Source organism: Nelumbo nucifera, chromosome 6 (genome assembly GCF_055504915.1).
Source record: "Nelumbo nucifera cultivar China Antique chromosome 6, China Antique-T2T, whole genome shotgun sequence".
Lineage (NCBI taxonomy): Eukaryota > Viridiplantae > Streptophyta > Magnoliopsida > Proteales > Nelumbonaceae > Nelumbo > Nelumbo nucifera.
The window spans coordinates 50,009,350-50,081,438 of record NC_142654.1 but is presented as its reverse complement, the minus strand read 5'-3'; the positions used below and the strand labels follow the sequence as shown (position 1 = coordinate 50,081,438).

Sequence of the window (72,089 nt, the reverse complement as noted above, 5' to 3'; positions counted from 1 at the left end):
GGAGGTTCGGTGGTAGCTGGTTGTACTTCGGCAGCAGCCCAGACGTCAGTTCACGAAGCAGCCCGAGAAGAACAGAACCCTCCAAAGAGGCTGAAGACGGAACTACCAATCTTCTTCACGGAAGACAATGCGTGAGGCGCCCACTACCCCCACGATGACACGCTTGTCATAAAACTAAAGATCAACGACTTCGAAGTCAGGCACGTACCTGTGGATTCAGGCAGCTCGGCAGACATCCTCTCCAAGTCGGCATTTGACCAGCTTTAGTTGCAGAGAAGCAAATTGAAGCCCGCGAACACTCCTCTGGTAGGCTTCAGCGGAGAGGAAGTCAGGCCCATTGGGAAAATAACAGTACCTGTGGAAGTTGGCACGTGGCCTTGTGCGGTGAGACTCAACCGCGATTTCCTGGTGGTCGCGACCCCCTCCCCATACAATGCCATAATAGGGCGGCCAATTACGCATGTCCTACGGGCAGTGGTCTCCACCTACTATTTAGCAATGAAGTTCCCTATAGACTTTGGTGTGGGGGTAGCGCGGGGCGACTAGCTTGAGTCCCGCAAGTGTTATGTTGCCGACCAGCTTGAGTCCCGCAAGTGTTATGTTGCCGCCCTGGAGCGGCCTACGGAGCAGGGCGAGGAACGAGCTTCACCTACAAAGGAAACGGTCGCAATCCCGACTTTGGCTACGGACCCGGCTCCTACGCTACAGATCGGTGCTTCCATCAAAGAGCCTCTACGAACCGAACTAGTGAGTTTCTTACTTCAAAATATAGATATTTTTGCATGGTCCGTGGACGATATGCCCGGTATTGACCCTAGCCTTATAACTCACAAACTTAATACTGACCCTGTAGTCAAACCCGTTAGACAGAAGAAACGCAACTTAGCCCCGAAGCGCTGGAGGGCGATTGACGAGGAGGTCGAAAAACTCCTCGCAGCAGACTTCATAAGGGAAGTTCATTACCTGAGCTGGGTAGCCAACCCAGTGCTGGTGAAAAAGGCAAACGGCAAGTGGCGCATGTGCGTCGACTACACCGACCTGAACCGAGCTTGCCCAAAAGACTGCTTCCCCCTCCCCAGAATTGACCGCCTAGTGGACGCGACCTCGAGACATGAGTTGCTAAGATTCTTGGACGCCTACTCGGGCTACAACCAAATCAGGATGGACCAGTCCGATGAGGAAAAAACCAGCTTCATAACCGAGTTCGGCCTGTACTGCTACCAGGTCATGCCCTTCGGACTGAAAAATGCTGGGGCAACCTTCCAAAGACTTGTGAATAAGTTGTTTCGGCCCTTAATTGGCACAAAAATAGAATGTTATGTGGACGACATGGTCGTCAAGACGCAGTTTTCACAGGAATTAATACAAGACTTGGATTCTGCCTTCCAAATTCTGCGTCAATTTAGCATGAAACTGAACCCAAACAAATGTGTCTTCAGTGTCACCTCGGGTAAGTTCCTAGGGTACATTGTCAAACGGCGCGGTATTGAGGCCAACCCGGACAAGATAATGGCCATCCTAGATATAACACTACCCCGGAAAGTAAAAGAGGTTCAGAGGCTAAACGGCCACATAGCTGCTCTGAGCCGCTTCATGTCCAAATCGATAGACCGTTGTCTGCCTTTCTTTAAGGCAATCAAAGGCAAAGGGTTCAAATGGACCCGAGATTGCCAGCTCGCGTTCGACGAGATAAAAAACTACCTCGCTAGTGTGCCAATCTTAGCCAGGCTCGAGGAGGGCGAGATCTTAGAACTGTACCTCTCGGCAAGCGACGAGGTGGTCAATTCGGTACTAATAAAAGAAGTAGATCGGGTCCAGCGGCCCGTCTATTATGTTAATAAAATTCTGCAGGGAGCAGAGATGAGATACCCACAGATAGAAAAGCTAACATACGCACTAGTAATTGCAGCTCGGAAACTCCGCCCGTATTTCCAGGCTCACACTGTCATTGTCTTGACTGACAAACCTCTGAGGCAAGTGTTACTCAAGCCCGAGGTTTCCGGTTGGCTAACAAAGTGGACCATCGAGCTCAGCGAGTACGACCTCCAGTATAAGCCACGAACTGCTATTAAGCCCAAGCCTTGGTAGATTTTATCGCGGAGTGCATGTTCAGCCTCGAAGTCCCTAGGCTGGTTGAGTCCAAGATCCCTAGTTCGGGTGAGACCGAAGCTCCCAAGCCAATAGAGACTGAACCTTGTGAAGTAGCAGCCAATGTGGCATCTCTCCTGGTTAGGCCAAATGCGAACTGGAATGAGGAGCCTTGGATCCTTCACATAGATGACTCCTCGAACCAGCAGGGCAGTGGAGCTGGAATAGTGCTACACGGCCCGGGTGGCACGAAATTGGAATACGCACTACGCTTTGAGTTCACGGCATCCAATAACGAGGCGGAATACGAGGCACTGATAGCCGGGCTGAACCTAGCACAAAAGGTAAGAGCAAAACACATAGTTATCTGCAGCGATTCCCAGCTTGTGGTCAACCAGGTTACGGGCGAATACGAAGCACGCGAGCTCACTATGATCGCATACTTGGCAAAAGTAAAGGAGGCTCTGCTCAACTTCCAGTCACACTTCATCAGGAAAATCCCGAGGTCAGAGAACACTGAGGCCGACGCCCTGTCCCGGTTAGCCAGCACGAGTCACAACACCATGAGAACCCTGTACATAGAGGACTTACCTCGGCCTAGCATTCTCGGTGGGGCAGAGGAGGTGGCTCCCGTCCTTGAAGCAGAGCCGAGCTGGATCGACCCACTCGCGAGCTTCTTGCTAGATGGAACCCTCCCTGCGGACCGCAATGCAACCAGGAGGGTGCAGCACCAGGCAGCCAAATATGTCATAATAGACGAATAGCTGTACCGACGGTCCTACACGCTCCCCTACCTGCGTTGCCTGCGACCTGCCGAAGCCGAGCTCGTACTCCATGACACTCATGAAGGTCTGTGCGGCGGATACTTGGGGGGCAGAGCCCTCGCCCAAAAGGCACTTCAACAAGGGTACTACTGGCCAACGATGAAGGCAGAGGCCATCGAGCTCGTCAGAAAATGTGACAAATGTCAGAAGCATGGCAATATCCACCATCAGCCTGCCACCGACCTCAAGTACCTCACCAGTCCATGGCCCTTTGCGCAATGGGGCATCGACCACCTTGGGCCATTCCCACCAGCAACAAGCGGGAGGAAGTTCCTAGTGGTAGCGGTAGATTATTTCACAAAGTGGATAGAAGTTGAACCTCTGGCAACAGTTACAGCCCGAAACGTATAGAACTTCTTTTGGAAGAACATAGTATGTCGCTTCGGGTTACCTCGGGTACTGATCTCCGACAATGACAAACAGTTCGAGGATATCAAGTTTCAGGAATGGTGCCAAGATATGGGGATTCGGCAGAACTTCACATCAGTCGCGCACCCGCAGGCAAACGGTCAAAAAGAAGTGATGAACAGAGCTATCCTCCGCGGACTGAAAGCACGACTAGACCGAGCTAAAGGGTTATGGGCGGACGAGCTACCAAGTGTTCTATGGGCTCACCGAACCACGGAAAAAACCGCCACAGGAGAAACCCCCTTTAACCTCACTTATGGCACCAAAGCGGTAATCCCGGTGGAGATCAAAATACCTACACTGCGACTAGAAGCATACGACGATCAAACAAACGGAGATGAGTTACGCACCAACCTTGACCTATTGGATGAGGTAAGAGACCTCACGTACATCCGGACCGCAGCTTACCAGCAAAAGGTAGCTCGGTACTACAACGCCAGAGTAAAAAAGCGGAACTTCCGCATCGACGACCTGGTTATCCGTAAGATCATGGCACCCGAGCCCGGCATGGGCAAACTTGGACCAAATTGGGAAGGGCCCTACCGAGTAAAGAGAGCGCTCGAGGGGGCATACGAGCTCGAAACTTTAGAGGGCAAACAAGTACCCCGAGCTTGGAACGTCGTTAACTTGAGATGATACTACCTATAGATCACCAAGCGAAGTGGATTAAGTCTACCAGAGTTAAAGGGCTAGGACGCCGAACTAACAAGGACCTCAGCATGGACAAGCAAAAGCAAAAGATGCAAACTAAAAGCTCAGGCAAGGTGCCAACAACAAACTAATAGGGGCATCGGCATATGGTCAGTTTGGCAATACGGCCAGTTCGGAGGAAAGAGCAACCAATACTTAATAAAAAAAAATCATTCCATTGCAAAATACTTTGTGTACATTTCAAAAAAAAATCACAGGCCCGGAGCTACTTCTTCATCATCAGAAGGCACTTCAACGATACCCGAAGGTCCTGTCTCGCCCTCAGAATCCGGCTCCCCATCAGCGGCGTTGGCCATCTCCTGAGTAATGCGCGAAGTGGATATGGCACTAATATCAAGCTCGGGGTACGTATTCTGGATCATCCACCGGCTTAGTTTAAAGCCCCTTCTATACAAGTCCACCATCAGGTCATCAAAACGCGACGAGGCAATGTATTCATCGATGGCCTTCTTCTTGGCATCCTCTATGCCTTGAGAAAAGATCTGGTTCCTCTCCCTGATATCCTCTTGAAGGTATTCAACCTAATGCTGCAAATCCAGCCTCAGGTCCGCCATGTGCTTCACTACAACTCCCATGACCTCGGCATCTCTCTGAGACCTCGCCTGCCTGGCCTGTGCAGCGCGAGTAGCCGCCTTAGCAGCTCGGGAAGCCACCTCGGCAGCATGGAAAGCCTCTTCGGCAACTCGCGCCTACCTCGAGCTCTTTCCACTTGGGCCGCCATGGCATGAATAGAAGAATTCACCAATAGAAGGAAAGAACAAATGATCAAAAGAACGACGGCAAGAAAGATAAAAGCAAAGAGCCTGACAAGAAATATGACTTACCACCATGGCATGAGTGGCAGCATGACAAGCTACCTGGTTTAGAGGAAGCACGGTCCATGCCACGACCTCCTCAGGATAGATGGCCTCCCTACTCTTCTGAAGAGCGTTGTTTGGCAACAACACGCTCCTGAAACTCGCCTAGGGCTCCCGAGCCTGAGGGCCTAGCTCGCGTATAAGCAGACTCAGAGTAAGCGGGAGCCCCCGTGTAAGTAGCCTCGGCATAAGGAGCCCCTGCCGCTTCATGTACTGGGTGGATCCACTGACGGGTAGTCTGGTACCTCAGGCTCCGCATCTCGAGGCAGCTCGGCACGAGTTCGTTTGGCGACTCGCTTCTTCCTCTTCATGCTGTGAAACAGGTGCCCACCATGAGTCCTCTCTGAGTCCATCACACCTGCAAAAAGAGCTCGGCATCAGAAAAAAAACGAAAGAACAGAGCAAAACAAAAGACAAACCTCTGAGTAAGGAACCTACCCGAACTCAGACCGGCCTCAATGAGCTTGGCCTCCGTCAGATAATGATGGTATTTTAGCCCAAGCCGTGCCCATTGCCAAAGGCCCTTTGCCGTCTCCTTATCAAGCGTAACACCGGCGTCAGGGGCAGCCATCCCCCACCCAGTTTGGAACGGCCACCCCAATGCACTTCGCACCCCAAAGTAGTCCCGTTTCCACGTCGGGACCTTGTTAGGAAGTTCGTGTAGAAGCTTAAAACCCGGGCGAGGAGACAGGTAGTACGCCCGCCTACGCCCGGGAAGGGGACCCGCTTGCTTCTTAAGCATTAAAATGGAGGAGAAGATCTCCAAGTCTAAAGGCAAGGCCTGTTCGCAAAATAGGGAGATTGTCCCCACCAAATTACGAATAGAGTTCGGGTGAAGCTGGCCGACTGTAACACCGAAGTGGTTCATTACCTCGACAATGAGAGGGTGGAAGGGAAGGCGCAACCCCGCAATGAGCTGCTCCCGGAATATCACGATCTCATCAGGACTGTGTTCCCAAGGGAAACTGCCCGAAGGTATGAAGTAGGTGTACTCCCTAGGCAAGTTGAATTGGGTGATAAGGGAATGAAGCCCCTCAAGCGTCATGGTCGAAGGCCCAAACTTGTCCAACATCTGACCTCGACGAGAGGAGGACGCCAAACTACCCGAGGCGATTCGGCCTACGGGTTCGAACTCTAGTGAAGTATCATAATCGAGTCTAGGGGTCAGGTGTAACTTTCCAGTTTTGCTCATCTATCTCTAAGGTCCAGGGCAATACTGGAAATCTGGTCCGGCTCAAGGATTCGAGTAATCCCATACTACACGTGCCTTGGGTCGTACCCTGGTGTCCGAGACAAGCCATCCCAACACTTAGCGACACACCAGTATCAGCCTTGGCAGGATAAATCTCCCCAGACTTATCCAATGGCTGTGAACATTTAAAACTAACACGAGTCTCATTAAGTATCCAGTTTTAGGGTCTTACACAGAATCATACCAAACAACATGAATCAAACATGCACTTTGTTTATTTACACTAAATGTCAAAAGTACATCAAATCAGATTAAAGCTAAGGGCATACAAAACTGTCTAACAAATCTCATTCATTAATATTCATTGGAATGGTTAGGTGGACCGAAAGCCCTAGCGAATTCAACCAATCGTTACATACTTCAGCATTGTTACTTCTGCTCTTGTTTTCCTTTTTCTGCTTTTTCATTAGTTCTTATTCTCAAATCTGAAATTCGATTGTCCAAATAATTAAGGAAGGTTGTAGTTCTAATACTTATTTTGTTAAATCCTCGTGGGAACGATATTTTTATATTAGTTGATAACTAGTGCATTTGCTAGGGTTATAATCATAGCTATCAAGTTTTTGGCGCCGCTGCCGGGGATTTAATCCTAAAATAATATTAGAACTTGTTAACCTTGATTAATTTGGATTTTTATTTTTGTTTCATTTTGTTTACTTTTTTTTTCAGTTTTTTTGAATTCTTGCTTTGTTCAGATTTACTAGTGCATGACACGCACTAGAAGAGAGGGACTAGCAGAATTCGATCCTGAAATTGAAAGGACCCTTCGCTTATTACAAAAGGCCAACAAGGGGAAAGCGAGAGAGGAGGTTGAAATTGGCGAACCAGCAATAGAGATTGAAGAAGAGATGGCAGAAGCAAATCACACCCTCTTGGACTACGCCTGTCCAACCATTGATGGGGCGACTTCCAGTATTTGCAAGCCCACAATTCATGCTAATAATTTCGAAATCAAGCCTGCAATCATTCAGATGATTTAGACAAGTATTCAGTTTAGTGGGTTTCCAAGTGATGACCCTAATGCACACTTTGTTAACTTCCTAGAAATATGTGATACATTTAAACATAATGGAGTTAGTGATGATGCTATTGGGCTTAGATTATTTCCGTTTTCATTGCGTAATAGAGCTAAAGATTGGCTTAATTCACTCCCTACAGGAAGTATCACCACTTGGAATGATCTAACCCAAAATTTTTTGGCTAAGTATTTCCCACCCTCTAAAACAGCAAAACCAATTAATGATATCACTACTTTTGCTCAATTTGAAAGGGAGTCTTTGTATGAAGCATGGGAATGATTCAAGGAGATGCTTAGTAAGTGTCCTCACCATGGGATACCAACTTGGCATCAAATTCAGACCTTTTATAATGGCATTATCCCCTCTAATCATTCTATTATTGATGCAGCTGCAAGTGGCACAATCATGAGAAAAACACCAGAGGAAGCCTATAACCTAGTGGAGGAGATGGTGTTAAACAGCTACCAGTGGAGCAATGACCGAACCAATCAAAGGGGAGTACACCACATCGATTCCCTTGCTGCCATATCTGCTCAACTCGCTAATCTGAACAAAAAACTTGATACTTTTAATATTGCAGCAATTAATACATCTTCTAGCATCCCATGTGATTTTTGTGGTCAAATAGGACATACTAATTTTGATTGTCCATTAAGTAGTCCTTTTACTTCACATGAGAATGCTAATTTTATCTCTCATGCTGGTAGGTCAAATTTCAATCCCTACTCAAACACATACAACCCAAGGTGAAGGAATCATCCAAACTTTTCATGGAGCAACAATCAGCAAAAGGCACCCATGGGATTCCAACAACAGCCGCCCCCACAAGAAAAAAAGAGTAGTTTGGAAGAGATGATTTCTAAGTTCATCAATGCTATTGAAGCAAAATTCCAAGAACAGGAAGCATCGATCAAGAACTTAGAAGTTCAAATGGGGCAGATTGTAAATCTGTTGTCGGAAAGAAAAGAGGGACGGCTACCCAGCAATACGGAGAAGAATCCCATAGAGCAAGTAAACGCCATAGCTTTAAGAAGTGGGAAGATAGTTGGCGAAACCCAGAAGGATGACAAGGAAGCTGATGTGGCCGATTTGCAAAAGGAGACTGAAGGGAGTACACCTAAACTAAATTTAGATGCTATTAAACTCCCTATCCCCTACCCTGGAAGAATTTGAAAGCTAACTTGGACAGACAATTTGAGAAATTTTTAGAAGTTTTTAAAAAAGATCCATATTAACATCCCTCTTCTTAATGTGTTGTCACAGATGCCAAAATATGCTAAATTCTTGAAGGAGGTGATGTCGAACAAAAGGAAATGGGAGGACTACGAGATGGTGAAGTTAAATGAAGAGTGCTCAACCATTCTTCAAAATAAATTCCCCCAAAGTTGAAGGATCCAGGGAGTTTTTCTATACCTTGCACCATAGGGAATACCAAATTTGAAAAATCTTTATGTGATTTAGGTGCTAGTATAAATTTAATGCCTAACTCTATTTTTGAAAGACTCGAATTGCATGAACTAACATCTACAACTATTACCCTACAATTGGCCGATCGAAGCATTAAATACCCTAGGGGAATAGTGGAAGATGTCTTAGTTAAAGTAGGTAATTTCATCATCCCTGTTGATTTCATTGTGTTGGATATGGAAGAGGATAGGACGATGCCATTGATTCTAGGGAGACCCTTTCTTGCTACAGGCAATGCTTTAATTGATGTGCGAAAAGGTCTACTTACTTTTAGAATCAATGGTGAAGAGTCATATTTAATGTATTTAAAACCATGAAATATCCCAACGAAAATTGAACATGAAATATATGCAATCGATTGCATTGATGTTTGGGCAGCTGAAATTAACGCATCTAAATTGGATGACCCCTTTGAAAGCTGCATTCTTAATTCGTGTAAAAACATGCAGATCATGGAGGAAGAAGTTAAGGAGGTGTTGAACTATCTGGAGGCCGGTCAGGAAGGGTTCAAGCCAAGACAAGGTAATGTTCATTATATTATGTTGTTGATTTCTGATAAGAGACTATTACCCTCTGTTTTGCAGGCCCCTATTCTAGATTTAAACCCGCCCATGATGGATGAAAGGGGAGCACACCGGAAGTTGCAACTACAAGACCTGGAGGATCTAGTTTATGATTAAAAATAGGGAAGTTTGTTTTTACTTTTTCTTTTTGTTTTTACATTTCTAGTTTAGTTTTTCTGCCCATTCTTTGCATTTAACCTCACATTGGGGACAATGTAAGTTTTAAGTGTGGGGGAGGAGATTTAGGTTGTGTTTTAAAATTTGATTTAGGTTGTGTTTTCTGCATTTGCTCTAACAAAAAAAGAAAAAAAAAATCAAAAGACTCAACTCTTTTGGTATCAATTGAAACAATATTTTGGGAAAATTCTTGTGGACCTAGTAATGAGGTACAATTAAGAAGTACACGACTTATCTGAAGCCATTTCCAGTTAAGCTAGTCCTAAATTTAGGTTTAAGTAAATAGGGTGAATATTTTTGGTAGGATGAAGCATAAAATGCACCTACCAGTCAAGTAATTCAATAGTAGGATGGAGCATAAAATGCACCTACTAGCCAGTAATTCAAACAGTAGGATGGAGAATAAAATGCACCTACTGACCAAGTAATCCTAAAAGTGAGATGGAGCATAAAATGCACTCACTTCCAGCAAGGAGAAAAAAAAGAGAGAAAAAAAAAGAGAGAGAGAGAAGATAAAAATGTATCTTGGATAATCTCATCCAAGATAGAAGTAGTTTTAGTATATCTCAAGAGAGAATATTAAATAAAATTGAAAAGACTTCAGCTTATGGGAATGACAATATATCTTGGATAATCTCATCCATTAATATTCATTGGAATGGTTAGGTTGACCGAAAGCCCTAGCGAATTCAACCAATCGTTACATACTTCAACATTGTTACTTCTGCTCTTGTTTTCCTTTTTCTGCTTTTTCATTAGTTCTTATTCTCAAATCTGAAATTCGATTGTCCAAATAATTAAGGAAGGTTGTAGTTCTAATACTTATTTTGTTAAATCCTCGTGGGAACGATATTTTTATACTAGTTGATAACTAGTGCATTTGCTAGGGTTATAATCATAGCTATCAATCTTCTCAGGTGACAATTTGCGGTGAACTAAAACAGGGCCCGCCTATTACTCCATTGTATGACTGTCCCAACCACTGAAGACCACCCAAACGTGATTGCTGGTGGTTGGCAATCTCATTTGTTAATTAAAACGACCGGTCGCCATTCTGGCAATTGGCGATAATAAGCAAACCAAAAACAGAGGCCGCCTAGCTATTCCTACATTGTATGACCCTCTCGACTGCCGGTGGCAACATAGAAGTTATTGAGGAGTTGACCAACCCTAGCTTTCCTCCTCTTATCAAAGACAACTCTAGCCTTCTTGCTAAAGAGAGCTCTAGATCTCTTACCAAAGAAGGCTCTAGTCTTCCTGCTAAAGAAGGACCAGCTACTATACAAAGAGTTCTTATTCTAGAGAGACCAATCAAAGCAAAAAAGGAAACTCCTTCCTTATTTTTTTGTTTCTATACTTGTAATTATTTTCGATTTATTTTTTATTATTCTTGTATATATTCAGCCTTGTACAATCACTTTACAATTAGTGAAATTCGACCTACTCTTTGAAATCCACTCTCTTCATATTATTCTAACTTGGTTTCAGAGCCATGGCTTACAATACCTCCATTGTATCTGAAGCAATGAGCACAAGCTCAACCCCTTCCCAAATTTCTTCTTTACCTATAAGCATCAACTCAATTCCCAACATCTCTCATTATCTGACAATCAAGTTTAATGGCGACAATTTTCTTCTGGAAAGGTCAATTGCTTCCAGTTCTTCGAGCTCACAAGCTAACGGGACTAATTGATGGATTAGCCAAGCCTCCTTCAGAAGAGATACCAAATCCCAATGATAACAGTAAGCAAATTTTGAATCCAGATTTCTCTACCTGGTTACATTTAGATCAGTTGGTCCTAAGCTGGCTTGTTGACTCTCTAATTGAGGGAGTCCTGGCACAAGTTGTTGGATTTTTTACAGTTGCCAAAGTTTGGAGTGCTCTAGAAAGATCATTTTCTTCTCATTCTCGATCTAGGGTATTACAACTTAGGCGCCAACTTCAAAACCTTAAGAAAGGAAATCTCTCCATTAGTGATTATGTCCAAAAAGCCAAAACTATCGCAAATAACCTTTCTACAGTTTCAGAACCAATAGCAAAAGAAGATCTGGTTCTATATATTTTATCTAATTTGGGAAGTGAGTATGAATCTCTTATTACAGGCATCACAAATTGAACTGATGCAAATCAGCTCAACATTAGTGATGTTCTTGGGTTACTTTTGAGTCATAAATCATAGCTTTTATAGCATTTTTTTTCTAGTGAAAGTCCTAATGCGAATGTTGCCATGAATAATAAAAATATTACTAACAATTTTCAGTCCTCTCAAAACTCCTATAATCAAAGCAAGGGTGGCAATAATCGTGGCAGAGGCAGGGGGCGTAGTGGTTAGCCCTCAAGCCGTGGATAAGGCCATGGAAAAGGAAATAGCATTACAAACTAGGCCATGGAGCACTTAAGTGTTACAAACGGTTCGATCTCTCATATCAAGGAGAGAGTAGCTCACGTCCAACAGATCCTACAGCCTTTCACAGTGGTGTATCCCATAACGGTTCTATGTTTGGATCTGGATTTGATCCGATTTGGTATTCAGACAGTGGCGCCACTCATCATATGACACTGGATGCTGATAACCTGCAAGTTCGAACCGAATACCAAGGTTCTGATCAAGTCAAGATTGGTAATGGCACAGGTTTGACTATAACTAATACAGGGTTGGCTTCTCTAGTTTGCAATCATAACCAGTTTGCCTTGAAAAATATTTTTCATGTTCCTTCTCTTATTAAGAATTTGCTCTCTGTAAGTAAATTTACCAAGGATAATAATTAGATCTTTGAACTTCATCCGGATTTCTTTGTCTTAAAGGATCATACAGGGAGAGTTTTACTCCGAGGACCTAGTAGAGATGGACTTTGTTAGTTTCTTGGAGTAGTTTAGCACAAGACAATAAACTGGGCAGCTTTTGTTGGTGAGAAAACCTCCTTGGCAGAGTGGCATCAACGACTTGGTCATGCTTCCCTAAGAGTTGTGAAAAATGTTATTTTTAAATTTAGTCTACCTTATTTTGGATCTCTTAATTGTCCTTTTGTGTGTGAAGCTTGCCAGATGGGCAAAGCCCATCGTTTACGTTTACCATCTTCGAATACAACTTTTTCTTCTCCTCTTGAATTAGTGTTTTCTGATGTATGGGGAACTACCCCAATTTTGTCCAATAAAGGATTTCGATATTATATTTTATTTGTCGATGCATATTCAAAATTTTCATGGATTTTTCCTCTTGTTTTCTACAAAAATGAAGATGTTTCAGAGTAATTGGGGTGGTGAATTTTTCTCTCATTCTCGATATCTTGACAATGTCGGTATTATTCACTATCTCAGCTGTCCCCATACACATGAACAAAATGACAATGCTGAATGTAAACATCAACATGATATTGAGTGCACATTATCTCTATCGGCACCCTCCTCTCTCCCCCATTCCTTCTAGGCTGATGCTGCTGAAACTACAGTCTTTCTTATCAATCGACTGCCAACTCTGGGTCTTGATAATCTCTTTCCTCATGAGAAGTTGTTTGGCAAACCTCTTGATTATTCTATGTTAAAGGTATTTGGTTGCAAATGTTATCCTCTCCTTCGGCCTTATAATTCGCACAAGATGGATTTTTCGATCTACTCCTTGTATCTTTATTGGCTACAACAACAATCACAAAAGGTACCGTTGTTACAACCCCGCTACTAGTAAAGAAATCATTGCTCGACATGTTGTTTTTTATGAACATTCCTTTCCCGGATTTGTACAGTCATCGCCATCTTTCAGCCTTGCTGCTCCCACTGGCATTACTCTCCCTTCTCTGGGTATCATTAATGCTGACACGTGTCCAGCTCCTGCTACTCCTACCCCTGAGGTATCTCCTTCTTCCTTGCCATCTATATCTGCTACTAATGAGGAATCTACTACTTCTTCCTCTGAACCAGAACAATAAGTTTCCATCACTGATGATCTCTTACCAGTTCGGCACACCAGACCTATTCAGGAACTGCTCGACACAACTCCTATTGTAGGACCTCCTGTGTGCACTCATTCAATGGCAACAAGGTCTATGACATCCAAATTAGCTTAGGTTTTATTTGCTACTCATCGTCCTCTTCCATCTACTCTACTTCATGATGTTGCTACTCTTGAAGAGGATCCCTCTTCTTACGGACAAGTTGCTAAGTCCCCTCATTGGCGCTCTACCATGACTACCGAATTTCATGCATTAATTCAAAATGGTACTTGGGAGTTAGTTCCCTATGATACTTCTATGAATGTAGTTGGGTCCGAGTGGGTTTTCAAAATCAAACGGCACCCTGATGGTTCAATTGATCATTACAAGGCTCGTCTTGTCGCCCAAGGTTTCACTCAAGTTCCAGGGGTTGACTTCACTGAGACTTTCAGTCTTGTGGTCAAACCTGCAATTGTGCACATTGTTCTCTCACTTGTAGTTTCTCGTGGATGGGACATTCAATAGTTGGACATCCATAATGCCTTTATTAATGGTTTTATCACTGAAACTATTTATATGCATCAATTGAAAGGTTTTGAGGATAGCCATTATCCCCATCATGTTTGCAAACTTCAAAAGGCCCTCTATGGACTCAAATAGGATCATTGGGCTTGGTTCTCTCATTTGAGCAATAGATTATATGACCTTTGTTTTCGTGGTTCACAATGTGACCCCTCCCTGTCTATCTACAGTCAAAATCAGATCACCATTTATATTCTTGTTTATGTTGATGATACTACACTAGCTCTTCTTCTACTCATGTTTCTCAACTTATTAGCAGTTTGTCTTAGACTTTTGCCCTGAAAGATTTGGGGTCATTGCACTACTTTCTTGGTGTTGAATCTCACCGTGATGCCATGGGATTGTTTCTCTCTTAGCGTAAGTACATTTTTGATCTCTTGCTGAAGACTAACCTTGTTGCGGTCAAACCAGTTTCTAGTATGATGGCCACCTCATCTCGCCTCTCACGGTTTGATGGTGAACCGTTATCTAATCCCACTCAGTACTGGAGCATTGTAGGTGCTCTTCAGTATGCCACTCTCACTAGGCCAGATGTTACCTTTGCAGTTAATAAAGTTTGTCAAATTTTACATGCTCCTACTAATGAACATTGGAGCGTAGTTAAATGAATTTTGTGGTATCTCAAAGGTACTGTTGATACTGGCTTATTTTTCTCGGCACACACATCAGAAACATTGACTGCTTACTCTGATGATGATTGGGCTGGCTGCCCTGATGACAAACGGTCTACTGGTGGATATGGCATTTTTCTTGGATCTCACTTGATCTCGTGGAGTTCTAAGAAACAACCTATTATTGCTCGATCCAGCACAGAGGCTGAATTTCGAGCTCTAGCTAATGCCAGCACGAAACTCTTGTGGCTGAATTCTCTTTTCTCTGATATGGGAGTCAAAATCCAGTCACCACCGGTTCTATACTGCGATAATATTGGGGCCATGTATCTTGTAGCTCATCCCATTTTCCGTGCCCATACTAAACACATTGAGGTCAATTTTCATTTTCTTTGAGATCTTATTGTTAAGAAGTCTCTGGTGGTGTAGTTTCTTCCCACTCAGGACCAAATTGCTGACATTTTCGCTAAGCCAATCTCCTCTCACCGGTTCGAGTGGCTTCGGTCCAAGCTTCGAGTGCTTCCAGCACACTTTCGCTTGAGGGGGTGTATTGAGGAGTCAACCAACCCTAGCTCTCCTCCTCTTACCAAAGATAGCTCTAGCCTTCTTGCTAAAGAGAGCTCTAGAACTCTTACCAAAGAGAGCTCTAGATCTCTTACCAAAGAAGGCTCTAGTCTTCCTGCTAAAGCAGGACCAACTACTATACAAAGAGTTCTTACTGTAGAGAGACCAATCAAAGCAAAAAGGAAACTCTCCTCTTAGGAAGTTTCCTACTGAAGCTCCTTCCTTATTTTTTTATTTCTATACTTGTAATTATTTCCAATTTATTCTTTATTGTTCTTCTATATATTCAGCCTTGTACAATCACTTTATAATTAATGAAATTCGACCTATTCTTTGAAGACCACTCTCTTCATATTACTCTAATTGAAGTGATCACCGATGGTCGATGATCTCATCTACGTCTTAAAAACCACTGGTTGCCACTCCGATACCTGGTGGTAATTATCACAAAAGGTCGAGAAAATTTGGAAAAATTATACATTTATTCTCTTTATCACCGTTTAAACAAATTACTTTGTTTGCAAATCTTTTCTATAAAGTTTGGAGAAGAAAAATAAAAATCCAAGATACCTAAAACAGGTTCTTTCTTATAGTCTCAAAATAAATAAGAGAAAATAATAGAATCATCCCAAATAGAAGAGAGAGGGCCCTTGAAGGAATCTAAGAGACTTAAATCTTGACATATATTGCATTAAGAAAGGTTTTTAAGGATTTACATATATTTTAATGAGACAATGATTAAAAAACAAAGTGAGATGTAACATAAAACTCTACAAGTATAAGATAAAGTGAGCTGAAATGTAAAATTAACCTAAACAAGTGGTTGAAGTTGCAAATGTCCAAAATATAACCTCCAATGAAATGAACTTTCAAAGTTGGTAAGCTCTGAGAAATTGCATGTTTGATGCAAAGACTATACTAATGTTGAGAATTTGAAATTGATAGAGAAAGAGAATGATAGATGAATGAGAATGTAGAGTGTTGGATGTGATGTTGAATTCGGTTGAAAGTACAGACCTGCAGCTATGTAGGTCCCATTCTCCTTCTCTAATTCTATCTCTTCATAGACGTTGTCATGTGTTTAAAGATGCATTTTTTATTTGAAAATTAACAAAGTAGACTTTACCCACACTTTGTTAAAATAGGTTTTTTATCAATGAATAAATATTTTATTAATCCAGAAAACAAGAGTTATAGGTGATCCAAGGAAAGGCAAGAGATGCACCCTTTCCTTTTAGATTAATTACAACATGCAAAATCAAATGAACATGTTACAAGGTAGCCCAAAATAAAGAGTCCCGAGAAACCCCCTATTTAGCAAGTGAGTCAACCATTGAGTTTGTTGATCTATCTACCCACTAGATTCTAATTGTCATATTTCTTGTTATCCATTTGATTTTTTAAGGAGATCTTTATAACCCCAAATCATAGAGTCCGGATTCAGCAGTCATCCCACCACCACCTAAGAACCCCCTTCAATAAGCAAGTGGTCTATCCCTAACTGGTTTGCAAGTTGGATACCTTGTACATCAGCAAGCAATTTATCCCTTATAGAGTCTCCCAGATCCACATGCCTTGAGTATAAGGATATGATAATATTGTCTCTATTTCTCATAATTCCTCCTATACTCGAAGGTCTAGGGTTACCTCTACTACTCCCATCAAAATTCAGCTTAACAAACTCCTCCCCACGTGGCACCCATGGTATCAAAAGTTTGTTTTTCTTTCTTGGTAGAAGTATTAGCCACTACTATTCTTCCATAGGTCATCAAAGGAATAACTATCAAACAAATGTTTTCAACCATTTAATTGCCTTTGTCAAAACATAGTCCTTAACTTCTGATACACTTCTTTCATTTTCAAAAAAAAAAAAAATTCTGGTGTTCCTTTCTCCCCAAACAATCCACAAGATTGCTGCTTGAATACACTTCCACATAATTCTCCCTCTCTTTGTGTGCCACTCAAAAGTAAACGGACTGAACAACAAACTAATATCAGATGACATGTTCCACCTACTCTCAAACAACCCAAAAATCCAATCCCATAAAGCTGCAATAAAGGAACAAGAGATAAATAAGTGGTAATAATAGTCATCACTTTGTTGAAATAGGTTGGTGTCTAAAAAAGAAATTTTCTTTTGAAATTTAAAAACCTTAGAGATACTAAAACCCCCACGTTCTAGAATTTTTTACCTAAAAGTTAGGAAGGTGGGTTTACCCAAGAGGAAACGAACAGGCACTTACTTTGTTGAAACATGTTGAGAGGTGTCTAAAAAGAAATTTTTTGAAACTTAAAAGTTAAAACCCAATATTTGAGATACTAAAAACTTCACATTTGAGATCCCATTTCTTGAATTAATAGAAAGCCACATATTTGAGAGACCTCTAGTTTGACTATATTAATTTAATATATATATATATTATATTAGATATGGTATTGAAAATAATTGGGTATAATCCGCAGCAGATTAGATATAATCGGGTCTAATTGGCTTGACTAGTTTGAAAATCCTACATGGCAATTTTAAGCCGGTTCGGATGGTTTCCCTGTCCCGAACCAGATCCGACCCATTAACACTTTGACAGCCGTTGGCGCGATGTCCTTTCGAGGTCGTGTCCGATATTATCGCAAGTTTTGGAGGGTATCTATGAGATACTATTCTCCTATCTTGCTTACATTCTTCCAACTTGTCTGGTTTTTAAGGTTTTTTTCTTTACTGAACAAGCGAGGAAGCGGGAGAGAACAGAAGAGAAACGAGCACAGAACGGTATTTTGTGAAAATAATGCAGGTAGGTTAAACTCTTGTTTATTTTTTAATGATCCTTGGTGGTTAATCTCAGTTTTTTCTTCGGTTTTTATTTTTATTTTTGTTTTTGAATTTTCAGACTAGAACAGTTGAAGTAGGACATGTATCAGATCTAGCTGGAGAAAGAGAAATTCAGGAATTTTTTTCTTTTTCTGGAGATATAGAACACATAGAGATCCAATGGTTTGTACTTCTTCTCCTTCTGAGATCCTTGTAGGTTCGAATTAACTATAGATATGATAATCTATTTGCTTCTTCTTTTTTTCTTTTTGCAAAAATTAATCTTAGGATTTTAATGTGTAGAACTTCTCTTTGTTAGTTACTATATATTTTTTTTTCTGGCATTTGCTTCGTGTAGGATGAATTGGGTTCTATTAAATGTTTTGGGATTTTGTGTGCAGTGAAGCTGGGAAATCGAAGACTGCGTTTGTCACATTCAAAGATCCGAAAGCACTGGAAATTGCTTTGCTGTTATCGGTACCACCCTATTAGCCGATTTTCTTGTTGGCCTGGTTTCTGGCTTTATTGTAATTTCTTAACTTAATTTACTGATTTCTGGATTAAAGCTTCGCCGGGCGTAGCATCTATTTGGAATATTGCTGTCTGTTTGTATATAATACTCTTAAATGTGAACCGTTTTAAAAAAAATGCATAGTAGTTTCGATTTATCATTGATAAAAAAAATGGTTTCCTTTTACTATTTTAGATCAATAACATGATTTCCATTTATTTCAATATGGTGGTGATTGAAGTAATAAAATTGAAGATTAGCACAGATTAGAATATAGAAGACTAATTGAGTGTTGTTTGTGCAAATGCAATCAACCATCTTATCCTCTTGAGTGTTAGATTCTGTCTTATGTATGCAAGTATGTTAATGCACTGGTTGGTTATACTGTCATCAGGATTCAGGATAGAGAAAAATTCAGTGGTTTTGAGCCTTTTTTTGATCAGCAAATAAACTTCATTTATTAACTTGAAATAAGATTACAAATGTTTTAGTTATTGAGCTGCTCAATTTACAAAGGAAACAAGAGCTTTCAAGTACATAGGTCACCCAGTTTCTTTTTCACTGCAGCAATTACCGCTTTGCCCAAAATAAGGTTGTTCTATCTGCCCCCTGCTTTGCTAAAACATCTGCCAATCCATTTGCTGTTCTTGTTACCCATCCAAACTTTGCATTAACCTTTCTTGCAAGATGATCAATCTCCCTGAAAGCAAATCTGTACTTCCAGGGTGCTGACTGTATTTTCTTTGCCCAATAAATCGCCAAGAGTGCATCTCCTTCAACTTCTAAATCTCTAACTCCTAGTTGCGAAGCTAGTTTCAAACCTTGCAGCAGAGCCATAATTTCAGCCTATACTGAATCTCCAAAGCCTATTGCTCCTGAGAATAGAGCCATTTACTACTCCTTGAAAGTTTCTGATAGCTCCCCTTATGCCTGCCCTCCCTGGATTGCCAAAGGAGCTAACATCAAAGTTTAACTTCAACTTATTTACCTCTTGTGGTTTCCAATCCATTCTAACTACTTTATGTGTGTCTGTTTGTACCACTTCAGTTCATTTCCATAATATGTCATTTGTAGAAACGTCTCTAAAGAAGTCCAATGTTTTTACCTAGTGTGTTGATCTAACTTTTATAGATTCAATCACTTCCTCCTTGGATCTTTTCATTGAAAATCTGATTATTTCTTTCCTCCTAGATAATCCAGACCAAGGCTGCCCTTATTGTCCTCCACAAACATCTTCCCCTTTTTTCTGTTGCTTCAAGAAGTTGGGGTTGAATAAACTAACTACATGTAGCAGGGGAGCCCTACAACCAAAGAGAGAACAGAAAAAGTCTCAAATGCATGACACAAAGGAGTGGGAGATTAATAAATAAGGAAGGGTCTCACCACAAGCCTTACAGAGGATACACACATGAGGAGAGAGGCAATTATTTGGCCCTCTTTTCTGTAGCATGTCCCATGTGTTAACTTTTCCAAGGAACACTTCTCAACAAAGAGTTTGTACTTTGGGAGGAATTGGTTTGCACTGGATTTCTCTCATTGTGAAATTTACCCCCAAAGAGTTTGAGTAGATGAGTAGGTTGAAAAAGGAAGCATACGATATGGGGGAGGAAACTAAACCCTTGCCATCTAGAGAGTTCTGGTCTAGAAACACCTTTTCCAACAAATAAAGTAACAGTATAAGTCAATCACACTCATTATCCTTTAAACCCCTTTTGAAGCTAAAGTCCCAGTTTAAAACAGAGTTTGATGGCGCCCCAAATCTAGAAACAGGTTCTGCCTTAAGGTTTGACAAAGAAAAGAATCCTGGGAATTCTAGATTAAGGGGGTATTCCCAATCCAAAGGTCTTTCCAGAATAAGACACGATCCCCACAACCCACATCAAAACGGATAAAATTAAGGTTGGTAATACCTCAGAGATTACTTTCCACAGGGAATTTGAGGTTGCATGAGGTTCTATCTTTGCATCCCAACCGTTGTCCACCACATCGTGAATGCTTCCAATGATCTTGTGCCAAAGCCTATCTCCTTCTAAGGGGAATCTCCAAAGCCATTTTCCTATAAGGGCTGTGTTCCGTTTAACTATGTTCCCAAATTAGTCCTCCTTGTTCCTTTGATTTACATACCTGTTCTACTCACTCGATCCTCATGATTCGAGCTTCACTGCCATCTACTAATTTGGTGTAGTAGATTGCATCCTGTAGGTGTGCCTCTAATCACTTGAATCGTACCCTGGTGGTAGGTATGCGAACCACCTATCCAATGTCTCTAGCTTTGATGCATTGGTGATATGTAGATGGGACTAGGTTGAGGTAGGGGATTAACAGTTGGCCGAGATAAAGAATAGTCCTATGACCACAAGGAGCATGATGGAGCCACATGTTGCCGAGATATTTTCATTGAAGCTTGTGACTTCCATCAGCAACCCACGGACGTCGTCTTTTGCAATCTTCATCGGCCGTAGCGTGTGCATGGAAATTAGGTTTATAAAGCTTCCTTGGTCAACTAGTGGCCGTCGCATCTCATGCCCGTAGATCCTGGCTATGATATACAAAGGTCTATTATGATGAGGGTCGGTGGCCAACATGTCATCATTGCAGAATTCGATGTTGAAGTGGCTCGGTCTGTGTTGATCCTGTGGGTGTTTGAATGTCTCCACTAGGGCCCTTATCACACTTCTTCGTGTTGAATTGGCAGCCTCTTGCTTCATAAAAAATTGGTGCGGTTTATTGCTTTGCTTGAACCGCGTGAGAAGAGTGTTCGGTGCTGCATGGCCGTAGTTGATTGTCCTGACCACGTTGGTGCTACCCCCTTGTCAATGATTGGGCAGGAGGTTGGTCCACTTTGGCTGGCTGTCGCTTCAAGAATTCGTCTAATTTTACCTTCTGGACAAATATTCGCTACAAGGCAAAAGTAATCCATGAGGTCTTGTGTGTTCGATTGGTGGTAATCACAACACCATGGTCCATGTTTGTCTTTCTTTGGGTTAACATGAGGGGGTGGGGCGGTAGGTTTATGACTCGATCCTCCACTAGCTTCTTCATGATTAAGATCACCTTGCATTTGGTGCATCCGAATGGAGGTGGGCCATCATCACGTCTCCCTTGGCTCCCAGGTCTGAAATAGGGAACTTGCCTGGGTCCCCAGTTGGTGCATTGTCTACAATTAACTACGTATGCCTCATGTCGCGGCTGCTGGTACTATTGGCTGGACCTATATTGCTAGGAAGCTAGAGAAGCGACTATTCTTGCCATTCTCTTCGCGCAATGCCAGAGTTGATTGAAGCTGGTCAGCTTGACGTTCTCGATTTTGATCCGGTATGCCGGCTATATTCCTTGGACACATTGCTCAACAAAGTCCTCCAAGGCGTGCTCATCGAATACTGTGTGGGTGAGCTTCTGGAATTGCAACACTTAAGCCAGGAGGTCCTCTCTAGAGCGCTGCTCGATGATGCGCAGGTTAGCCATAGTGAGTTGTTGCTCTAGGGTGAACCACTTGGCTAGGAATTTGTTGGTGAGTTCCTCCCACGAATCCAAACTTCCGGATGCTAGGTTAATGAACCACGAATAGGTTGATCTGGTCAGTGACTTGGAGATCTCTCAGACTTAAGGTCTTCGTCGAAGGTGAAGGACCCTAGTGCATCTTCAAATTTGCTCACGCGTTCCTAAGGACTGCCTTTCTACCCATCGTACAATGGCCATTGTTGGGGTGCTATGTATCCAACAGGGTTAAGGCTTGTGGAGAATCTTGCTAGAGTAAGATTTTTGGAGAAGGGTGGAGGCTCGGGTCTTGTTTTGGTTTGTTTGTTGTCGTTCCATCTGTTTGAAGCAGCTTTCGAACTCGTAGACCTTGTGGGATAGGATTTCTTTGTCTGCACAATCCCCAGATTTTGGGGGGAACTGGGACCTCAGTCTCTTCGTTTAGGGATAAATCTCCATTCTCAATGGGTTCCTTCCGAATGGGGGTAATGTTGCTCCTTTTGGTGGCCATCTCTGTGATCAGGGAAGTAACTAGAGATTCTAATGTAGGCAGGGTGGTAAGGCAAGGGAAGTTGGTCTCCATGAAGGATAGAGGATGACTGGGAGTGTGTAGGGAGGGGGAGTTTAGTGAGAAGGATATGAGGACGTTAGCAAGGGAGGTAGGAAGGCAGTGATTCTCTCAGTGCTCTCAAGATGGATCTCCTATCGAGGTCTTTTGGGCCTTCTCTTATAGATGAATAGCTGAGGCTATAAAGGGAGACAAGAAAACGACAAAAGGGAGCTTTCCTGTCTCGAAAAGGTGGTTATGATTCACCGAGTACCTAATGGGTAAGCCCCTTTAGGGTTTCACCATGTGTCCAATGTGAATCTCTTGGGATTAGAGTTTCCTGTCTCTTGAGACCCTTACGTGAGCACGCGCATGGCTACAGCCCTTTGTGCTTAATCACAATCACATGTTGAAGGTAAGGTCATCTTAAACGATAACAAAACTTGGTGGTAATAGAGTACCGTCGTGGTTACCTGCACAGTGTGTTCTGTTGGCAGGTTCGCATAGACATAATTGGCAACTATAGCTTTCTCTCATGAGAACATCGCAAGTGCCTTTGTGGCATCGGCATTCTTGTGCAATCTCAAATCATTGCAAATTTCTTCGGTTACATTTTTGTGACATCTTTGGCAATAGATATAGTGCTCATTGCAGGTTCTATCGTGGTCACCTTTGTATTGTCATGGTCTTCATGGCAATCTCCGCGATACTGATCTACATGTACTTACAACACCTGTTGCCTCCTTTCCACAAGCACCAACATAGTGGGAAGGGAAAAAGTACCAAAAAATGCTAACTTTTATAAGTTTGTCGAGACAATGAGGCAATGGCTAATTGTTTTGGCCTACCTAGGTGTTGTAACTATTTGGTGCCCAAACATTGACTAGTCAACCACTAGAATTATATTATTTGAGCTTAAGATATTTATGGAAGATCATACATAAGTCAATGCTAAATACAAATACACAATAAAAAATTATGCAGAAAACTTGGTTTACCGTTTTATTTTTGCAAGCATAAAAAGGAAGGCTGGATGGATTGAGATAGGGAGTAAGAATCTTTGTTTTCAAAGAAAGACTGCAAATTTGACTATTTGGTTTGGCCCTTTTGCTTGTGGCAATTCCATAGAGCTAGGAGAACTTATTCACTGTTGTTTTTGTATCTCATTCCTTGTTTCTATTTTATATTACCATCTCCCAACCACATGCCGCTATAGAAAAATATATAACGTTATTTTAAATATTAGAGATGAAGACAAGTAAAGATTTGACAACTTTGTAGTTGACCAGGGTGGTGTTTGGTATCATGGCTGTTTCTAGTTGAAATGCTGCCACATCAGTGCCACCTAGGCATTTTGAGTTTCCATTGGCAATTTTCTGTTTGGTTGAGACTGTTTTAAGTTAAAACAGTCATATAACGTTACTGAAGAAATTGCCAATGTTGGCTTGAAAAGGTCCAGTTCTTGCAAGGTTCAAGAATGAAAATCTGTTTTTTATCCAATATTGGCGATGAGAAACAAATTTCTCTGGGCGAGAAAATGATTTTCTCATGTAGGATCAATCTGATATTACCATGCTAGATCCGGTCTAATCAAATTAGAGAATTACCTGATGATAACTTCCACAGGTGCAGCTCCAAAAGTGGTGTACACACCCAAGGTAGATTTCCAGAAAAACCACCACCAAGCTGAAGATGGTGTGGTCCAATTTAATGATCAAACCAAGTAAATTCGGTCAAACTGAACACAGTTGTTTCAGGGATGAGTGGATTGAACCCTCAGAGATTTCTCTCAATTTCTTGCTGAAATATCTGATTAACAGTCTCAAGTTTTCTTACAAAACTAGGCTGAAAGTGGATCAGTTTCTCTATGGTTGAATTGGTTGCTCTCTTTATGAGTTGGGCGAATGCTGCTAGTGCTAGAACCTTTCCTCTTGTATATATAGGACTCTAGGAATCCTAGTGCAATCCAAAAGGAAAATTTCCAGCTATTTGGGAGTGTTAACCGCTAAGGGAAGAATCCCAATCAAGAAAGATTCTCCTAACAAATTTAGGAGACTGAAAATAACAATTCTCTAATTCAGTCAAGGTAATCTTACTAGACACTTTCCTATTGAAAATAGGAATCTGTATTTCAGCAAATCTCCTTGAAACAAAAAAGCTCTCTTAGAATACCAAGTGGAGATCAACCTTATATGGTGTTATAGGTGTGGGATCTACTATGGCCAACTTAACTATATCTAATATAGTGAATTGTAGTGGTTTGGGCCTAATGTTAGCGCAATAATATCCAACATCATGCACTTGGGTTTTAGCCATGTGCCCAAGTCTATTAACCTGAACTGAGAAATGTCTATCAGGTAGCAGGTATTAGCTTAATCAAACACTTGCACATAATCTCTTAGCTAATAATATCAATACTCTGTCGATAGGAAAGGACCTCTTCCCCAACTGCAAAATGCAGTTTCACACTTTCCACTCAGATGGATCTCGAAATTAAAACCATTTGCAAGCCTTTTATAAAAAAAACAATTAATTATTTGCAAATCTGATTTCAGAACAAGTTGAAATACATTGCCAGTGGTTTTTGGTTTCCATTAGAGAGAGTGGTTGATTCTATAACAATGATTACTTATTCAAATATGATTGTAATATGTTCCAACATACCTAAGCATTTGACCCCAAAAGGATCTCATTGGTTGGTATATAAAAAATAGAGTAGCCTAATACTTGGTGCAATATCATTATTAAGTTAGGAGGTCACATGCAATTTTCTAGATAACTTATACCTTGGAAATTGCCCTGTTTAGTGTTTGATAAAATTCTTATACCTCGGGTGACCTGGTCCAACACTAGCAGCTGAGATTAGATTGCTCCATAGTTTTTTTTTCTTTTGCTAGTAAAAATTCTTTAAAAGTTTATTAAACCAGTAAAGATGAGCAACTGTTACAAGCTTCCCCGAGGGAGGCACGAGGTGCAGCCTCATTCATAAAGAAAAATCAGTACAAGAATTGCAAATGAGCCCAATACAACTGATCCCAAATTATCCCTTGCTTAGCTAATGAATCAGCCAAAGCATTAGCCTGCCTCCCCACACATTGTATAATCAAACTCATCTGTTGTGTTAACCATCTGAACTTCTTCATTTCGTCTCGATAACACCATGCCACCAAATCTGGATCTTTTAGCCAGCCCACCACCACCTTGGAGTCCCCTTCAATCACCAGATTCTCCAAATTCATCTCTTTTGCAGTCTGAACACCTTGTAGGACTGCATACAGTTCAGCCTTTACAGAGTTTCCATTTCCCACCGGTCCTGAAAAAGTGCTATCATATTTCCTTCCTTATCTCTTATGACTCCTCCAATTCTAGAAGGACCTGGGTTGCCTTAACTATTCCCGTCAAAATTTAATTTAAAAAAACCTTCAATGGGAGGTACCCATATCAACCTTGTTTTAGCCTTCTGTATTGATCTAGAAGCCACTTAAAACCAATTCCTCCAAATATCATTAAAGGAGAACTGTCTAAACAAATCCATAGTAGCCAATGTATAACCCTGGTTATTACACAGTCCATAATTTCTTGTTTTCTTCTCTCCTTCTCTTGGAAGATCCTAGCATTTCTTTCTTCCCATAAGGTCCAAATCACTGCTGCTCTAGTACATCTCCAGATTATTCTTCCCCTTCTCTTTGGCCACACAAAGGTAGATTAGATCAAACAACATCTTAATCTCCATTGGCATATTCCACTTGCATCCAAACAAAGAGAAAACCAATCCTAAATATCTGCAGCAAGGAACAGGAGTTGGGTTTTGAAAGGCTAATCATTGAAGGAGATTCCAAACTAGTGGTGGACTGGTTAAAGAAAGGGGAAGGAGTCTCTTGGCATCTAAAGGATGACCTTAGGAGGTTCAAATGGCTTTCTAGGGACATGTCTATTCAAGTCCAATGGGTCAGAAGATCTGCCAACTGTTTGGTGGATGGTCTAGCTAAGCAAGGAGTACAAAGACAGTATGTTTTGGGCTCAGTTGTATCCTTCACAATTTGTTGTTCTTCATTATGTTCTTAATGAATTCATCTTCTGAGTTGCTGATCCAAACATAGTTGTCAAGGCGACAAGGCACCCTTGGAGGCTTGCCTCGCCCAATCGCCAAGTAGTTTTGTACACTATGTTATAAAATACTTTTATAGTTTTAAATTTTTGACATTATAATTATAAAATAGGCATTATTAAACTAGAATACTCATTTTATGTGTTTATGTACTAATTTCTTTTTATTATTTTCTTATTTGTTAGGGTTTAATCAACACAAACATTGCTAACTGCTGTATTGAACCCTTGGTTCAAAGTATCGATACACCTCATATTGGCAGAGGTGTATCAGTACTTATAACGATACTCCCCCTATTTTTTATTTCTTTGGTTTTCAATTTCAATTTTAAATATATATATGTTATTTTAAGAGAACAGCTCTATGGATAGAGGCTTCATGGAGAAAGCAAAATGGAGGTCAGCTCTGAGGATAGAGGCCAAAGATTTCCTCTTCGAAGAAATACGGATCAAAGGAAGACTGGTTTTGAAAGTAAGAGAACAGAAGAGAGCCACAATCCTTGTGGAAGGCTCAGAAATGATTGATTGGGTGAAAGAGTTTGTCTCTGATGCAGCTGCTAAAGGGAAGCAAATAAATCGGAAAGAAAACTTCTCAGGATCGGGTAGGAGGTATGTATTGGAGAACAAGAGGAATGCAAAAGGTGCATTTATATCTCTTACTGAATATTTCTCTAAAGGAACGATACAAATGATTTGCCTTCCTCAAGGGAAGAATGACCAAGGGTGGATAAGGATTGCTGGGATACTAACAAACTTCCTAAATAGAAGGAAAATGGAGAAAAAAGAGCCTTTGAAAGTTGATGAAAGTGGACAATGACCAGAAATCAGAAGCCAGTTTCTGTGTAAAAAAGAGGAAACAAACAAAAAATTTTTGGCCATGGCAAACAGTAGGAGGGACCCTTCATTGGTAGCAGATGGAACAACAGGAAAATGGGAGAGAATGCTAGTGGTTGATGCTGGAGGGGTGGTGACAGACTGGTAGAAAGTTGCAGAATTGTTGAAGAGCAAGCTGGAACTAAGAAGCACCTTTATTGTAACCCCGTTCGGTCCTGCTAAGACAGTGTTGGACCCTCTTGAAAACCAGGTAAATGCTAGAGCACCAAGTATCCAAGATGATCTGGGAACTTTCTCGGTTTTTAAATGGTCATTTTCATCAAATTCAAAAGTGTTCTCAGTGGAAGATAATGTTACTGCTTGAGTGATTGGGCTGCCATTCCATCTCTGGAATCAAGAAACAGCAAACTCAATTGCTTTGTTGTGTGGAGCTCGCCTTGATGGTGTTTTCTGGGGAGACCTGCGAAGTGCAGCCATTTTACTAGGTGGAGTAAAACCAGAAGATATACCGAGGAAGGTAAATGTAGCTGTGGAGGGATTCTTCTTCCCAGTATGGTCACTGTCCTCCATTGAAGCTACCCTTTGGAGAGAAGCAAGGCAGGAGGAAGACGAAAAGGTGGAGGAGTTGCAGCTACGTGGCAGTTTGAAGTTGGCTAGAAAAAAGAGACAAGGAAATTTCACAAGAATGGAAGCACAACCTTTAGGCAGCCCAAAAGACTTGGGTCAAGAAACTAATAGAAGTCTTAGACGTGTGACACAAGGCAACGGTGTGAAAACCAACGTTACTTTTGCTCAGGTAGTTGCTTGTGGCGCTAAGCAAATTATGTCGACTGATTCAAAGGAGAGGAAAGATCCGAGCGCAATACAGGATGAGGGAGGTGAATCATCGGGTCGGGCAGGGGTCTTGGTAGCATCAGGAAACCGCATGGGGGCCCACCCAGCAGGCCCAAATCCACTTCTAACTTGTAATCCTGGGCCCAGTAGGCCCAAAAAGTTAAGTGGGCTACATTTAACTGACCCAAGGTCCAGGTGGGCACGCGATGACTTAAAGGAGCACGTGACAAGGCATGTACCTCAGGTAGACAGTAAAAAGTGAAAAGTGTATACCATCGTCTTCATCGAGCTCTCTCTCTCTCTCTCTCGCTTGAACAGTTTAGTGAAGGTCTCCAGCTCTTTACAGTGGAGAACCTCGAAGAAGATGTCTCGATATGAACAGGAGCGCCGTAACCCGAGGTGTGTGAAGAGCAGTGAGGTTTTCGACTCAATTTTGGACAGACCGACAGATGATGAAGAACTTTCTGACTCGGATTCAGAATCTGGAGAAACCATCATCCTGGGAAATATCGACCTTCAAAAACCAGAAGATATATTGGAAGAGGGTAGCTTAAACATTGAACTGTTATTCCTAGAGGAGGAAATGGACTTGTAAGACTGGCAATGTCAAAACGCAAAGAAGGTTGAGCCTTAATAGCGGCGAACAGATATCTCCCAAACCGAGTATGTCATAGAAAAGACATATGGAGTTGGGAACACTTAAAGAGGTACGACAGATTACATCCCCGCCAATAAATGAGTCTACTCCATGTGCACAGCCTAGTCAGGACATCAGGCCAGAGAGACAGGAATCAGACATGGAGCCTTACCTAAGGATTCACGCAAAGGGAAAGATTAGTGAAGCTTCTTTGACTGTAGAGGGTGAAAAAGTATTGGTCGAACCTACTCCAATTCCACGACTGAGTCAGGAAAAGGGGAAGGGCCTAGTCTTGACTCCAAGAATTGATACCCAACATTCGGTCCACATGCAACCATCTCTGTTACATTTAGGTAAGCCTGTCCATTTGGTTTTAGATACTAATATGGGTTCTTTGTGTGTAACAGATGTCCTGGAATCTCAACCAGACCAACAAATGGTAGTAGGGGAGTGGCGATTGATAATGATGGAGTCCGAACTGAGAAGGGAGTTGGGTTGGTAGAGAGGAAACGGAGGAACTAGAATGGATTTGGGAGCAGATTTGTGCCCTGTTGGAGGAATATAAATAGGAGGAAATGATAGAGGTGATTCCAAAAAACCCTGAATCAAAGGCAATACCCAATAGATTGGGGCAGGAATTAGGAAATAAAGGGCAGAATAGGAAGTCAGTGGGAAATAAGGGTAGGAAAAAGAAGAAAAAGTCTGAAGTAGAGAGACTAATAATGGACATTGAAGGGGATATCGAGTTCAGTGGCAGGGGGGAAAGAAAAAAGGGTTCTAAATGAAGGAACACTATCCTGGAGGGCTAAATTCTTGAAGGTTAATGAAGATAATCAGTTGGAATGTAAGGGGTTTGGGCAGTGCCAGAAAAAGGAGATCGACTAAGGAGTTACTTAGGAGAGAAAGACCTGACATTGCGATGTTGCAGGAGACAAAATTAGTTGAATTGGATAGGAGGTGGGTCAGAGAGGTTTAGAAAATAAGAGGGGTAAGATGGTGCTCAGCTCCGTCGTTGGGAGCCTCGGGGGGAATAGTAACTTTGTGGAGGGAGGACTTTGTAGAACCAGTAGAGGAGCTAATAGGAAACTTTATTGTATCCCTAAAATTCAGGATGGTGGAAGATGGCTTCGTTTGGGTGCTATCAAATGTGTATGGTCCAAATAATCATTGAGAGAGGAATGAGTTATGGGAGGAGCTTCATGGAATTCAAGGTTTATGGGAAGGCCCTTGGTGTTTGGGGGGGGACTTTAATGCAATAAGATTCACAACTGAGTCAAATAATCCTAGACAGACTATCACAACTAGTATGAGGAAGTTTAATGACTTCATTAATTCTTGTGAGTTACGAGAGCTTCCTTTACTACAGGCTACCTACACTTGGTCCAACTTCCAAGAAAACCCAACTTGCTCGAAGCTTGATAGATTCCTATTTAATGAGGGTTGGGAGAGCTACTGGAGAGGTTTGGTGGCTAAGGCCCTACGTAGGATAACCTCTGATCACTGCCCTATAGAAGTAGGACAAGAACCTCTTGGTAATGGACCTAGACCATTCAGATTTGAGAATATGTGGCTGACACATCCGGACTTTTTGTCTAAGGTTAAGGAATGGTGGAGTGAAGAGATGAGAGAAGTGAAATGGGATGGGGTTAGATTCCACAAAAAATTAAAAAGGTTAAGAGGCAAAATAAAAGAATGGAATAGGGATCAATTTGGAAGAGTGGAGGAGGTAAAAGCTAGATTATTGATTCAGATTGAGGATTAAGATGCAAAAGAATCCCAAGGGATGATGGATGAGCAAGACAGAGAAAGAGAGGGAAATTTAAAAAGGAGTTAGAGGAGATTTTGTTGAGGGAGGAGATATCATGGAGACAAAAATCTAGACATAAGTGGATCAAGGAAGGGGATGGGAATACCAAATTCTTTCATGCTATGGCTAATGGGAGAAGAAGGAAAAATTTGATACTAAAGCTTGAGGTTGATGGTGTGGAGATAACCTCTCAAGAGGAGATTGTTAGTAGGATTGTGGATCATTTCAAATCAATCTTTCAAAGACCCTTAGAGAATCGGTTAATAGTGGGGGAGGAGAATTGGCCAACTTTGAACCAAACAGATAGGGGATGGCTAGAAAGAATGATTGAGGAAGAGGAAATTAAACAAGTTGTCTTTTCTATGGGTAGGGCTAAGGCACCGGGTCCAAACGGATTTACAATGGCATTTTATTAGGATTGCTGGGACATAGTCAAAGAAGACTTAATTGGAACCATTAGAGAATTTGAGGATAAACATATTGCGAGTCTTGGAATCAATGCCACCTTTCTAGCCTTAATTCCTAAAAAGACTGATGCCAAACACCCCAAAGATTTTCGTCCAATCAGCCTGGTGACAAGCATCTATAAGATTCTAGCAAAAGTGCTCTCTAGGAGGACCAAAGTAGTTCTCCCTTCTCTCATTAGCCAAGCATAAGGAGCCTTTATACAGGATAGACAAATTGAAGGGAAGGGAGATCCATCATATGGATGGCCGAACCATGCAAGAAGGTTGGGTGAAATTTCAAAAATTTCTTTCTCCCTTCCAGGAATCCTATTCGCTCTAAAACTGCATTTTTTAAGGATTGCTTGAAACAAATCGGACCAGATCTGAACCAAAGATTAGGGAGAGAGATACTTGATACGGAATCCACGCAAATGCTCCTCCCAATGTAGGTTTCACGCCCAAAGAGAGTGCCAAATCCGTCATCCACTGAAGATGACACAGCTTAGGACGAGGCAGCATCAGCAGGGAGGTTCTTCAGCAAGAACCCCCCAATTCTTCAGCAAGAATCACGCAAAGGATGTGAGCACAACTTTATTTCTTCTAGCAAGAAATAATATCAAGATCAAATCTTGATCAATCCAAGATGGAGATCGAATAGGGTAGGTGGCGGCAAGAACAGAGGGAGAAAAGCAGAAGGAGAAATGCTCTGTATGTGTCTCTTACTGAAGAGAATTCGCCCTCGTATTTATAATATTCTTTTGGATCAGCTTCCTAATCTGATTAGGAAAGAATTCCTTTGATTCAAATCTGTATTTGAATCTGGACTCTTAAATGGATAAGACTTATCTTATCCATCAGCTAATCCTATTCTAATTATAAACCCAATTCGCCACCTTATTTAATCTAGTTAAATACCCAATTTGATGTGGGCTTTTAAGGCCCATTAAGCTTTCAGGTTCACTTCCTTTAATTATTGGCTAACTTGGTTCTCTTTGTATGGCGTGGGACCCTAGCATTGATCTCCACAAAAGCCATATGGGTTCAACCCAGCCTCTGTTACAAGGCTTGGCTGAATAAACCCCTGAACCCATCAATATGGGCTCTTAGTGGGCCCAATATCTACACTAGATGGTCCCTGAGTCCAACCACCTTATAAAGGCTCAAGGACTATGGATTTATGTGAGATTAGTCCATTAGGTTTATTATCCCTAAATGGTTTTACACTAAACCTCTCAACCATTAATGATCAAACACTGCCCGACAAGAGAGGACCTCTCCCTTGGCTGCAAGGTACAGTGTTGCACTCTCTACTCACATGGATCCCGGGAATTGAAATCTTTTGCAAACAATTTGAAACCATAATATATATATGTATATCTCTACATAAATATATTTTACAAAACAAATTTCAAACACATTTGAAATCCACTGCCGACAGTTTAGGTTTCCATCAGAGAGTGCATTCCCCAATCATTCACTTTGTCTAACAAAGGGGCTGATCCTGTCACTATGATCACCCACTCAAGTGAATTCTCGGACTGTCCCAACATACCCAGGTTTTGACCTCCTCTAAGGATCTCACTGATTGGCATATCAAAGACAGTCCAATCCGACACCTAGTGCAGTACCATAATCGAGTCTAGGGGTTAGGTGTAACATTCCAGTTTTGCCCATCTATCTCCAAGGTCCAGGGCAATACTGGAATTTGATCCAATTCAGGGTTTCAAGAAAACCCACACTACATGTACCTCAGGTTCTCACCTTGGTAGCTGAGACAAGCCACCCCAACCAACTTGGTGGCACATCAGTGTTAGCCTTGGTAGGATAAATCTCCCCAAATCTATCCAACGACTGTGAAAATTCTAAACTAACACGAGTCTCATAAGTGTCCAGTTTAAGGGTATTACACAAAAACACACCAAATCACATGAATCAATTATGCACTTTTATTCATTTACGATAAATGACAATAAGTACATCAATCTGATTGAAGCTAAGGGCATACACTGTCTAACACAAATTACAGATCAGATCCTTATTGCAAATGAGAGTGTGGAAGAGATGAGGAGATCGGGCAGAAAAAGGCTTTGTTTGCAAACTGGATTTGGAGAAGGCCTATGACTTAGTGGACTAGAGTTTCTTGCTGGAGATATCAAGAAGACGTGGATTTGGGGATAAATGGTGTAATTGGATAAGTGGATGTTTAAATTTTTGTCGTTATTCAGTCTTGGTGAATGGGGTGGTTAAGGACTTCCAACTAATAGAGGTTTAAGACAAGGTGATTCACTCTCCTCTTTCCTCTTTACACTTGTTGCTGATGTCTTCAGTAGAATGATCTCCAAAGCAGATGAGGAGGGCCAAATAAAGGGATGGAGAATAGGGAGTAGAGGCATTCCAGTAACTCACCTTCAGTTTGCTGATGATATTTTTATTTTCTGTGAAGGGAATGAGTTAAGCAAGGTGGAGAACCTTAAGAATTTAATAATAACCTTTGAGAGTGTCTCCAACTTGAGGGTAAACTTTGATAAAAGTTGTGTGGCTGGAGTAAACATGGAGAATAGGGAGATTGAATCCATTGCAGAGTGTAGGTTGCAACACTTCTTCTTGGCCTTTGACATACTTAGGGCTACTCTTAGGAGGTAACCCTAAAGAAAGTAGTTTCTGGGCCCCTATTGTGGAGAAATTTGATAAGTGCTTGGCGGCTTGGAAAAAGAATTACATCTCAATAGGGGTAGGCTGACTTTAATTAATGCTACACTTGCCAACAACCTACTTCCTTTCAGTGTTCAGGATTCCTCCAAGGGAGGCTAAGAAACTAAAGAAGAGAATGGGGGACATTCTGTGGGAACCAGGAGAGGTGAAAAATGATCATCTAGTTAGATGGGAGATAGTTAACAAACCAAAGGAAGAAGGGGGTCTAGGGATAGGGAACATAGTGTTGAAGAATGTAGCCCTCTTAGGGAAGTGGTTATGGAGATGGTCCAGAGAGAGAGAGAGAGAGAGAGAGATTATGGCATGAGATGATGGCAAGCATTCATGGCTTCTCAAGAAATGGTTGGGATTCTGGTATATCTTGTCAAGCTACCCTTACTACACCTTGGAAGGCTATATATGGTATTCTCCCTCGCTTCCTTAGTTTCATCAGGTATGATGCTTGTTCTGGTAATGCTATTCTGTTATGGGAGAATATTTGGGTGGGTACTTCAACCCCTCAAAGATTGTTTCCCCTCGCTCTATTCCCTTTCCCTTCACAAAAATGAGCCAATTGTAAATTTTCTCTCGAGCCCGTTAACTCCCTTGTCTCTAAACTGGGACTTCGGCTTTCGTAGAGGGTTAAGGGATGGTGAGTCGAGTTGCGTTGTTGAGCTAATTCATTTACTAGAATCCGTTTGTTTGGACCCCACTTCTTCTGATCAAAGACTTTGGACTCCTCTTCCAAAAGTAACATTTACTTGCTCTTCCTTTCTAAATCCCTCAGTTCTAACCCCATTTCCCAAGGATTCCCTTTCAAAGAAGTCTGGGCACAACCTATTCCCCAAAAAATTGCTGTGTTCTGTTGGGAAGTCTACTATGGGAAAATCAATACTTTGGAAAACTTATAGAAAAAGAGACCCTCTCTTTGCCTTTCCCCAAATTGGTGTTCCTTGTGTAAGGCCGAGAATGAGGACTGTTTCCATTTGCTGATCTCCTGTTCCTTTGCTACAGCTTTATGGAGTTGGAGCCTTTGTTTATTTGGAGGTAGGTGGTCTTTGCCTTCTGATTTAAGCTCGTTATTTAACCCATCGTTTTTTTGTTTGGCACACTAGAAGAGGCAAGGTCATGTGGAAATGTGTCAAGGTAGCCACTTTGTGGAGTCTTTGGGAGGAAAGGAATGCAAGAATCTTCTTAGAGAAGGAAAGAAGATTAATGAAGTGAAGGACTGCATCCTAACAAGAGCAACCCATTGGCTGAAAACCTTGGATATATTTGATGATTTCTCTTTTGATGACTTGTGGAGGAATTGGTTAGTAATGCTAACACTTCAACAAAGAAGAATAGAATTTTGTCAGAATGGGTTCCGCCTTTGAAAGGTGTCATCAAGTTGAATTTTGATGGAAGTAGCCAAGGTAACCCCGGGCCTTTAGGTATAGGGGGTGTCCTGAGAAATAAGGACAGCAACATAATTTCCTTATTCTCAGGACCGGTGGGAGTGGGGGACTCCACAAGGGCAGAAATCCTTGCTGCAGTACAAGGAATTCAGATCACTAACCAGCTTGGGGTGAAGCATCTCCTAGTTGAAGGGGACTCTTAGGTGGTAACAAGGTGGCTTCTAAACCCGGATACTACCATTTGGGGCTACAAAGATCTCATCAAAAAAGTAAAGTGGTTAACTAGCAATATGAGATTTGAGGTAAAATGGGTTAGCAGGTTTGCTAATTCTATGGTTGATTCTTTAGCCAAACAGGGGGCTTCTAGGGAAGATCTTTTTTGTGCTACTTTGTAAGTTATTATTAATCTGGAAATCTGTACTTAACTAGCCCGGAGAGGTTGCAACTTGTGCCTCTTCTTGGGGACTTTGTACTATTGTCTATTGCTGATTAATAAATTTATTTCAATTATCAAAAAAAAAAAAAAAGAAAACACCTGTAAACATGTGTGTTGGAGCGCCAAAGATACAATACAATACGCCCGATACAGGGCGTATCGTATCAAAGTGTTGATCCTTGATTGAATTCTCAAATATTTCAGAACCTGAACCAATAAGCAAGGGAAGAACTTAAAATTTTGTCTAATCAACACATTTTCTTCTTACAGATCTTCTTCTTCTTCCACCTTTTCTTTTCTTCTTTTCCTATAACAAAAGTAGGGGCTCAGCCCCTATATTTTCTGAATTTTCTTTCCTTTGTTCCTTTTCTTCTCATAAAATGTTGATTTTCTAAACTTAAAACATGAAATTTGTACTTATGAAAATTATGGATAATTGTTAAGGAAAGATGGTTATGGAACCTAGGGACCTACCCTAGGATATATGGTTTTACTTAAAAGAAATCCATCGCCTAGGCAACAAGGCGCCCCCCTGTCGCCTAGCCTCGCCTTGGCACATTAAAAACTATGGATCCAAAATAAATAAATAAATAACTTCCCAAGTTTATCAATCAGTTGATACATAATTCTCATATAGTGTACAACTGGTATTCACAGAAACAAACCAATTGGTACATGAACTAATAGATATAACTGATTTACTCATAATATATGTTTATTTACAATACACTTATCAAAAAAAAAATGTTTGTTTACAACACACTATTGGAGCTGAGGGCATACACTGTCTAACAGTTTCTTCAGAAACATAAGCTAGGGGGTGTTCGGAGGAAACATTCATCAGCTGCCTATTTGAATAAGAAGTCCAATGATGTCGCTCTTAGTTGGCGTCCCACGTGGCAGTGTAGAGATATATTCTGGTGCATCACGTACTAGCTATGATAGCGTATTTTTTTTTGGTAAAAAGTTATGATGGCTATACACCATCTAATACCCATAAACCCTACCTCCAAAACAAAGGTTCTCCTTTTTTGGTTCGATGCTTCTAGAACCTTTAGATCTGCATCTAGATGCTAATCTATGTTTAATAATGAGCCAAACATCGAAAAACATTTATTTTTAAATTTGACTATTGTATGAGTGATAAGTATAGTAGGGTAGTGTTACATTGAATATAAATATTTCGTTTAAATGTTTCATGTAGCAATGCGAATAGAAACACAATACTGCTCCAAACACTTTTTCAATGCCTAGTCAGCATAAATATCAACCAAACAATTTTCATGACATGCCGTTGTGTCTCTAAATGTTTGACCTTGAAATGGCAATGGTACCAAAACACAACCTCGGTTGGCTAGACCAGTTAGTCAATAGTCAACCTATTTGATCTCATGTTACCCAGTTGCGATAAAGACTCGGCTTAATTCAAATCAGATGTGGAACTTATAATTGAGGTATCCAACATGATATGACACCCTTGTATAGGTATCTCAGTATCATAGAGTTAATCTACTTTCTACTCTATGCTTAGTTGCCCTAGGGTACATTGTGGGTGTGGGCCAACTAGTTAGTGATGTGGTGATGTGTTATTATGGCCCTCAACTGATTGGTTAACTTCACAAGTCAGTGCTTTCTGATTCTATCTATTCTTTATTTTTTTCGTTAGATGCTTTCTGATTCCTATTTTGTTAAATGCTTTTGTGGAACTTGTAAGCGATTTATTTTTTCTTTTCATCATGCAGGGGGCAACCATAGTAGACCAGGTTGTGACTATAACACCTGTTGAAAACTATGTACCAAAGGTTGAGGTGATGCTAAGCTTCAGTCATAGCTTCCTATAAAACTATAAAACATGTAGGTGCTCCTTAAATAATTTTGACATTCTTGACTGTACTTCATGCAGGAAGTAAGGATAATGGACAGTACAGCAACTGTAGCTTCAGAGGGAAACCCTGTACCAAATGCTGAGGTACCAATAAAATTCCTGTACAGATTTTGCTTGTGCTCAATAATTAAAGTTTATATTCATTTTGCATGTGGGAATAAACTGTAAGGACTGTTTTGCAGTGGCATGATAGTAGGAACCATAGAAATGCACTAGAACTCTGACTTACTTTGTTAATGCCATAGTTTTCAAGGCATCTAGGCAATTCTGGGCGACACTGGGGCGCCTAGTCGCCTAGGCGATAAAAATTTTCTAATATAAAAATCTGACTTTTGGCTAGTTTCCTAGTTTTATATACCATTCAGCATGTATGTTAATTGAATAGCAATTCTCTTTATTAAGAACATTAAATTTCCTCTAAAAATGTGGCAAATCATCACATCTAAAAGATAAAAATCTTTTACATATATTAATTTCATTATTTTCAAAAAATAATACTACTATAATAAGTATTTAATAGAGAAAATTCATATTAATTAGCAGCTAAAGATGGTTATCAACTTTATATGATAAATATTCAAGATGGAAAGTAAAATAGAAAAAAAAACAAGGATGGAGTTTCTGTTTTATTTAATTAGAGAGAGAGAGAGAATAGAAAAAATAACATTATTATTCTATTTTTTCTTTCCTCTTTCTTTTCTTTCTTTCTTTCTTTCTTTCTTTCTTTCTTTTTCTCTTCTCAAAACCCTAAGATCTTTTAAATTTCAATAGTAAAACATTAAAACAAAGTATAATTGATATATATATATATATATATATATAGCATATAATAAAATGTATTAACACATACATTAATAAGACACAACAATATAAATGATATTATAAAAGGTGCCCGCCTTGTCATTTTTGTCGCCTAGGCGACGCCTTGACAACTATGGTTAATGCTAGTTTTTTTTTTTTTTTTTTGATAAATATGGTTAATGCTAGTTTTCTGATATCACATTTTTCCTTGTGGTAAAATATTCCTATACCTTTAGGGAAGTGATCTTGAATCATCATGATCATGCCTTTGGGTAAAGCTGTGATATGCAGATACCTATACCAGACATGATAGATGCCCAACATGAGCATGAACTCTTGAAATATGTAGAATGATATGTTTTGATAAATCACATTAAAACATTTTTTTTGATCAATAACAAGAAACTTTATTAAAGATATGAAACTATGTGAAGCTTAGGCACAAAGGGGAGGTAAAAAGACTTAACTCCCCATCAAAGAGTACAAGGAGAAAATAAAAAATTAGCCCAAAAAATCGAATCCCTATTCATCCCTTGCTTTGCTAGCCCATCAGCAAAGGAATTAGCAGTCCTCTTCACCCAAATCACATTAAAACATCATATCCAGGATTTAGGAATTGGAGATTTGAATTCTTGTTTACTAATCTGTCTATGTCACTCATCAAAAATATCTATGCCTGTATACATCTGGTCATCATATGGCTGAAGTGGGATTTAGAAATGAATAATTGTCATCATGATCATGCCTTTGGTACACTGATTATGATCGTGCCTATGGAAACAATATTTCTATTTTCTAAGTCTGCAAGTCTGTCATGGTTGATGCAATTCTGTGTGTTTCAGGCTTTCATCCCATAATGGTTTACTTTGTAGGCACCTCGATTTTCTTGCTGCTTTTATTTTGTTTTTGCTGTTAATCTTGTGAATGTGTATTTCTATCTTTGTTACAGACTAAAAGCAGTTCTAGAAATGGACGGATATATGCCAGTAAAGCTCAGGATGTTGTTGCAAGCATGCTGGCTAAAGGCTCAGCTATTGGACAAGATGCCATGAATAAAGCTAAAGCATTTGATGAAAAGCACCAATTGACAGCCAGTGCATCTGCCAAGGTCATATCCTTTGACAGGAGAGTTGGGCTTACAGAGAAAGTAACTGTTGGAATTTCTGTGGTTAATGAGAAAGTGAAGTCAGTGGATCAAAGGTTGCATGTATCGGATAAAACAATGGCTGCATTAACTGCAGCAGAAAGGAAGTTGAATGACACAGGATCAGCTGTCAAAACAAGCAGGTAGGTACTAGACTACTAGGTGTTCTGTCTCATACCTTCAGCAAAATTCTCTGGTCCACTGGTTAAAAGTTCCATATCATTGATGAAAAGTCCATGGATCAGATTGTACCTTTAGCAAAAGTGGCTTTTGTTGATTAGGCAGTCACCTTACAATTTTCTTTTAAACAATTTTGCTAAATATACAATCACAAAGTGATTTTAAGAGTAAATTGTGGGAGAGGACAAGAGGAATTTAGACCTCTAGTCACTGCCAAATTGTCAGGGCATCTAAGTGATTCTGTGTGACAGTGGGGCACCTAGGCAATGAGAATTTCATAAAATGAAAAGTAGATTTTGCCTAATTCTCTAATTTCAAAAATAACAACTCTTTCTTAAGTACTCCCAAGACATGGCAAATCATCATATCAAGGACAATAGTATTTCAAATATATTCATTTCAACAGTTCCAGAAATAATACTAATATAATAATCATTTAGTAGATCAATTCCATATCAAATTAATAACTAAATAAGGTTACAATTTTATATTATAAAATTAAGATAGAGAGTAAAAGAGAACGAACAAGGGTGGATCAACTGTTTTATTTAATGTAAAACAGAGAGGGAGGGAGGGAATGTACAATCATGTATTTTATATGATTCTTCTGCCATGTAGATCTTCTAGTTATAAGCTGGAGTCACCCTCTAGAAAATGCAATAATACTTGAAAGGAAAATCTTTATTTTGATCAATTTTGCCTTGATGACAAGTACAATGGACCTTGTCAAGGAGGTTTAGTTATATGTATCACTTCTTCTTTTTTTCTTTTTTTTTAGAGTGAGAACGACCTTTCCATTTGACAAGAAACTTGCGATATACCCCATGTCGTGTTGAAACCAAGGTTTCAACTTTCAACACGATACACCCAATATGGGGCGTATTGTATCGTATCTTTTAAAATCCGATACAAGATATGGTGGAAAATCAGTTGTATCGCCTTTTTTCCATCGTATCGGACTATATCGGGTCGTATTGGAGGTGTACCAGGGGGTGTATTAGGCATATCGGTAGCATATCGGTCGATACGCTACAAAAAAGATACATGAAAAAAATGGAAAAAATAAAAAGTGAAAAAAGCTTTCCTTCCCTGAAATAAGCCTTCTTTCACCCCCGAATGACTTTAAAACTCCAAACCTCATTCATAAAGTGCTAGATATGCAAAAAAAAATGTGAATCATTGTCTTTGAATTGCTTTTTCTATTATTATGCTTACCTTGGGAAGGGTTAAGAGAGTTTACCCCTTCCCTAGGAGGCTGTAATTGTTGTACTTTGTTTCTTGTCTTTGAAGTTTTTTCATGTTTTGAAAAATATTACAAAAATAGGTATTTTTTTTCAAATTTTCATAATATCTTGTGATATTTTTTGCTTGAATGCTTGAAAATATTTAAATCTATGTTGATCTACATTTTTTATGTTCAAAATCACTTTTTCATGTGTTATGAGTAGACTTGTGGAAATTTTATGAAGAGATTTGGGGAAAATATAAAGTAACAAAAATTTTGAAAACGTATTTATTATTTGCCTAGAAAGACTTAGTATGTTTTAGATCTATGGATATCTATCATATCCATAGAGCAATTGCAATTTCTTCAATATATATTTTTTTGATTTTTTATATTTTTAGAATTAAAAAATAAATAATAATTAATTATATTTTTTGATCTTATCACAAGGATTGAATATATTATAAATCTATGGATGATCTATCATATCCATAGAGCAATTGAAATTTCTTCTTCAATAATTATTTTTTGAATATATTATATAACATTTATTTATTTTTAATTTTTTATAATTTTTGAAAATAAAAAATAAATAGTATTTATTTAAATAAGAAATAACTATTAATTATATTTGCACTTAGAAGTTGTGCAAATGCATGCTTAATGGTAGGATAGGATAGTTGGGCTTTCTCATCCCTTAAAACTTAAGAATTACAATTTGTACATTATAGTTAAGCATAGTGATTTTTAATGAAATCATAATCGACTACGATGTATTTCTTCATAAAAGCATTAAAATATATCCATTTAATGTATGTACACTTCATTGAGGCCTTATATTTAGTGTTATTGATGTTATTTTATGATTTGTTAAAGTATTTATAGTGTTTCCATGCGTATCTTAATTTTTCTCCGATACACATGTATCCAAATTGTATCCTAATACACATCTTAAAATTGCCTTTCAATACACAGTACACTTGGTGTTTTCGATACTTTGAACCTTGGTTGAAACAATTTGATCATCAATAACATCTTCAGTCTCTTCCCTTGGAAATGGGGGTGGGTGGTCAGTGGCCTATGGGTTGGTCCATATTGGTTGCATCACCATGATATGATACAACATTAAATCCTCCATTCTTCATACCCATATCCTCCGGCAAACCAAGTACATAAGCATTAAAGTTGATTTTCTTCTGATTTTAAAGGGACTTGAGCTTCTTGAATGGAGCTTCTTATAAACACCTTTAGGGAAACGTTCAGGCCTGATTCGTACCATTACCATGTCCCCTTCATTAAAATCAGTAAACCTGCTTCATAGGTCAGCATGGGAATTATGGGCTTCATTGCTGGTTGCAATCTTCCTCCTAACCTCATCATGGATCTCCTTGACGTGGTTAGCAAAATTTTCTGCATCTGCACTTAGTCTTGCCTCTGATAGAAAATGAACTAGGTCTATAGGCTTCTTAGGCTGAAATCCCATCACTATCTCAAAGGGGTTGTGACCTGTACTTCTATTCACGGAGCTATTGTAGAAAAATTCAGCTATAAGCAACACCAAATCCCACTGTGTAACATGATCACCCACCAAACAACGTAGAAAATATCCCAAGCTTCTATTCAGAACTTCAGTTTGCCCATCAATTTGAGGATAAAAAGTTGAAGAAAGTCAACTAGGCCAAAGAGTACTCCAAAAGTAACTCATAAATTTAGCATCTCTATCTAAAACAATAGTATTGGGTAGGCCTTGCAAAAGCACAACTTCCTTAAAGAATAGTTGTGCAATATGTACAACATCAGATGTCTTGCTACAAGGAATGAAATGAGCCATTTTGGAGAAGCAATCAACCACAACATTAGATGGAATCATGCCCCGTAGAGTCTTAGGGAGGCTTAGCACAAAATCTATGCTAAGTTCTTGCCAGGTAGAATGTGGAACAGGGAGTGGAGTGTACAAACCAGCATTATGTTTCCTTCCCTTTGCTAGTTGACATATACGACACTGCTTGATAACCTAAGCTACATCCCTTTTGAGTCCTGGCCAATAGAAATAATCTTCAACCATGGCAATGGTTTTTGTCCCTTCTAAAATGACCTATTACACCCCCTGCATATAGTTCCCAAAATTATCTCTTCCCTAAGTGAGGTATTGGGTGGACACAGATGAGTCCCTTTGAAGAGAAAGCCATCATGTAATGAAAATTCTGGGTGTGTTGCTTGCTTTCCTGACTGTAAATCTGCATAGATAATGCTGAAATCTCTACATGTAAGGTAGTTTCTTTTGAACAAATCAAAGCCTACCACCTGTACAACCATAGTAGAGAGGATATAGACCACTCACTAAGTGCATCAGCTACTTTATTCTCCTTCCTAGCCTTGTGTTTGATCACAAAATTGTATTCTTGGAGGAATGTAATCCACTTGTCATGCCGTTGATTCAACCTCTTTTTATAATTGATGTGCTTCAAAGCTTCATGATCAGAAAAGAGAACAAATTCGTTGGGAATAAGATAGTTTCTCCAATAACGCAAGGCTTGCATTATAGCATATAATTCCTTGTCATAATGTGTTGTATTTTTACTTAGCCTCATTAAGTTTTTCATTAAAGAAAGCCACTGGGTGACCCTCTTGGCTAAGAGTTCCTCCAATCCCAACATGAGAGGCATCACAAGTTACTTCAAAGACCCATGAAAAGTCTGGAAGACGGAGGAATGGTGTTGCATAACTTGTTGAAGTTAACATAGAGCTTCTCTTGACGGAGAACCCTCATAACTTGTTGAAGGTGGGCAACATGTGTTTCACTATCCTTGCTATATACGAGTATATCATCAAAGTAAACAACAAGAAAATGACCAATAAAGGGCTGGAGTACCTGATTCATAACCCACATAAAAGTGCTAGGTGCATTAGAGAGAGTGAGACTTAAAGTGGGAAGTGAGACTTAAAGTGGGGTTGTTCGGTTTGGAAAGGGATTCTAAAATCTTTTCCTGTGATATATGAGGGAGCGAGTCTTAAAGTGGGAAGTGGAAATAGGCTGAAATTCTGGAAAGATCCTTGGTGCATGGACAGACCTTTAGCTGAGGCGTTTCCCCTTCTGTTTCAATGTGTAGTTAATCAAGAAATTTCAGTGGCAGAGTCCTATGTGATTTCTAACAACTCAGTGATCTGGAATCCTCAATTCCAAAGAGATTTATTTGATTGGGAAATAGAAGGTGTGATGCAACTTCTACAGATTTTACAGGAGCAGGCGATGGGCATTGTAGGTGAAGATGAATGGAGTTGGTCCTGGAGTAAGGATGGCTGCTTCTCAGTCAAATCCCTGACCTTGAAGCTTAGTAGTATGGGTAGTACTGAATTCCCCTACCAGAAAGTATGGAAGTCCTGTGATCCCTCGAAGTTTGTTTTCCTTGTTTGGACTATGGTGCTGAATAAATGTCTCTCAAGACTCAACCTGGACAGAAGGGGCATTCAGCTCCCTTCTCTGATGTGTGGGTTGTGTGTTTTGTTGCCTGAGTCCACCAACCATCTGTGCTTACATTGTTCTATCTCCTCAAAAGTCTGGTATCATTTCATTGGAGTGGCTGGTCTTAATTGGGTGATGCCAAAGTTAGTTAAAGATCTGCTGCTTTGCTGGAATCTCCAAGGTTTGAAGAAAAAGGGAGTTTAATTTGGAGAACTATTCCTGCGGCAGTGATGTCGGCAGTTTGGTCTGAAAGGAATAGAAGAATCTTCAGCAATAAAGCTAAGAGCACGGAGGAGATAGTACAGCAGGCGGTCGGCAAGCTGATTTCTTGGGTGGCTGTTACATCTGATTTTAAAGAACTAAATGTTCCTGTTTTAGTTAAGTTCACTTCGATCTGGGATCTGTAGCTTGTCCTAAAATCTGAGCAGCTACTTGTGGCTGGCTCTCTTGTTGTACTGAGTTATTTGCTGATTCAATAAAATTATTACGTTACCTTTCAAAAAAAAAATAAATAAAAGTGCTAGGTGCATTAGAGAGGCCAAAGGGCATGACCAACCACTCATATAAGCCATCCTTGGTCTTGAATGCTGTCTTCCATTCATCACCGGGTGGAATTCTATTCTGATGGTACCCACTCTTAAAGATCTATCTTGGAAAAGATTGTTGGACTAGCCATCATGTCAAGTATATCATCAAATCTAGGAATGGGGAACCTATACTTGATGGTTATCTTATTAATGGCTCGACTATCAACACACATATGCCAAGACCCATCCTTCTTTGGTGTCAAAAGGGTTAGAACTGCACAAGGACTAAGACCTTTTTGAATGAATCCTTTAGACAACTCTTCAACCTGCCTTTTAAGTTCAGCATGTTTTATTGGGTTCATGCGATATGTAGGCAAGTTGGGAAGTTGGGAACTTGGGACAAAATCAATAGCATGTTGGATGTTGCGCATTGGTGGCAACTCATTAGGAAGTTCTTCCGGTGCTACATCTGAAAAATCTGACAACTTGTGCACTTCAAGAGATGCATCTACAAGTGGTATATGTGCTGTTTTCTCCACTTCTTTGGCTACTACAACATACATGATGCCTGCCCCTTTGCTCTCTAACTCAAACTCATTCTTGGTGATCATGTGTAAGGCCTTCTTCAATTCAGCAGCATGCTTGGATGTCTTTCCACCATAATTCCTAATTTGTTCTATTGACATTGGCCTTAAAATAACCTGTAGGTTATTAAACATGAATCATAGGTGTTTAGCTATCCACAGTGGCATATATGAACTGAATTGAGAGCAAGAAGAAAACAGATTTAGGGGTGTTTAGAATAGTCGACCCCCACCCCAAAGAGTCTCTTTTATATTAAAGAGACTAGTTTGACGAGATTGGAGGCGTATTTTTGTTGACAAATAAAATACCCTTGATTGCTACAATGAACCCCCAAGCCCAAGAAGTAAGTGAGAGAACCCAGGCCCTTCATGTGAAATGAGTTATGAAGTAAGGACTTCAGCTCACAAATGCCGTCATGATCATTCCCCGTTAGAAGCATGTCATCAACATACAATAGGAGAATAGTGATACCCTGGGTCTTCTCTTAACAAAGAGGGAGTAGTCAGAGGAACTCTGATATACCCAGCTGCAACAACAACATCCCAAAAGTGCTCAAACCAAGCCCTGGGTACTTGCTCCAAACCATATAAAGACTTCTTCAGGCGACAGACACGTGAAGGATCACTGTAATATCCAGGCGGAGGTTTCATGTAGATTGTCTCCTTTAATTCACCATGAAAAAAAGCATTCTTCACATCTAATTGGTAAATAGTTCAGGAATAAACAACAGATATGGCCATAAGAGTCCGAATTGCGGTGATCTTAACAACCGGGGCAAATGTTTCTTCATAATCAATTCCATATTCCTGACTATATCCTTGGGCAATTAACCGGGCCTTATATCGATCAAGAGAACCATTTGACTTCAGTTTGATCGTATAGACCTAACGGCTTTCAACAATAGAAGCATCTAGAGGAGCTGGCACAAGATCCCAAGTATCATTCTCATGGAGGGCTTGAATTTCGGCATCCATAGCTTCTTTCCACTGAAAACTTCTAATGGCTTGCTGATAAGATCTAGGGATATTTGTGGAAGAAAGTACAACAAAAAAGGAACTATGGTTTGAAGGAAAACCATAGCGGTCAGGAGGTCGAGAGATACGGGTAGAACGATGAAGTGGAATAACCGAACTACTATCTGAAATAGGAGGAGCTTGGGTCAAGGTATCACTTACAGAGGATATCTGAGATGGATGCTCTGGACCGGGTGGAAGGGGGGTTGTAGGCATGGGAGACGGGACACGTAGCCGCTTGCGGGTGAAGACAAGAAGATCTCTCTCAGTTGAGGAAGTAGTAGTGTCATTTGAATCAAAGTCCTGCAAAACAGAGATGGAAGGAGCAAACAATCTAGCAACCCCAGCAAAGGAGATATGTTCAAGAAACACAACATTCCGAGAAATCCGAATATGACGAATAGCAGGATCATAGCACAAAAATCCTTTGTGGTCAGGACTATATCCCACAAAGGCACACATAGCAGACTGAGCAGTTAATTTAGATCGTTCACGAACAGGAAGATGAACAAAACAAAGACAACCAAAAGCATGAAGGATAGAGAAATCTAGGGGATAACCAAAAAGTTTTTGGAAAGGAGAAGTGTTGCCAAGAACATAGGATGGAAGAAAGTTGATCAAATACACGGTTGTACTGGCTGCTTCTACCCAAAACGAAGTTGGAGCATGAGACACCTGTAGAAATGTCCGCATAACACTGAGAATATGTCCATTCTTCCGTTCAGCCACACCATTCTGTTGTGGAGTGTTTGGGTAGCTACGTTGAGACTGAATTCCATAACTCCTCAAGTATGCCAGGAAGTCTCCATCTCTATATTCCCCCCCTGATCTGAGTGGAGGATAGTCACATTGCACTTGAATTGATTTTGCACCATAGTATGAAACAATTTAAATGCACCAAAGACTTCTGATTTGTGTCGTAGAAAATAGATCAAAGTATATCTGGTACAATCATCTATAAATAATACAAAATATCTATACCCCAATCGTGAAGTAATAGAAGCAGACCAAACATCACTGTGTATTATCTCAAAAGGTTTAGTGGCATGTTCAGATGTATGAAGAAATGGTAAAACATGACTTTTACTCAAACAACACATAGTGCAAGAAACATCAAAAGTATGAACAAGAGGAATTTTATTCTTAATCAAACTAGAGTCAAACAAAAATTTTAATTTTTTGGAATATGGATGACCCAATCGTTTATGCTATAAATCCCAAACATTATTTCTATAACTCAACATAGAATCAACAAAGAAGAACTAAGTAAAGCTGAGGATGCCCTTGATTGAGATTTCTCGAACTCTAGTGCAAACATACGGCCTAACCTACGCCCCTTCCCTTTCACCTTCCTAGTGTACCGGTCCTGTATCAAGCAATCATCATGAGAAAAAGTGAGAACATTTCCTTCATCAACAAGTTGGCCAACAGAAATCAAATTAGTAGTAAGGTTAGGTACTAAGAGGGTTTTGGAGAGAGGGAAGGATCTAGTTGGTGACAGTTGAAGGGACAAATCATTATTACCAATGATGTCTAACTTTTCACCATTAGCAGTAATAATATTGTTTTTGGTGAGTTTTAGTGGAAGGGATTGGGTGATTGAGGTAGGCTCCTGTCATATGGTTGGTGGCACCTGAATCTATAATCTAAGCATGTGAAGGGGAAGAACAATATGCAGAGAACTTACCAGACAAGCCAATAGAAGAGAAAGCAGAGGAAATAGCAGAAGATGCCAGTTGCCGAACCCTTTCTTCATCCATGACACCTGTTGAATCACCTTTCACTGAAAACTCACCCTTGGTAGATATAGTGTCTGTTGCTTGTCCATTTGTTGCCCGATAGGCCCGGGGCTGAGTCTTTTTCTGAGAGCCCTTAGCTGGTAAGACTGGACAGTCTGGAATGATGCGACCATGTTGCTTGCAATAGGTACACACATTCTTCTTCTTACAGTGAGATGCAATATGTCCAAAATCCTTACACTCGTAGCACTGGGTAGTCTGGGTTTTGGAGAAGTCCTTGGAGGTTGGCTTCTTACCCCCCATGAGCAATAAAGGCTGTTTTAGCCCCAACTTCAGCCATCTTCCCATCAAACCCGGTTGTAGTGAGAAGTCTAGTCTCTTCCCTCAGAAGTTCCCCTAAAACAGAATCCATATCTGGAAGTGTTCCCCTACTCAGAATGTTGAACCTAATTATCTCATATTCAGGTCTAAGTCTCATCAAGAACTGAGTCACCTTTCTCTTCTCAAAGTGCTTCCGAAGATATTTCTCAAAGTGCTTCCTTGGCTGTAAGAAAATATTTTTGATTCTATTTGATATTGTTTAGATATGTTGGACTGTTGATAAACTTTTTCTAGATACATGTACATTTCATATGCTGTTTTCATTCTCCTCATGGGTACAGATATATGATAGTCAATAGAACTTAGAATCCAAGAAACAAGTTTACTATTATCCAACTTCCATTGTTATAAAGCCTTGGCCTCAGTCTCAGCTGGTTCGGTGACTGTTCCATTAAGATATCCTTCTAAACCCTTTCCTTTAACATAAAAGTCGAAGTGGAACTTCCACATCCCATAGTTCTGTCCATTCATCTTCACAGGAATGAACATCACCTCTGTTTGAAGCCATTACAGCAAGAAAGTAGCACAAAATAGGGTTCAGCTGAAGTTTAAAGGAACTAAACTAAAGTAAAACTTGATCCAAAAACGAGTAAAATAGGCTGTAATCAATCCAAAAGAGTAAAAAAACTGAGATAGAAACCCCTTACTTTCACCGGAGATTGTTCAAAATCCAAAACAAAGGAAAACTGAACACACATTCTAGAAAAGGAAAGTCTGGGCGCAGCCGCTTAGAAGAAGAGTCCAGATCTCTCTCAAAACTTCATGGATCTCCGTAAAAATTGCAGAGTATGTTGAGAAGGGCTAGGCGGCAAGTCCTTTCAAATCTTGCTGCAAACGGAAGTCAAACGAGAGAGGTCCAATAAAATCTCTCTCTGGATGTGCAAAAAACAGAAAAGGGGTTCCTGGAGAGATCAAAACAGTCCATGACCACTCCGCAGAGATGTAGGTTCTCAATAGATCACAAAAATAAGGTGGATCAGAGAGAAGGAAGATCAAAGGGCAACCTGTTCTGATACCATGTGAACTGAATTGAGAGCAAGAAGAAAACAGATTTAGGGGTGTCTAGAATAGTCGACCCCACCCCAAAGAGTCTCTTTTATTAAAGAGATAAAAGATATGTACAGTTACAAGAATTCCCTTACAGGGCTGAAAGATAAAAAGAACAAATAAAAGAATAAGAATACGGTACTGTACAACAAGGACTACTCTAATAGTGTATATCAAGATATATCTTCACAGCATACATCCTGATCATATAACCAAGGTCGTCCAAGTAAAAGGTGAGTAGCATTCATGGGAATAACATCACACCAAATAGGATCTAAATATTGATGAATAGAAAAAAGAGACCAGACACCATTTAGTTATTAGAAGGGAGGTGTTATCGATCCAAGCAACTTTGTATGGGTGAGGATGTGGTTTTGTTGGAAACTTCAAGCACTCAACAGTTGATTCAGACACCACATTCATGCAGCTACCACCATCAATAATAAGCTTTTTAGCTTGATTTCCACACCTAACCAATGTTTGAAAAATAGTAGCCCGCCTCCAATTCTCCTCTTTCTTTGGAACAGAAAGTATTTGTCTCACCACATTCACAAGGGAAGCATCCACATCATTATCTTGCAAATCTTGTGGATCATGGACTTGTGGTTCAGGCCTCTTGTACAACTGCATTGGTCGTGGGCTTAGCATCGGTGATGCTGAAACCCTCTCCCTCCTTGTTTCAGCTTCAGCCATGGGTTCCCCACCATTCCTTGGGATACTAGAAGAAGCCTCTCTAGTGGTATTTGCACCATTAACTTGTGGCTGTTAAGAACCTTGCTGTTACTCCTTGACTTGAGCCTCCAATTCATCAACCCTTTTCATGATCATGTAAACGAAATCATCCCGTTGCCTATCAGTCAATCTCCCTCTAAAGTTCTTCCCACTACGAGTTGTCATAGTTCTGATCCTTGCTCTGATACCAAACTGATGCAGGATCTTTGTGATTCAGCAGTATTCTTGTAACCGACTTATGTCTAAGTGTGTAGCACAAATAAAGAACTAATGTAGAAACTAGAAAGAATAGAAGAGATGGAAATAAATGAAAACCCTAGGCAATCACACCTAAGGGTGAGGGCAATAACACCCCCAACTTGGCAATCACACCAAGTTCTGTGGAGAAACTCTTTGTTCATCAGCCAAAACTATTCTCCAAATGAGCTTTACAAGCTTAATGAGAAGAAGCTTCCAAAGGAAGAAACTTGCCCCCCGAAGTTAGCTTGCCCAACAAGCTACTTACCAAAAAGAGGTTAGATTAGACTAAACTTGCCCCAAACAATTACAGACATTAAGCCAAACAAAGGGAAATTACTAAATTAGTACCTGTTCCCAAACATAACCCCCCCCAGACATGCAAAATTACAAAAATATCCTCTGTCCAGAAATGTAAGAAAACTAAATAAGTCCTATCCAGCAACAAACTCAACCACACAAAGAGCACCTTAAGGTTGATTGAAGACTCTAGGGTTTTTCCAAGTTGATCCACTACTAACCCAGCTCTCATGTGGGCCCTATGTCTTCGTAATGATGCCAAATGAGCATAGGTTGGTGCAGGTTGATCCCCATCAGTCTCACTTGGCACTAGAGTAGAGGTGCAGTATAGAAATAATTAAGATTGATGCAGGTTGATTTCTTTACCCTTCCACATTTACTTTATCTATCTTGTAGAGCATGATTTCACTTTACCACCGCATTGTATTATGGACCCTATCATCTTACCAACTTTCCTTTCTACTGTTCTTTTGGCAGTGTTTGATGGGACATAGTACCATTATCAAGGGCCAAAGGGAAATGATTCATGTTGGAGAATTTGTTGTAAATAAAAAAAAGAAGAGGAAAATGATATTTATGTTTCCTTGCAATCAACTCTTTCCAATCTACTCATTTTTTGATACTTGATGGAATAGCTGATAGTAACCATTGCTCAATAGTGCTGTAATTGTGAAGTGACCTAAGTTGATTCCATCTTATCAAGTTACACCAAGTTACTGAACTGAATTCCGAATTGGTGTGTTAGTTGGTTAAGAATAAATCTGCTTATGCCTGGACAGGTATGTAACTGCAGGAGCAGCTTGGCTAAATGGAGCTTTCAGTAAGGTGGCAAGGGTTGGGCAAGTAGCAGGTACAAAAACTAGAGAAAAGTTTCAGCTAGCTGTGTCAAATTTGACTGCGAAGGTAGGTCCCAATAACTTCATGGCCTTATTTACATCCTTGTAAGAGTCATTTCTGAAAAGTGTGGAGAGCCTGAAACGATTATTGCTAATGACAACAGAAGGGCCTGAACTGATGCAAATGTGGTTAAAAACTGGGGAAGGAAAAAGAGAAAAAGAGAACTGAACAAATCCAGTGCCTCCATTTTGTTTTATCAAGAGCTATGTTTTTTACCACTTAAGATCACATTTTCAGGCTGGAATCTGCTACAAACAAAGGTGTGTAGAATGGGTTATGTAACCAATCAACTGGTGTGTTCATTCTTGTTTGGTTAAGTACTTAAGTAGCCCGTTGTACACCTTTGTTTGTAGCAGATCTGGAGTGCACATTTTCTATGATCTTCCCCTTGTATGATCTTAATTTTCTGGCTTGCTGTAATTTGACTGTTGGCAAATTGTCAAGAGAAAAATTCTATTAGTGGTCTTGATACATCTGGATGACCATATCCTGATGTGCTATTTACAATGCATGGCTACCATCCAAAATTGTGGTAAAAGTGCAGGTTTTCCTTTTCTCACATTGACTTTTTTTTAGCATTTTGCTTTTATTTGTTTATTTATTGTAACTGTTGGATGAAACCTTTATTAAACTTGTGTTCTCAAGGAATTTTCAGCCCCTTATTTCATTTTAATAACTAGGAATTTATTTTCACTATTTCATAGCTGATCCTTGTTCCCCATATTCTTTTTTATTTTGATCATTCCATATTCTTTTTTCTTTTATTGGATAAGTTGCTTTTTCTAAGCTAACATTTTACTGGATGCAGGATCCTCCTATTGCTGCATAAACCTGTAAAGTTCATTGCGGCATACTGTTTGTAGATCCCTTGCATATAATGCAATTTATAGCCTGTGCTAACCTTCAAATAGTATTGGAAATGGGGAACTTGAAGGTGCAAGGGAATGAAACAAATGTGTGGTCTCCCAGGAATGATATTTGGTTTATGCAGTTTGATTGGTGAGATTGCTTTTTGTTTTTCCAAGCGGTTCATTTTTTTTTTTTTATGTTTCCTTTTAATTTTTCTTCTTTTTCCTTGCCCCCTCCTTTTTAGGGGTGTTTAGTTAGTAGCGTGGTCTGTGTGTTCTTGTGTTTTATTTTTACTTATTTATTTTTTATTCTTATTGTTTGAAATTTGTATTGGAAAGTAGCGTGGTCTATGGTGTTCTTGTCCCTGACCATTGAAGTAAATACGTTCATCAGTGCAATTGTGTGACAATCTCATCAAGTTGGAAAATATTATCTAATCTAATGAGAGTGCGTGCGTGCAGTGCAGTAAGCCTGAAAGAGATGACATTGGAAAGGCAGGCTCCGTTTCATTAAAAAGGCCCAATTATTAGACTATAAATAATTGCTAAGGTTTAAAGTATCCACATGTGGCGCAGAGTGTGGCTGAAATTTAGTCATTCCATCCATATCCAGTTATCCGCAAATCTATGCTCATGGTATCGGTCTGTATCAGCCAATTACCGATTTTTCAATAAACTTCTCGTTCCTTCTCCCATTGGACGGTTTTCATTGGTTTAAATTAGAGGTGTCAATGAGAAAATGAGGTTCCGAAAAAAACCAGGTATAAAATATTTGGGTTAATTGTTGTTGAAACCTCCCATCTGAAATTTTAGATCATTGCTAAAACCTCTCCTGAAGTTTGGTAATTGCAGTTATCTTCCTGAACTTTCTGACAGGTAGACCCTCTCTATTAGAATCCTCTAAAATGAGCATAAAAATGTCCAAAATACCATTCAATTATTAGTGAGGCTGGTTTTCTATAAAAAAACAAGATAACCTTTATGAAAACAAAAAAAAAAATAGTTTAAGGTTGTAGCTTTACCTTTAAGCGATTGATATGAAGGGCAAATTTGAAAAATAAATCAATTTTAGAAAAGAAATTGGAAATGTGTGCGGTAGTGATTCATTTGTAGAGAAAACAGGGAGAATAAACATTTTGATCAAAGTAACTCTATGGGGAGGTTCTTTTCCTAGATTTTGAGAGGTAGGAAAGTTGGTCAATGGGATTTTGTTTCTCATTGACAAAGAATCCCTTCTTATTTTAGGTTTATGTAGGGACTAGGGAAAGTTTGTTTTTCTTAGGCACTTACTTGGGTAAGTGATGCCCATCTCCTAGGTGGGTAAATTACTTTCCCACCTAGGGGGAAAGTTGCCAACACTTGAATGGGACAAAAATGCCCTTTTTAATATAAGATTATTATGATTAAAATGGTCATTAACTTATTTACGTGGGAAATAAAAGAACATGGATAAATGCACTTATCTAGATAAGTCTTTCATGGGAAATACTTGGGTAAGTGCATTTACCTAGGAAAGTAACTTACCGAAAAGCGAACAAGGCCTATGAGTATTTTGGACATTTACATGCCTCTTCAAAAGATTCTAAATGAAGGGGTTTAATTACAATTGTATCACAAAGTTCAGGGGAGGTGTTTGTAATTACCAAACTTTAAAGGAGGTTTCAATAATTAATGCAACAGTTCAACTTGGCAATCCGATGAGTAGAATATACCAAAAGTTACAAACCCAGAAGGAAGAGTGTAAGCTTATTGTAAATGGTTCTTAAAATTTTCAATGAATAAATATTTTGATTGTCTTCAGGGGAAAAAAGAGGAGTTGTTAGCACCCAATTTTTACTCGGTCCCTTTACCCTACCTCTTTGTACCCCTTTTTAGACCTTGAAAACTTAGAAACACAACCAGATTGACTTGACACTCTCTAAAACCCGAAATGCCCTCATTTGACACAATCCACAAGGCAAATAACAACCTTGAGATCAACATCAACGTCTGATCAGACACTATTTCTAGACTTGGAAAACTATAACTTGGTTACATGTCAATTTTCATGACTAAACTCCAAAAATCTATTGTTCATCACACTAACTTCCTTTTTTAAGGGCCCAAATCCATGCGATATTTAAATTCCAACTACCCAAAATCAAATCCAATATATCCAGCATCTCGAGATCAATATGAAACAATCAACTAGTAAATTCCACCACAAATCTACAATGATAAATCGCAAAAACATCAAGATCCCATTCCGAGGGCTCTGAATGATTACTAAGATCGACCATATCTTTCTTAAATCAGAAACATCCGCTTGACTCTTCACCTTAATCCATGCCTACCCACCAAATTGTAATTCAAAATTCACCCGTTTGACTTCTCATCAAGCCAAGGTCCTATTTCAACAAATCTCATTAATTAGAGCTTATAATCTATTATCCCAACTTTATACGATCAATCAGACCTCACCACCATATTCAGAGACCTAGAAAAACCTACCATGTCAAATTTCACGACCAAACACCTCCATTTGACTATTGAAAAAATAAGATTCCATTTCGGGCTATCTCATTGATTGGAAAGCCATAAGCTAAGACCATGATTTGAACTAAATCAATCAATCTATACCCCTGATCAAAGATCCATTACTTGCATTAGATTCAGGACGTTCAGAAGTGCCAACCCACCAAATTTCATCCCAAAATTCCCTCGCTTGATCCTTCATCAAACAAAGATTTTATTTTAGCAAATCTCGTTGACCTGAACTTGTCATCCATAGATCTCAATCATCCTGAGCCCATTTGACCAATCAGACACCACCAATGTATTTAGAGACCCAAAAAAGCCCAGCACGCCAAATTTCAATCATAATTCATCCGTTTGACTGTTAAAATAGAAAGATACCATTTTGACGCATCAGATTAAATTACCATGTCATTTGGCCCAACCTGAAGCCTTAAAAGGGTGATGGGTGATGTCAGACCCATTCTTGACCCATTAGAACACATGGACCAATGAAACATAGCCTATCCGTTTGACTGTTAAAATAGAAAGATACCATTTTGACGCATCAGATTAAATTACCATGTCATTTGGCCCAACCTGAAGCCTTAAAAGGGTGATGGGTGATGTCAGACCCATTCTTGACCCATTAGAACACATGGACCAATGAAACATAGCCTAGTAGGCTTAAAAAGCTCAAAATACCAAACAACTCCCTACTTAAAAACAAGAAAAAACAAAACCACATTTAAAAGTTCTTCAAATTTACATTTTCTGCCACTGTCAGCCCCAAATACGAGACTGCAACATCTGGCACGCCCCAAGCTCCCATTGGATGCACAAAACCTGTGAAAACCACCCCCAAATCGAAGAAAATGTTTTACCAAACAGGAAGGCTTGACTGGGCATCTATTTCTTTGAAGAATCTTTACTTATTTTTGTGAAAAAACCTCTATTGAATCTTAGGCACTGTAGCTGAGCGAATTTCAGACCCATCTCCCTCCATTTTCTCTATAAATAGAGGCCTAGCCTGAGCTGGAAGAGGAGGGCAACCTGAGAGAGAGGGGAAAAATGAGAAAGGGGGGGGGGAGGGAATGAAGAAAGAGAGGAAAGGAAACCTGAGAGAGGTCCCTAGAAAAAGAAAGAGAGAGGAGGGAGATAGTTGCCCAATTCCATTAAGTTTGCTTGAAACCCCGAAATCCTTGAAGCCAAGCTTAAGCCTCATCCCCTGTTTTCCAATTTCAACACCAAAAACACCCATCCTATCTCCTGTCTTGCTCAAGTTTCATTTGAAGTTATTTCAGCTGTTGGAAAGATTGTTTCAAGGTCCTACACGAAAGGTAAGCTTCTCATTCCACCGTATCTTTGCTTTTAGTTTAGTTTCAGGTTGCTTAAAGCCTTGAAATCTTGGGAAACTTGCATTCCCAGCTTCCTCCGGATTGAGAAAAGAGGCAGAGAGGCGATGGTCTTAGGGGAACTAGTACCTAAGACTCGATAACATCACCTCAAATCAATTCTGGGCGAAGTTGGGAACATTTTTGCTAAATTTCAGGAGCTTTGAGCAATCTTGTTAGTTTGTGTTTTGTCGGAATTTGAAACTGAATTACTCCTGTAGTGGGCTGCTATAGCAACTTAGAGAGAGGGGTGCCTAACACCTTCCCTCTCCCAATCCTTAGAACTCGAAATCTCTTGGTTGTGTGCCTTTCCCATGGAAAATGAAGTCACTATCGAAGGCCTAAATCGAGTTTTTCAAATATGAAAATGAAGGCCCATTTCCTCTAAAAAATGGGTGGCAACTCCAACTCTTTGATCCGTCCATGAGCTTCCCGGAGCTCACAGCTGGCGATTCATTGGGGACTTTTAGGGACCTTTGCAGGGAGACATTTTGGCTCAAATTTGCACTCAGTTGTCGTACGCTTTAAAGCTTAGATTGTTTTTTGTTTGGTTGGTGATTGAAAATCACACCTCAAGAAGGCTGGGCGTGATAGACCTTCCCAGCGTAGTTCAAAACCATGTTTTAACACTCTCTGGTGCAAGTAATCTCCTCCTTGTACGCTCAAAACCACCTTTGGGCCAAATCGCGCTTGAAACTTCACCTAGAACCATACCTTTATCGTAATCTGGTTCAATCCCATCACAGCGCAAAAATCCAAATCCCACCTTCCTTTCAACATCCTCGCAACCTAGAACCTCATCACAACTCAGAACCTCATCGCAACCTAGAAGCTCATCGCACCTTCAGTTCAACCCAACTTCATCGCAACCCAGAACTTCATCGCAACTCAGAACCTCATCGCAACCCAAAAGCTCATCGCACCTTCAGTTCAATGCAACTTCATCGCAACCCAAAACCTCATCGCAACCCAGAACTTCATCGCAACCCAGAACCTTATCGCAACCCAGAACTTCATTGCAACCCAGAACCTTATCGCAACCCAGAACTTCATCGCATCCCAACTTCATCGCAACCCAACCTCATTGCAACCCAGAACCTCATCGCAACCCAAAACTTCATCGCAACCCAGAATTTCATCGCAATCCAGAACCTCATCGCAACACAGAACTGCATCGCAACCCCTATCGTAGCGCACTAAATTTCTATCGCGAATAGCTTTCAGTATAGCAGAAAAATTGTACAGTTCCCATATGCCAGGCCCCGAAAACTGTGGGGCTTTAACAAGCCCCTTGTTTCTTCCTTTTTTTGTTTTTTTTTTGGGTTTTTTCCTTTTTTTTGTTGTTTCTTTTGGGTTTTTTTTCCCTCCCCTTCTTTTCCTTTGATAATCTCTCAAAATTTGTAGTTTTTGCTTCCTCTATAACTGAATATGATTAGCTTAGTTTTTGGGTAGCAATAAATTGCATTTGTTCCTGGTTTCTTTCATTCTCTTTGTTTTAAAGCATTGAGAGAACCTAGCTTCTACTAGATCCCCAAATGTGACCACTTGGAAACTTGTAGGATTGTTTGAAAACTTAAACATGCGGCTGAACTCTCCCCTTGTTTTTTTTTTTGTTTTGTTGCTTTCTTATTCAATTTTCTCGCATGCTTGAACACTCACAGTCACACACACTTTCATGTAAATAAAATTAGAATCCCATTTCACCCATTAGATGAAGGATAGTATGTGTGTGCCCCTGGATTTTGGTCCTTAAAAGCTCTACCAAAACTTTCAAACTAGCCACCAACCAAAGAAGCCCATTTGTCCGTGGGCTTCAAAATAGCCACCCATGAACAAATGGGTGGAGGTTTGAAAGTTAGAAACCTTGTTGGAACCTTAAAGTCAAGAACTCTCCCAACAACTTATGCATTGCATTTAGAGTACCCATACATAGGAGCCTTAGATGGAAGTAGGATAAAAGGACCTTAGCATAATTAGGACTAGGACACTAAGAGTGTTGCACTATGTGGTTGCCATCCTTAGAAGTAAGATCAAAATAAACCTAAAATCTCTTAAAGAAAAAAAAAGCTTAATTTAAAAAAAAAAATCAAAGTACCCTTTAAACTATCAATTTTATGCCCAAGATAAAAGTCTAAAAATTCAATCAAATCTGAAATCAAGATCAAAGTCCATTAAGTTTTCCAAATCTAAAATTCTCATTTGAAATACTCGGAGAAGCCTATCTTAGCACTCAAGGCTGTTGTTCTTAAGGCTAAGTAGATGCATGACTCTATGAGCTCAACTCTTGAGAAGTGGCATCAAAAGGCCATTTTGACTTCTACTATTCTTTATCCTATGTCCATCTCAAGAATAAGTAGATGCATGACTCTATGAACTCAGCTCTTAAGAAGTAGCACCAAAAGGCCATTTTTGACCCCTTTCATCATTTGTCCTTTGGCTAAGTGGATGCATGATTCTATGAGCCTAGCTGCTAAGAAATAGCATCAAAAGGTCATTCTTTTTGAGGCCTCTTATATCCTATGACCATCTCTTGGCTAAGTAGATACCTAACTCTATCAAAACACCACATTGACCCATTCTAAGTATTCAAACTCCAGGAGGATCTAGTAGATATATATGGTAAAGGGTCTAACCCTCCCTTCACCAGTATCAAATGATGCTTCATTCCCTTATCTGGACTTAGGCCAAGTAGATGTTTAGCTCTATGAGTTACTCTTAGAAATAACATCAATCTAAAGGTCACTTTTACCTTTGTACTTTCAAAAATATGGGATGTCAAGTAGGTACACATATGGTGTAGGGATTAATGTTCCCTTATCCAATATCGAAAAGACAATCTTATGAACCTTAATAAAATTTTGAGCTTAAATATATTTCTTACTTTTCTCCAAACTAAGTAGATGTTTGACCCAATGAGTTTGTCTTGGGGAGCAACATAAAAAATGGTTGTTTCACAAACATGGTACAAGAACTAATTACTCTTGACATTTCCTTCAAGTTTTAATCTTATCTAAAACTCAAGAGTATTTTCTAAACTAAAACTTGGTCCTAATTATAACACTAGTTGCCCAAGTCCCAAAATTAATAATAAAATGAGGAAAAAGAACAAATGTACCAAATAACATCAAATCCCAATATCTAAATCATAATAAAAATCTATTTCCAGAATCATCCAACATATAAATCTATCAAGTAAACAAAAACACAATAAAGGAAAACCCCATAAATTGAGGTGAAATAAAATTATCAAACCATGAGATTCTATTGTAAGGATTAGCAAATAAAGTCTCTTTATCAAATCCTAACTCACATAATTTCAAGTCAATTGCAAAAATCAACATCCTACAAACTTGAGCAAATACCAAAGTCCATGAATGCTTTCTCAAATCATAACCGAATTCCTCAAACCCCAAAAGTTTTTTTTTTCAAAGTTTCTTTAAACAGTGTATTTGTATTCCAACTTCAAGCTCAATATTAGTTTTTACTTTCTGTTTCAATTTTCGATAGAGGTTCACTAATTTAAAACATTCTCCTTGCATGACCTAGTCTAGTTGACCATAGATTATTGCACATCCCTTCTAGGTCCCCCTGACCCACTCCAAGGAAGTTATCCTATCTAATCACCTACACATTTATCCTTCTTAGGACTCTTCCAATCAGTAGCCGCACCCACCGTAGATTCGACAACCCTAGTACTTCACACCAAGTCTATTACCTCAACCTCACCCATAGCACCCTACACCCTCGCAAGTCAGGTTTAATATCGACCCATTCTTGCTTAGGATCCAATATGTAGTTAGCCAAGTCATAACAACCTCAATAACTCTAGGTGCATACTAGGGGCAAGTCGGTTTTGTCATGGTTTTCCATTATTTTGCCCGCACTTCATCATTTGCATGAGTATATCGCATGCCATCGCATGTTGCATCCCTAGAATTAGTCCTTAGCTCACACCAGTTTATTCCCACCCGTTGGATGCCTACAACCTAGATTGGTACCTTTATGGAACCAACAACATAGGCCCTTTAGACAACCAACTTTGAAACATCAACACAAATCAAACAAAAATCCAAATCCCTCTTAAACTAAAAAGAATTCTTTCAGGATCATCATGGAGCAAGCCTCTCATCAACCTCTCACCGGGCACGATTGGTCAATTGTGCTCTACCAAGAAGAATTTGCCACAATGAAGGAAGACATGAAGAACATACAAACATTCCAACTAGAAGAAATAATTGAGTTCAATGCTTTATCCCCTTACCCCAACCTTGACATGCCTAAAGATGTTAAAATTCCCAAATTCCACAAGTATAATGGATCTAGTTGTCTTAGAACTCACATCCTCCTTTATTGTATAGACATTGCAACTTGGACCTAAGAGCCTAATAGGAGCCGCTTTGGATTGGTATACCTAGCTCTACCTAGACACTTGGGGGAAATGGGGCAAATTAGCAGAATAATTTATCAAGCTTTCCAAGACTTTCATCAATTGCAAAAGTTAAGGACGAGAAAATCCATCTAACATCCACAAATCCACTAGTTGAGATCAAAGAACCTACTGTAATTTCCACCATACACCAACCTTCCTCTTTAACACAGAAATGTCAAACTTTAATTGATCCCTTTAAAAGTAAATTAAGAGATGATTCACTTCCCTACCTCCGCAGTTGACTAAGAGTAGATATCTAACACCTTTATCACCTAAGCCAATTCCCAACCCCCTACCAAAAAGCTTCAAGGATTGAGGCACTCAATGAACAATTGCACTTTTCTCAAAATCAACATCCAAGATCTAATCAATATTAGAGAATATCCCTTAAGACATAACTAAAATATGTAATCAAATTTGTAACATTTTCAAGAACTATGACTAGTTTGAACCATCACAAGGGGTATGTAGGCAGCTTGGGCAGTGGTGCGACGCGGATAGCCAAATAAAAATAATAAAACCTTAGGACTCTCAAATAAACCCTAGGTTATCCATCCAGACACCCTCTAGGTACTAACCCTTATAGTCTAGGCATTGCTTGCATCATCTTTGTATTTCATATTCATTCCATGCATGTGCCTTCCATCTAAAGTCTAATGCTTTTAGCAGAAAAGATGACATCACCTACCGAAGGTAAAGTCAAAATCCAACAAGAGATCGAAGAACTTTGAGAAGCAATGAACCTATTAACCTTCAAAATTGATTGGCTAATCTCCCGCACAGGGGTAACATCACCAGTTTTTGTTTTGAATCCTATGCCATCACCTCAACCATCCAAGAAAGAAGTGAAGAAGTTTAGTCCTCTACTTTGCGAACCTTCCCAACTTTTTCCCATACCTTTATTTATTGCCTTGGAAGCCTCCTGTGGATCCAAAGAATTTCAACCAAAAGGCTTACTGTGCCTACCATCAAGGACTAAGACATGAGACCAATGAATGTTGGCAATTGAAGTATGCTATCCAATGCCTCATTGATGATGGCCAATACAACCCTGGGCTCAAGCTTATGGACATACTGCCACCTAAAGAACATTTGCATTAAACTTTGTTTTTCTTTGCACCTTAAAAACATAGTGTACTCAGTTTTTACTTAATGAAATCTTGTTTTCCGTCTTTTATCACTCTATGTTTGTGTCCAAATGCTTATTCCCAACAAAACAATGAATTCAATTGAGCCCAATTTATCCTTCCATTATATCCAAATTTGATGATTAAAAACTTGCAACAAGTCTCATTGATATGTTTTTATGAAAAGTTGGCTGTTGAATGGAAATTCAGAAAAGGAAATGTTCGGAGAAGGGGATAACCCTGGGTAGCACAAGTGCTGAAGGCATAAGGGCAATGGAGTCAACTGACAACAACTACTCCTAAGTCAGCATAAAGGCATCAAAACCACTACCAATTGCTTGTTGATCAAAGAAAGGACTGGAGGCCATTTTCGGTCGTTCATTTTCCTCGGTCCTTTATCATTCAAATGATAGTTAGCCCTTTAGAGCCTTTCATCTAAACCTTATTTTGACAAAACCCACAACTTTCCAAAGATGCCAAAATCAAAAGGAAAATCAAGGGGCAAAAGAAAAAAGAAAGAAAGAAAAAGCATGAAAAGAGCATGAAGAAAAGGCAAAAAGAACTAGGGGCAAGATCACTAAAGGGCCCCACATTGTCAAAGAGTAATACTTCTCCCTCGAAGGATTAATTAGGGATGAACTTAACATGTATTTCATTTCATAAGTCATACATCAATCAAGAGACGAAGGGAAGCCATCTATCCACTAACCAATCCTCTGAACCTCTTCTTTAAACCCGTTTCAAGAGATAGATGTCAAATGTTTGAATTCCCTTATAACAAGTAAGAAAAGGGAATAAAGTCAAAGGGAAAGACTAAGTCAGCAAAGTGCAATTTGAAAAAAAAAAAGAAAAAAAACTAGGGTAGCTAAGCTAAACATCTATTTCGGATTTCATCGTAACCTCACTTCATTCTTCACTAACGAAAAGTCCTCCTAGATTAAGAAAGATGTATGGCTCATGGCATTGAAAGACATGAATAACATTTTTCATCCAAAGGGAATGAAAAAAGAGAAACTTGGGGAAAGCGTATCAAAGCACAAGAAGTTCGACTCAACAAATTTGTGAAGATTCAATCTCTGTGTGAAGGGGCAACTACCTCTTGCTCGAACATTTTTTCGAAGTGAATTTCCAATTGGCATCTAACATTTCTAAGACACATATCTTTGAAACCAACAATGTTGCTATCATCAAATCTCACACCAATTAAGGGTAAGTTGGCTCTTTTGAGTGTCATTGTTTTGTCAAAAATAAGCTATCACCTTTCACCTAATCCTTATCTACCTCTTGTCATCATCTTCCCACCTAGCATCATATGCATTATCCTTTTCTCTAGCTCAAATGTTTCAAAATGGCCAATCATCACAGCGAAAGAAGAAAAGGGTCCTTACCCGTTTACTATGCTTTTTAAAATCATCTATCTTTCAGATAATCATGTCATCTCCTACACTATGGCATATAAATCAATGTTTGATCATCAAACCTATTTTAAAGCCCCCCGTGGCATTAAAGTCCCTCGTGGTGTTAAAGTCCCTTGTGGCATTAAAGTCCCTTACGGCATCAAAGTCCCTTGTGGCACCAAAGTCCCTCGTGGCACTAAAGTCCCTTGCGGCATTAAAGTCTCTCACGACATCTAAGTCTCTCGTGGCATTAAAGTCTCTCACGACATCTGAGTCCCTCGTGGCATCAAAATCTCTTGTGGCAAAAAAAAAGTCTTGCATCATCACATAGTGAAAAGGTCAATAGCACCCTGTTTTGTCTTGCATCTAAAGCATCCAAAAATTTGTTTTCAAATCATCCAAAATTTTTCTAGAAAATCCAAAATCTTTCATCCCAGCCATCCAAAAATTTTCATATGAATTCCATTATCCGAAAATCTTTCATCAAGTCCAAAATTTTGGCATGCACCTAATTTGAAGTTCTTTGAATCATCTTTTTGTGCAAGTTGCTTTCATCTAAACCCAAAAGTCATTAATCATCAAACTTTCTTTCATTTAAATCATCCAAATCCATCGAAAATCATTGAAATTTCTCGCTTTGTGCGATTCACCTTTAGGCATAATTGAATATCCATTGAAAATCATCGAAATCTCTCGCTTTGTGCACAATCGAATACCCATTGAAAATCATCGAAATCTCACTTTGTGCGATCTGCCTTCGGGCATAATCAAATACCCATCAAATCTCATAGAAATCACTTGCTTCGTGTGATCTACCTTTGGGCATAATCGAATACCCATCAAATATCTTCGACATTTCTAGCTTTATACGATATGCCTTTGGGCATAATCGAAACCCATCGAATATCATTGAAATCTCTTGCTTTGTGCAATTCACCTTCGGGCATAATCAAATACCCATAAAAAATCATCGAAATTTCTCGCTTTGTGTGATCTACCATTGGACATAATCGAATACCCATCAAATATCATCAAAATTTCTCGCTTTGTGCGATCCACCTTCGAGCATAATTGAATACCCATCAAATATCATCGAAATCTCTTGCTTTGTGCGGTCCACCTTTAGGCATAATCGAATATCCATCAAAAATCATCGAAATTTCTCGTGTTGTGCAATCCGCCTTCGGGCATAATCGAATACCCATCGAATATCATCGAAATCTCTCGCTTTGTACAATTTTGCTTCGGACATAATCGAATACACATTAAATATCACCGAAATTTCTTGCTTCGTACGATCCGCCTTCGGGCATAATCGAATACCCATCAAATATCATCAAAATTTCTTGCTTTGTGCAATTTGCCCTCGGGCATAATCGAATATCCATCAAATATCATCGAAGTCTCTCGCTTTGTGCGCACCGCCTTCAGGCATAATCAAATACCCATCGAAAATCATTGAAATTTCTCGCTTTGTGCAATCCGCCTTTGGGCATAATTGAATAACCATCAAATATCATTAAAATTTCTCGCTTTGTGCGATTTTCCTTCGGGCATAATCAAATACACATAAAACATCATCAAAATTTCTCGCTTTGTGCGATCCGCCTTCGGGCATAATCAAATATCATCAAAATTTCTCACTTTGTGCAATCCACCATTGAGCATAATTGAAAAGCCATCAAATATTATCAGAATTTCTTGCTTTGTGCAATCCGCCTTCGAACATAATTGAATACCCATCGAAAATCATCGAAATTTCTCATTTTGTGCGATTCGCCCTCGGGCATAATCGAATACCCATAGAAAATCATTGAAATTTCTCGTTTTGTGCGATCTTCCTTTGGGCATAATTGAATACCCATCAAATATCATCGAAATCTCTCACTTTGTGCATCTGCCTTTGGGCATAATCGAACACCCATCAAATATTATCGAAATCTCTCGTTTCGTACGATCCGCCTTCAGGCATAATCGAATACCCATCAAATATCATCGAAATTTCTCACTTTGTGTGATTTGCTTTCGAGCATAATCAAATACCCATCGAATATCATCGAAATCTCTCACTTTGTGCGATCCACCTTCGGGCATAATCAAATAGCCATAAAAAATCATCAAAATTTCTCACTTTGTGCGATTTTCCTTTGGGCATAATCGAATACCCATCAAATATCATTGAAGTTTCTTGCATTGTGCGGTCCACCTTCGGGCATAATCGAATACACATCAAATATCATCAAAATTTCTCGCTTTGTGCGATCCGCCTTCGAGCATAATCAAATACACATCAAATATCATCAAAATTTCTTGCTTTGTGCAATCTGCCTTTGGGCATAATCGAATACCCATCAAATACCATCGAAATTTCTTGCTTTGTGCGATCTTGCTTTGTCAAGTTTTTAAAATGGTTTCCTAAAATGATTTCAACATCAAACATAAAAAATCAAAACCCGTAAAAATGCCAAAAAAATCAAAATCCATAAACTTCCATCAAATATTTGCAAAAATCAAAACCTAATAAAAAATAAAAATCCATAAACTTCCATCAAACATTTAAATTAAATAACTAATTTCAAAGATTAAAACCCATAAAAAGTGAAACAAAAATCAAAATCCATCAACTATTTTCAAAAATTAAAACCCATATAAAACAAAAAAAATATCAAAATCCATCCAATATTTTCAAAAATTAAAACCCATATCCATCAAATATTTAAATTAAATAACTAATTTAAAAAATCAAAACCCATAAAAAATGAAAACACAACTCAAAATCCTTTTTAAACTTCCACCAAATATTTTCAAAAATAAAAAAATCAATTAATAAAAAATCAAAATCCATATTAAATTAGTAAACCATTAGACAGTGTATGCCCTTAGCTCCAATCAGCATGATGTACATTATGACATTTATTGTAAATGAATAAAGTACATATTTGATTCATGTTATTGTGGTGTATATTTATGTAATACCCATAAACTGGACACATATGAGACTTGTGTTAGTTTGCAATCTTCACAGCCGTTGGATAGATCTGGGGAGATTTATCCTTCCAAGGCTAACACTGGTGTACTGCCAAGTTGGTTGGGGTGGCTCGTCTCAGTTGCTAGGGTGAGACCTGAGGTACATGTAGTGTGGGTTTTCTTGAAACCCTGAACCAGACCAAAATTCTAGTATTGCCCTGGACCTTGGAGATAGATGGGCAAAACTGGAATGTTACACCTGACCCGTAGACTCGATTATGATACTACACTAGGTATCGGATTGGGTTGTCTTTGATGTGCTAATTAGTGAGATCCTTAGAGGGGGTCAAAACCTAGGTATGTTGGGATAGTCCGAGAATTCACTTGAGTGGGTGATCATAGTGACAGGATCAGCTCCTTTGTCGGACAAAGTGAATGATTGGGGAATTGCACTCTCTCTGATGGAAACCTAAACTACCGGCAGTGGATTTCAAATGTGTTTGAAATTTGGTTTTGCGAAATATATTTATAAAGAGATATACTTATATATATTATGGTTTCAAAATGTTTGCAAAAGGTTTTAATTCCCGGGATCTATGTGAGTAGAGAGTGCAACATTGTACCTTGCAGCCGCAGGAGAAGTCCTCTCTTGTCGGGCAGTGTTTGATCATTAAGGGCTGAGAGGTTAAGTGTAAGAGCATTGAGGGTTATACCTGATGGAATAATCTTGCATCTGTCCACAGTCCTTGGGCCTTCATAAGATGGCTGGACCCAAGGACCATTTAGTGTAAATGTTGGGCCCGTTAAGAGCCCATAGTGATGGACTCAGGGGTTCACTGTATTCAGCAGTGAATTCGGCTAGGCTTTGTAACAGAGGCTAGGCTGAACCCATGTGGCTGATGTGTAGATCAATGTTAGGGTCCCACGCCATGCAAAGAGAACCAAGCTATCCAGCATTAAAAGGAAGTGAGCCTAAAAGCTTAATGGGCCTAAAGCCCATTTCGAATTGGAATAATTGTGTTAATTAAATAGGGGCGGATCTGGGTTTGGATTAGCAAATACTGATATGAGGATAACTCTTATCCACTTAAAGAGTCCAGATCCAAATAGAGATTTGTATTAAGGAACTCCTAATTTGATTAGGAATGAGCAAATCTTGAACTACAAATAAGATAAGGGATATCCTTATCACTTAAAGAGTTCAGATCCAAATAAAGATTTGGATCAGGAGACTCCTAATCAGATTAGGAGGTTGTTTCTTTAAGGTTATAAATAGAGAGCAGGGTGGATCTGAGAAACACAATACAAAAGATAAATTAGTTTGATTTTTTCTGCGTTTAGTTCTTTTTCTCCCAACTCTTGCCGCCCTACCCTGTTCGATCTCCAATTCTTGGAACTGATCAAGATTTGATCTTGATATTGTTTCTTACCAGGAGAAACAATTCTGAAGTTATGCTCACTACCCCATTCGATTCTTGTTGAGGAATCAGAAGTTCTTGGTGAAGAACTACTTGCTGATCCTACCTCATCCTAAGTTGTGTCATCTTCAGTGGAGGGAGGATTTGGTACATTTTTTGGGCGTGAACACCTGCGTTGGGAGGAGCTTTTTGCGTGGATTTCGTATCAGTTATATCACTTCCTAATATTGGTTTCAGATTTGGTGCGGTTTGGTTATAAGAACGAACCTTTAAAATGTAGTTTACTAAATTGGGAATACGATTCTTGGATGGGAGTAAAGAAATTTTTAAAATTTCGCCCAACCTTCCTGTAGGGTTTGTCCATCCATATGATGGATCTCCCTTCCCTTTAGTGGTATTAGAGCCAGGTTCAAGTCTTGAACCAAATTAGATCATATCTGAATTTGCACAAATGGGCAGAAGGCGTTCTACCTTATTTGCACAGTTAGTGTTCTTTCTGGGAATTGGTTTCCAGATTATGGGCGAATGATCTGGAAAACAAATCTTTATTATTCTGTTATATTTATAAAACTGTTCTATGAATGTTTCTTGAATATTTGGGCTTTACATGTGATGGAGATCGAATCTTTCTAGTACCAAGATTGGCGCACCTACTGTTTCTTTTCTATTCAATTTGGTCTGTAAATATTTTTTTTTTATTTTTAGACAAATTGTATAGGAATTCGGTGTGATGTAAAAATAGAAAAATTAGGTTTTTCTATTTTATTTCCATATGGAGATTGTTGGAATGCCCAATAGAGGAGAAGAAGATTTCGTAGAAAGAAGTTCTGCGATCTGCAATTTTGCAATTTTCGATTAATTGTTCTTTGTAGGTTTGCAGGATGTCCAAGAAAATCACATTGTAGCCCTCTGATTTCATTTTCTTGATAATTTGATTATCTAGATTTAATTTATTTTTTCAGATCATTATTCTTGAATTAAATCTTGCACTGGACACCAAAACTTAGGCCGATTTGTACCAGATTTGGTCCTAACTGGTTGGACCAAATTGTTGGTTAAAGGGGTTGTTTTTTTTGACCCTAATTTGATTTAGGCTAGAGGGTTGATGGCCCACTTCAAGTTTTAATTCGGCCCACCTCTGTAAAAGCCTAGTTTTAATATGATAAAACGAAATCACCCTTGATTTAGCTACATGGGCCGAACTGCTTTTTGCAGTACAACCCATGTACCTAGATAATGTTATATGATAACATTATGGGCTCTATTTGGCTGATACTGATTTAATCTAATTAATTAAGGGTTTTATAGATATTTTAATTGATTGGATCAATTTGTTTCATGCATGTGATGTATGGATGTGTGATGTGCTGAATGCACATCATTGCCTTGGTGTCCATAAGATCATTGAATGATCTCCCCGTTTGATGGGCCCCACATTAGCTTGCTCTCCAAGAGGAACCGTGCGGAACCCTAGCCGTTTAGGGCCCATTTAAATTTGGCTTTGAGAAAGCCAACGGGATCCACTTTCGTTTGACTTAAATAAAAGTAGGGCGTAATATTTTGTTCCCTCCACTGAAATATAAGTGCATGTGATAGGGAGATTCATATGATGATCTCTCTAAAGGCCTTCCATCATTAGCATGAAGATGGGTCCTTCAATAATGAGGAGATGCACCATAAAATTGGATTATCCATTTGCTGCTGGATCTGTTGGATTGTTTCATAAGATGATAGGGGCATCATAAACCGATGTGGGAGGGGCCTATCCTAAAATGGAAGACTCTCTCATGGTACGTTGGCATTCACAAATATGATGGGTGGACAGAAAGGTTTAACCTAAAATGGCAATGAACCTTGTTTGATAGAGGCCAAAGGTAAAGCTCATGAGATGAGTGGATGTGATCGTTCATAGAAGGTGGTGGGGTTATGTAAATGAAACAGTTGGCTTCATGCACTATATGTGGTTTCCCACATTTCCAGAGACATAGTTCGCAGTGTCCGTCATTAAGATAGGAGGGAAATCTCAGAGATGAACGAATGGAAATGGAACATAAATTAAAAGGCTATATCTATGTACATAACATGAATCAAATCAGGTTGTGGACTAATATTTGCTTTGCCTATTATCAGAAATGGCAAATAGACAATTCGCCAAACTGTTGGACGATAGTAAACTTAAGGGCCCAAATTATGCTGACTAGTTTCGTAACCTTATGCTGGTTTTGACGTCCAAGAAATTGGACAAAGTTGCTAAAAACCCTGCTCCGGATCGTCCGGGTGATAGGGCTTCTGATGCTCGCGGGAGGGAATATCAAGAGTGGGAAGAGAAAAGCTCTCTTGCCCGGTGCTATATCATAGCCTCCTTAGACAATCAGATGCAAGCTAAATGTTAGATAGTTTTGTATGCCCTTAGCTTCAATCAAGAATGATGTACTTTATGAATTTATTGTAAATGAATAAAAGTACAAATTTGATTCATGTTTCCTTGGCATGTTTCTGTATAATACCCTTAAACTGGACACTTAATGAGACTCGTGTTAGTTTAGAATGTTCACAGCCAGTGGATCAATCTGAGGAGACCTATCCTGACAAGGCTGACACTGTAGTGCCACCAAGTCGGTTGGGGTGGCCTGTCTCAACTGCCAGGGTGAGACCCTAGGCACATACAGTGTAGGATTGATAGAACCTTTGAACCGGACCAGATTTCCAGTATTGCCCTGGACCTTGGAGATAGATGGGCAAAACTGGAAAGTTACACCTAACCCTAGACTCGATTATGATACTACACTAGATGTCGGATTGGGCTGTCTTTGATGTACCAATCAGTGAGATCCTTAGCAAGGGTCAAAACCTGGGTATGTTGGGACAATCCGAGAATTCATCTGAGTGGGTGATCATAGTAAAAGGATCAGCCCCTTTGTCGGACAAAGGTAATGATCGGGGATGCACTCTCTCTAATGGAAACCAAGATTGCCGGCAGCCGATTTCAACTGTTGAGATTTGTTTTTGCAAAGTATATTTTATTTGAGATATAGAAGTATATATTATGGTTTCTAAAATGTTTGCAAGAAGGTTTTAATTCCCGGGATCCATATAAGTAGAGAGTGCAACACTGTTCCTTGTAGCCGAGGGAGAGGTCCTCTCTTGTTGGGAGTGTATGATCATTATGGACTGAGAGGTTAAGTGTAAGACCATTGAGGATAATACCTGATGGGCTAATCTTGCATCTGCCCACAGTCCCTGGATGTTACAAGGTGGCTTGGCCCAGGGACCACTTAGGGTAAGTGTTGGGCCCATAGAGCCCATAAGATGGGATTCAGGGGGTGCATTGTCCATAACAGTGTATTCGGCCAGGCCTTGTAACAAAGGCTAGGCTGAACCCATGTGGCTGATGTGTAGATCAATGTTTGGGTCCCACGCCATACAAGGAAGCCCAACTGGGCAGCAGTTTGGAAGGCTAATTGAGTACATAACCTTAAATGGGCCTCAAGCCCATTTCGAACTGGGCTGATTTGATCAGTCAATTAAAGGGGGCGAATTCTGAAGTGGATCAGCTGATGGGATTGGGCTTAGACCCTATCCACTTTGAGAGTCCAAGATCTAAATGAGATTTAGATCTGGAAACCTCCTAATTAGATTAGGAGATGGCTGATCTGATCTGCGGATAAGATAAGGATTATCCCTTATCACTTAAAGAGACTTCTAACCCAAATATGATTTGAATTAGCAACTCTTAATCTGATTAGGAGCTGATCCCTTTAAGATTATGAAAGAAGAAAGGGGCGAATACAGTTTTGTGGTGATTGAGGTTCAATTCTCTTCAGAGCAAAGAAATCACAGAAAGAGAGATTTCTTGCATACTGTGAATTCTCTCCTGCCGCCTCCTTCCTGTCATTGCCATTCCCTTTAGTTCGATCTCCAGTTCTTGGGAGAAATCAAGATTTGATCTTGATTCCAATCTTTTGGGAAAAGATTGGTTGGAGCTGTACCCATAAGCCATCTAGTTGATTCTTGTGAAGGGTCAAGTTCTTTTGGAAGAACGTTGCTGATTCTGCTCCATCTTTCACTGCGCCATCTTCAGTGGGAGCAGATTTTGGATCCTTCCTTGGGCGTGAACACCTCCATTGGGAGATATTGATTCTCTGTATTAGGTATATCCTCCCTCCTACTTCTTTTGGTTCAGATCTGATTTGGTTCTTGATTCAAGATTGATCATTGAAAATATGTTTTCTGAAATAGGGAATTCGATTCCCTACAAAGATGGGAGAAAAATTTTTGAA

General features: G+C 39.7%; 1 protein-coding gene and 1 non-coding gene across 3 annotated transcripts; one reads left to right on the top strand and one right to left on the bottom strand.

Annotated features, from left to right (window-relative positions):
• Positions 1–7,370: 7,370 nt before the first annotated feature.
• LOC148791033 (small nucleolar RNA R71) lies at positions 7,371–7,476 on the bottom strand. Its single transcript, XR_016078035.1, has one exon. It is a non-coding gene; the product is annotated as a small nucleolar RNA R71 (small nucleolar RNA).
• Positions 7,477–17,698: 10,222 nt separating this feature from the next.
• LOC104613063 (RNA binding (RRM/RBD/RNP motifs) family protein) lies at positions 17,699–53,003 on the top strand. Of its 2 annotated transcripts, none has more exons than XM_010280757.3 (8): positions 17,699–17,839; positions 17,936–18,039; positions 18,258–18,333; positions 37,323–37,382; positions 37,484–37,549; positions 39,216–39,553; positions 51,619–51,742; positions 52,545–53,003. In XM_010280757.3, the coding sequence occupies exons 1-8, from the start codon at positions 17,834–17,836 to the stop codon at positions 52,563–52,565; spliced, it is 795 nt and encodes a 264-aa protein (XP_010279059.1). In that variant the 5' UTR covers positions 17,699–17,833; the 3' UTR covers positions 52,566–53,003. The 2 variants fall into 2 exon arrangements, with proteins under 2 accessions (XP_010279059.1, XP_010279058.1); XM_010280756.3 differs by having other exon boundaries at positions 37,323–37,388.
• The last annotated feature ends 19,086 nt before the right edge of the window (positions 53,004–72,089 follow it).

Excerpts from the sequence above, each read along its gene's own strand:
- LOC104613063 (XM_010280756.3), top strand. Across the intron at positions 37,389-37,483 it reads ACTATGTACCAAAGGTTGAG|GAAGTAAGGATAATGGACAG; the intron begins GTGATGCTAAGC and ends TACTTCATGCAG. Across the intron at positions 37,550-39,215 it reads ACCCTGTACCAAATGCTGAG|ACTAAAAGCAGTTCTAGAAA; the intron begins GTACCAATAAAA and ends TCTTTGTTACAG.